At 37.9% G+C, this 67,437-nt stretch overlaps 4 long non-coding RNA genes across 4 annotated transcripts; 2 read left to right on the top strand and 2 right to left on the bottom strand.

The window, feature by feature from the left end:
* The first annotated feature begins 13,289 nt into the window (after positions 1–13,289).
* Positions 13,290–20,144, top strand: LOC149111713 (uncharacterized). The gene is made up of 5 exons (XR_016207096.1): positions 13,290–13,448; positions 13,793–13,891; positions 15,945–16,195; positions 16,331–16,383; positions 20,026–20,144. It is a non-coding gene; the product is annotated as an uncharacterized LOC149111713 (long non-coding RNA).
* Position 20,145: 1 nt separating this feature from the next.
* On the top strand, positions 20,146–22,908 carry LOC149111712 (uncharacterized). The gene is made up of 2 exons (XR_016207095.1): positions 20,146–21,180; positions 21,271–22,908. It is a non-coding gene; the product is annotated as an uncharacterized LOC149111712 (long non-coding RNA).
* A 4,702-nt stretch (positions 22,909–27,610) lies between these two features.
* On the bottom strand, positions 27,611–30,642 carry LOC149111711 (uncharacterized). Its single transcript, XR_016207097.1, has 2 exons — positions 30,392–30,642; positions 27,611–27,810 (listed from the first exon to the last, which is right to left on the bottom strand). It is a non-coding gene; the product is annotated as an uncharacterized LOC149111711 (long non-coding RNA).
* Positions 30,643–48,703: 18,061 nt separating this feature from the next.
* Positions 48,704–50,836, bottom strand: LOC149111710 (uncharacterized). Its single transcript, XR_016207006.1, has 2 exons — positions 50,633–50,836; positions 48,704–48,918 (listed from the first exon to the last, which is right to left on the bottom strand). It is a non-coding gene; the product is annotated as an uncharacterized LOC149111710 (long non-coding RNA).
* Between the last annotated feature and the right edge of the window lie 16,601 nt (positions 50,837–67,437).

Below are 67,437 nucleotides of genomic sequence, written 5' to 3'. Positions count from 1 at the left end.
CTGGAGAATCGCAAGCTGAAAGAATCACGCACGTGAGTCCATGACAGCAGTTGGTTCGGCAAAACGACTAACTCGTCTTCTCGGTGTGTGCTGTAAGTTAAAAATCCTTCTTATCGGCCCTTCTGTTTACGTCGCACGGTTTGCGCTTGGGCCATAAATCGAAGGGGAACTTAACTTACAATAACTAAACATACCTGTATCTTACAGTGCAGACCTCGAACTCAGTTAGTTAGAGTTGCTGTAGTAACGTTTCCGTGTAATTCAAACAAAAAAAGAAGATGGAGGTGGATTGCGGTTGACTTTGTGACAGATATAAGGTTGAAATCGAAATTGCCATTCCTGACCAGTGAAATTTTGAATCTTATAATCATTACTTTAACTGTTTATGTGATAGATACTCTCATTCGTACCTTACAATTTAACACTGATGAGTTGAAGATTTGAAGTACGTAACCTTGCGAGGGGGGGGGGGGGGGGGGGGAAGCGTCCCTAGGCATCCAATTCTTTGTAAAGAGTGGCAAGTTTGCGGTCCCTTATTTTTATTAGTTTCTAGCGGATTCTTGCGAAACTTCGCATATTTACTAAATTCGGCGTGACAAATCGAGGGGTGAGGCTCATGTTTTGTTTGAATGAAAAAAAATTGAAAAGCATGTCATCGTTAAAAACGTCTATTTTACATCTTGAAAAGACATGTTAATCTGATTCTACCTCACTGAAATTAAATTCGAGTTGGAGAGCTAAATGAACCAATGGGTTAGTTTTCTTCTAACATTGTATCAAAAAATAGAGAGCCTTAGCATTAAGCCACAACGGCGAGGGCAACGAGACCGTCACCAAACGATACGGTCGAAAAGTACTCACGAGTAACCACGAGTGACCAAGAGCGACCACGAGTGACCACGAGTGAGATTACATCAAAAAATGTCATTGATGTTATTCTGACGCCATTAAGAAGTCATTGTGAGGTCATATCATTAAATAATGACCTTACCACCGAACGGCGCCTATTTTTACATGTAAGCAGTGGGCCAACAGTTAGCCCGGGGTAGTGTAAAGAGGGCTTTTCTGGTGTAGTAATCAAAGATTAGAGCAGAAGCAGTTCTTCACAATTCGATTTTTTTTTTCCTTTTCAAATATTGGCTGCTTTTTTATTTGTGAAAGTGAAGAAAAATTCGCCCGATTTCGTTAAATCAAGCGACGCTCAAAACTGCGCACGGGCTTTGCATGCTTCGTTTGATGGAATAACAGATAAACCATTTTGGCCAGAAAATACGGCCTTTTGGCAACCTACAAAATTAGGTGGAAAATCTCGTCCAGACTGGACTAAGATTGCGTTACACCACGTGAACAAAACTAGTGAAACTAGAACACGTCCGATAATTTTTAGCGACGAGTCAGTGTAAAGGAGAAGTCTCCTCTATGTCTTCCCCTATGTCTCCTTTATGTCCTCCCCTATGTCCTCCCCCGGAAATGTTTAAAGTCGCCGTGTATGTGAGCTATAGATTTCAGATTGCATGTCATAGAATGAAAGGAAAACCCAAAATATGAAAATAGATTGAAAAAAAGTTGAAAAATACATTTTGCGAGTTGTAGCTGGGCAAATGCCCATGATTTGTTGTTGCCAAAAGGCCGTGATTAGTGGTCAGAATGGTTTATTGGTTCCAAGATTAGCATTCTTCAATTGTGAAAACAAGACGTAAATTCGCGCAATTTAAACAAATACAAATGCAACGTACAAATTTTTGGTGACGCGCTGTCTGGTAGCTCGGCTAGCCGAAACTCTATTTTCTCAAGAAATATATTATTATAAGTTTAGGCGTTCAGAAATTGGGAAGAAACGCGGCGAGAGAAGGCGCTTCTCCGATATTTTTTCGCTCGCCGTTTTTCGCGCTGAGCCCCAACTAACTGAACGCCTGGAAGAGGCTTAACTGTGGGGCCGAAAATTATTCACTGTATTTTTTATCATTTACCAAATTTTATTCTATGTGAATGACTCCGTTGTTTTAACAAAAAACAGAATGTTATTTCCTCTCAACTTCTACTGTTGTGCGACCGTTATTTCGGCTTTCACAGAGGTCATCAATCCTGATCAGCGGTTTACAGCGAACTGTGATGCATTTTTATATATAGCTAGAAAACTAACGGACCATAGTCTCTGCTAATACAGCTTTTTTGCAAGAAATTTGCGAAAAACGATTTCGCCAGCACAAAATCTACTTCCGATTATGCTGAATTTTCTGAATATTTGATTGCTTCGCACGCCGCACAGCAATTTACTTGGCGTTCGGGTGTTACTGCTATGTCGTTTTAGGCTGTCGTTCTATTTTTTTATCATTTTAATTACAAGAACGAGTTGTAGAAAGAAAATCGTTCCAAGTTCATTTGTTAAGCGTAATAATAGGTTGATATTATTGGTTTGTAGCCTTACGTGATCAGAAGGAACGCTGTAGTGATTAAATTTGTATTTGTGGATTTCCACGGATCGATTCCCGATTGGGACGTTTTTATTTGTACCAGTCAGCTTATCGACATTTTCTCTCCCCCGGCGGGGGGGGGGGGGGGGGGGGGCGGGTGTACTACCAGAAAAGTTGGGTAGGGGTGTACGGCCCACCTCCCAAAACCTTTACCCTATTTATGACCAAAATCTGCGATTTTTGCCATCCTATTTATGACCTGGCCAAAAATTCGATACCCTGTTAATGCCCTTTGTAGCTGGCACAGTTGCCTTAAACATAAGTTATGAAGGGCTTTTGTTCACGGTGTTATTGATAATGATGAAAAAATAGCTTCTTCTAAGAAACATACCCAATTCAACACTAGAGTGTTAAAACCATATCCTATTTAAGACCAAAATCGCCAAAATCGATAACCTATTTATGACCAAAACGGCTGAAAAACCTTACCCTTTGGGGCCGCACATACCTATATAGCCCATATAAGGGAGTACTCCTCCGGGCCTTTTCTCCTTCTAAAAAGTGGGAAAAAGTAAATGCAAAAAGAAGCTACCTAAAACTAAACAAATCTTAAGAGGCCCTGCGCCTAAGAAACGACCGATGATTTCCGGCTAAAAAATAAAATCGGCTGATTTTTATCTCCCAAGTAGAGGTTACGAATACTATTTAAAAATGAATTTCTTTTGTTTCAGTTTCGCTTTAAACCAAAAATATTGAGCCGCAAACTTTTCCCGCCTGATAGCAGCAAAATCAGGCCGAAAATAAGCCTCCGCAAAAAACTGTTCAGAAATTACTATGGCAACGCAAAATAATGAGAAAACTACACAGTGTTGAAGAAAAAGGCCTTTTAATGCAACTTCCGAAGCGATTAAAAAATAAAGTCTCAAATATTGCATACTAAATTAGATGGAGCGTTGGAGCTGATTTTAAAATAATTATTTCTCAAAAGTTCAACGCTTTCGAAAGCAATCACAGTGATGAATCAGACATTGGAGGAATATACATCACGTTTCTGGAAAAACATTTTTCGGCCAAAGTATATTGACTTTGTACAAAGCGTTCAAAGTTACCGTGTTTACCGTTATCCTACTACTTCGGCGAAACACTTCTCTTTTGCCAATACGGCCGTGGATAGCGTGTTAAACGCCACCTTAAACCTTGCTAGGCATTCAAAGACCATCCTGAGTAGAAGGACGTAGAATTAAAAGAGAAAGGAAGATGAAAAATACGCAGAAAAAGAAAATAACTCGAAATTACCATCTGCTAACGAAAGTTGAATCTGGAAAATGTCGTCGTGTGACAGCGGCCATTGACGTCATTTGTCTAAACAGCGGCGGAATCCAAACGAATGCACAAATAGGAAAACATTTTTTTCCCGGCCAGAAAACGTTTAGTGGAAGAGTGTTACGTTATTTTTCACAAACGATGGTCACTCAAAAAGAAAAACTTCCTCAACCGCCACACCGTTTTGGTCGCAGCGTAGTCTGAGTTATGGGGTCACGACTGGATCTCTAGCCGCTGATCGTCCGAAGGACATTGCAGACTCATTTTCCCACGCTCTTGCGACTTGACGTGACAAATGACGTCAATGGCCGCTGTCACACGACGACATTTTCCAGATTCAACTTTCGTTAGCAGATGGTAATTTCGAGTTATTTTCTTTTTCTGCGTATTTTTCATCTTCCTTTCTCTTTTAATTACACATCCTTCTACTCAGGATGGTCTTTGAATGCCTAGCAAGGTTTAAAGTGGCGTTTAACACGCTATCCACGGCCGTATTGGCAAAAGAGAAGTGTTTCGCCGAAGTAGTAGGATAACGGTAAACACGGTAACTTTGAACGCTTTGTACAAAGTCAATATACTTTGGCCGAAAAATGTTTTTCCAGAAACGTGATGTATATCCCTCCAATGACTGATTCATCACTGTGATTGCTTTCGAAAGCGTTGAACTTTTGAGAAATAATTATTTTAAAATCAGCTCCAACGCTCCATCTAATTTAGTATGCAATATTTGAAGCTTTATTTTTTAATCGCTTCGGCAGTTTTTTGATGTTTATGGAATGATATTGCATTAAAAGGCCTTTTTCTTCAACACTGTGTAGTTTTCTCATTATTTTGCGTTGCCATAGTAATTTCTGAACAGTTTTTTGCGGGGGCATATTTTCCGCCTGATTTTGCTGCTATCAGACGGAAAAAGTTTGCGGCTCGATATTTTTGGTTTAAAGCGAAACTGAAACAAAAGAAATTCATTTTTAAATAGTATTCGGTAACCTCTACTTGGGAGATAAAAATCGGCCGATTTTATTTTTTAGCCGGAAATCATCGGTCGTTTCTTAGGCGCAGGGCCTCTTAAAAGTTTAAATCATGAATAAGAGACATCAACAGTGCCAGTATCTCGGTAAGCTATTAATTTGAACGATTACTATGCTCGACGGATTGCTTTTCCAGGTTACGCACATACTGTACATATAGTTTAATACGAATTATACATACAGATTTAATGAAAAATGGTTGGATGATACAGTGTACTGATGAGAATAGGTACACTTTACATACAGAGTTACAGATATTCAATATTTACCGATAGCTTGCAATAATGTTTGATTTGATCTTTTTCTTAAGATGTTTAATTGGCAGAAGCTAAATATCATCACTAATATCATTACAGATCCTTGCACCTTGATATCTAATGTTAAAGTTTCCATAGTTTGTTCTGGTTTTTGGAAGAGCATAAGTCATTCCAGATAAAAGCCTTGTATTGTAGTTATGGGTATCTTTTACCGAAATGAAAGTGTATATGACATAGCAAATAATTTCTGCTTACTAGAAAGGTTTTTCAAAATAAAGAAGAATGGCGTTTTCTTTTTGAAATATCTTTTTTCGTTTTAGAGATATTGACGTTTTTCTATTATGCAAATTAGAGCAGTGATGACGTCATACTGTTTCCAACTAAAAAATGGTAAAATACTAAATAAACAATATCTCTAGAAGTATTAAAGCAGTGTTCTTGAAACTTGGCACCACAAATGTGCATCGCAAAAAAAACAAACAAACAAACAAACAAACAAAAATGACACGAAATGACCATTGACAAACACGGCCGGATTACGACCTCCGGCGTGCGTGTGTTTTTTTGAAAATTCACAAATACATAGCTAGTTCACCAGTTCGAAGCCTCAACAATCTTAATCGCTTCGTTGTAGGACGTAGGTTTCGTCTACTATTCGGTAAGAAAAATCTCTATTTCGAGGACAAAAATCGCGATGCGTTTAATTTGCCGTGCAAATTTCCTCACCTTTATACACCTATCAATGTTAAGCCGCTGGGAAGGGGGAGGCCGGGCATAGGCGGGGGTTTTGATGTAACAAGTCTGCCCGTGGTTGGGACTTTTGATCATTCGCCGAGCCCCGGGGGGTCGGAACTTTTGACTTCAACCGTTAGTAGACTGAGCCCTACCGACGCCATCTTGGATATCCGCAATATCCGCCATCTTGGATCACCGAGAATGACTGGAAACAAACTGTACAGAATTGGAACGAAACAGTGTTCCAGATCGCTGTCCGTGCATGAGATGCTCAGAAGTTTGGTGTTGAACTGAACATTGTTGCTGACATTCTCTAACCAAGGCCTTTATTACAGATCTTAGTTTTTCCTTAGTTAAAGGTTAACTCCATTGCTACACATCATTGATTTGTATTTTGAAAGTTGTGTATGGAAACAAATTTCCGAATCCTACATAACGTAAGACTGTTTTTAATTTAAGCTCAAATGAATTGAAATTATGAACCATTTTACGGGATAGTGTTCTGTATTCACCTTCATACATTCATTGAATTTGCAATGCATGTTGTTTCTATGCATGGTTATAATTTTAGTTTTAAAACGAAATTGAATTATTGAACTTTACGAGCCTACCATGTGCAGTGTATCATTATGAATTAGTGAATACATTTAAAATCTCGAGTCCTCTCATAGGGCTTTTTTTCATATTTCTCTACTACAGATAGAGGTTAACATTTTATTTCCCTCGTTTATGTTTAAAATGTAAGTAATTAAAATGTCACGATGGTGTAGGACATTAGCCGTGATAAGAATTTCCATGTTTTCAGTCTTGTTTAGTGGTATAAGTTTAGACAGTCGTCACAATTTTAATATAAATTAGGTGACATTTCTATATTAAACAGACGTTGCATTTTGAAGTTGTCGCTTTGTAGCCTTTTATTTACAACTTTTTGACGTTTAATTATTTTTTTGACAGACCTATACCTTTTTCTAGATAGAGGTGGAGAATTTGCAGTTTTTTGAACAACACTAATATCCCTGGGATGGGGAATTTGCACTTTTTTGACCAAAGTTAATTTCCCTGGGTCGGGCATTTGAACTGAAAAGATGATCGGAGTTCAAATTCCCCGCCTTTGCGCTCGGAATAGTCAGATGGCTTCCAGCTTATCCCAAATTCGTGTCTTATGCAGTACTTTGACAATGTCAAGCTTTCCTCTAGAGATAGAGAAGAATATACAGGCCATAAAACTCTCTAGGTTTTGACAGTGGCGGAGAACCAGAGATTGTAGAAATCCTCGAAGGCTCCCAGGCTTTAGCTTCGCACAGATCAGCCCACTTCTTTCGTCTTTTTCTCGTTTCTGGTGGAATTTCATCGAGATAGAGGTATTGAATGACGAGGAATACTCTATCCTATGCATCCTGTATTGCTACAGCCTCCAACAACACATTTCCCTTGCATTCTGCAACGATTTTGACACACACTATCGCATGTTCGCATATATTCTTGTCAGAAACAAAACATTGTTATCCCGAAATGGCGTCATAAGCCAACTCGTCCCATTCTCCGCCCTATTCCTCGGTCGCGAACATGGAAAAGAGCAATTTTACAAACTTTGAAAATTCATACAAAACTAACGAAAATAGCTACAACGATAATTCTTTCGCAGTGGTGATCAGGAGAAATGGGAAATTTATATTAGCTAAAAAAAGAAAATGGGGGGTTAGTGGCAATTAAAAAAGAAACACTCGAGGAACGTTTTGAGTTAATGTTGTTTAATGTTCTTTGTTCCATGTGCTTGAGACTTTGCTTCCATTTGCTGCAAAATGTAACGTGAACCGATAAGATAACCAACGTGATTAGAACCAGTACAGGCATTAACCGGAGGTAAGATCGGTCCATCATATCGCTTTTCCGAGCACGGTCACCTATCTTTTTTGTTGTATTTTTCGAACCAGTACTTGGTAGGGAGCATTAAAAATATTTAAAAACAAAATCGTTCGAAAACGTTTACTTCTGAGGAATCAGTCACCTTAGGAGACTGCAAAAATATTCTGATGTTTTTTAGCAAAATGGGCCGGTCGCGCTGGGCCCCGAGATTAGATCGACCACTGTAATGTTTACTTGTCAACCAATGTTATGATCTGCAAATTTCGGACAGATAGCGAATAGTGTTAACTATGTCACTTAATAAATCAAACAACAAGAGTAGAATGGTAGGATTTTTTTAAAAACAAACGTGTCCCAGATTGGAACGCAAACGCAATTTCTTCCTCGGCTAATTCAATTCAAGAAATTCCGGGTTTTCTAGGTGAGTTTGAGCATATTGTGTAGGTACAAATTTTCTATACAGCTAGAAGAGCTGAGATGACGTCACGTAGTTTGTAGTTTATAGAATTTATGGTATTTCCACTTGACTTTATTTGTCAATGATTCAATTGCCATAAGCCATAGAGGATTGGTTAAGTGTGTCTCTAAAACGGCCACTGTATTGTTGGTTTTCAGTGAAATTAATAACTGGGTCATCTTGTGGAAATAATTAAGTGTTAAAATCATTTCCCGGAGCACTGCAGTCACGTTCTCTATCAGGGATGTCGTGGGTGTTGCAATGCAAATGAAATATATATATAGATATATATTTATACTTACTTAAACAACATCAAAAAAAAAAACATTTTCCATTATTTCATCCACACGTTTCAAAAATTGCTTTCATTGGATTGTTGGAAACGAATACTTATTCGAGAGTGACTATCCGCGTCACGCAATTGTTTCATTCATTTTCGCAACCTCGTTCCCAGGGTCTTTTCCCTGGCTTAGGGGTGCGGCGTGGGAACGAGGTTGTCATTTTCGGTCAGCGGTCAGCGAGAAAGATGGCGGTGAATTTTGGGCCTTGTGCATTTGTGCTTCAGTTTTCTTACTGACCTGTATTTCATTTCTATTTAATACTGATGTTAACTGGCTGCCTGGCTCCGCTAGCCCTTATGGTTATTCCAGGCAGCTAGTGTTCTAATTTTTACTTTTAACATTTTCATTACAAATAAAGTTTAGATTAGATTAGATTGGATTCTAACGACGGATTTTGGGCGAAATCTTTGAGAAACACAGGTCAAGGCGGGCGACTTAAGACCATTTGCCCAGAGAAATTCTTTAATATCCTAACAGGTGGGTGTGTATATAATGCGTAGAAAGTGTTTTTATGGTATTTAAAGTTATAGCCCATAAAGGAATATGGCGATGTTTTGAAGCTATAATTCGCTTGCAACACATTTTAAAATTTTGAGTGTCTGTTTGATCTCGTTTCGGGCTCAAAACTAACTTCAACTTACTTTATTTTTCGCTCAGTCATACCACGAAGACCTGAATTGAATATAAAATCCACTGAAAGATTCTCAAGTAGCTGTTGTACAGAGCGCGAAGCAATCAAATATTCAAAACATTTAGCAACACCGAAAGTAGATTTTGAGCCTAATCGGGGCGAAATCGTTTTTGACATATTTCTACCAAAGAAAGCTATATTAGCAGAAATTAACTATGGTCCGTTTCTATTCTTACCAGGACCTATCTATGAACAAAATACAAGCGAAACCCGTAGAAAGTGTTCTATGGCATTTAAATTTACGTTATAGAAAAATTTGGTGATGTTTTAGTGCTATAGTTCGTTTGCAACACATTGTAATATTTTGCGTTTCTGTTCGATCTCGTTTCGGGTTCAGTCATATCATGAAGACCTGAGCTGGATATAAAAACCATTGAAAGACTCTCAAGTAGCTGTTGTGCGGCGTGCGAAACAATCAAATATTCAGAAAATTCAGCAAAACCGAAAGTAGATTTTGAGCCTAACCGCGGCGAAATCGTTTTTGACATATTTCTACCAAAGAAAGCTGTATTAGCAGAAATTAACTATGGTCCGCTTCTATTCTTACTAGGACCTATCTATGAACAAAATACAAGCGAAATCAACTTTTCGACTCGTGCCATTGACAGGCGATTTAGGTCGATTTTTATAGGCATTCACTCTCAAGGTCATTCCCCAGTACTGTATTGCGCATCCCTACTGCGCATAATTTCACTCGTGATTAGCGCGGTCGTATTAAAAAATGGCGGCTTTTTCTTTACGGCTGGACCTCGCCATAGAGGTAAATCGTCATTTTCTCGCAAACGAGTATGGTGACCTATCATGTTTTTCTGTTGGTTTGAACTGAGTAATAAATTTCTCTGCGTAAAGTAAATATGGACTAATTCTCAGTGCAGAACAAAAAACAATCGTCGGAAACGTAAATTTAGCAAGGATTCGTGACTACATGATGGCATTATCGGACAATCTAGTCCATTCGTGACTACAACCGACGAAAACCGTTTGCTCAGAGAGAGAAATGGCCAGCTGCGATATATGTTACTACCTAACCGCGTCTAGTGAAAGCGAAGAACATGTTATCCGGGAACATTTTGCTTTTGAAGACTGGAAGAACATACACCCGCGGCAATCCTATTTCTTTGCCAATATAATAACCCCCTGGGAACTGTTCTACGTTGTACAGAATATCCCACGATGTCAGCTGGGTCAAATTGGCTGGAGCTACAGTCGATTCCTGTATACCACCCAGTTCGATTTTGATGTTGGCGTTTACCCTGTACAAGGTCCTGGATGTACAACCAACCGAGTCAAGATAGTGTGTGATTGTGCACTGTGCCCAGGCTGCGACATCCACGTACCTACAGATATTGTAACGATATGTCCTTGGGATGAATATTACGCGCAGTATGGGTGGTCCTGAAGAATTCCCGCCAAAAGAAAACAAAAACTCTGAAGGAAAATCCCTTCAGCAGCAACACTTCTTAATACGATACAAGACAACTTTTTAGCTAATTTATGATCGTCGTAGTTTCTTAACTTTGTATTTTTGCTAACGTTAGTTTGTGCCTAAGCTTTTTATTACTGCACTTAAATTGTACTGACCACTGAAGAATGACGACAAGACTAAGAACTACAATGTTGCGAAGCTGTGCACCATGTTTACTATATTTAGCTACACGAGGAAAGTTCTGTATACAATAAACGATTCCCTATTATTTGAATTAGAATGACTTCTGAAACTGTAGGGAAACACTATCTTTAATTTAATTTCAACACCTTTCTGTGTCTGTTGGTTCACGTTCTTTCATTCGACCACACATAAAAATATACAGTTATGTTATCAACTTTAATAAAAGATGGAATAGCTTAGGTTCTGTTTAACAACTATGTCTAATCATGAGCAACAAGTGGTAGAGTCAAGTCAACTTTTTAGGGTAGCCCTTAGTGCAGAAAGATTGAACTTTTTGCTTCTCTGTCTCTCCCTCCCCTGAGAGACTGATGCAAAGGATCCGAAATCTGATTTTGCTTTCTTCTAAGACATTTCCGTTATTCACTCCCCAATCTGGGCTAACAATGTATGTCTAGATTTTTGATAAAGGTGTCAAAATGGTGCAAAACTCTTTCTCTTGACTGCCAACGGTCGCAGGCAGTCAGGCCCGTGCGGTGCTTCAAAACCCAGGGGGTTTCCGTAAAGGAGGGTTGTGGCAGAGATCCCAGGGTGCTGGTTCCAAGCCAGCCCCAAGAGCCTTAACCCAGGAGGGTGGAATGGGTAACAGAGTGAGGCACTTTTGGCTTTAAAACTGACCATTTTCTTTGCAGGGCAGCCTTCGCGGACCCTGCTGCGCAGGCTTAGGGACGAGTAGCGAGCCAGCCACACATAAGCAAGGTGGGTGAGTAGGCTGTGAAGTGATAGACTGCATGTGATAAATTTATTGAAATGCCTTTGTATTTCCTGCAAAAGTGGCAGGCCCGTTGTGTTGAAATTGACACGGTTTTCAGAAATCCAGGCATATATAATATAAAGGCAAAAGTGTAGCAAGATATAGAGATTAGAGACTTTAAAGTTTAACTAGGGTTAACACAGTTTATCGAAGTTTTACTTTTTATTCTCTTTTATAAAATTTGTTTTCACTGTCTATGTTTTGAGGAGTTAATTAAACGGCCCGGCCTAGATCAACCAATTTTAGGCAATTTCACCACACATTAACTGATCATGTCCGTTATTAACTGAAATATCAAAATAACGGATGAAGTCAGAGATTAGCAAAATTGAAGACTTGTAAAAAGTATTATCATATAAGTACTAAGATTTCTAATTGCAAAGTCACCGAATAAAAATCGCCTCTCTTTGAACTGGAATAACCTAACATACTGTACGGCCTAGCCTCTAACTTTAAACATCAAAGTCAAAACTGAAGGACATAAAATAACTAGAGATGTGAAAATTCTCACTAGGGCCCTGGGGCTCAATTTCAGTACGAAGTTCTTAAAAGTCAAGATGCATTCTAAACGTTGTTCCCTAGCAGTAGGCTTTTGTATTCGAGCAATACTTACGAGTCATCTTAAGGCGGGGTTCCACCTAAATTTAAGAGAAATTTTAGGAAGTTTTGAAGAGAGATTAACTGGAAAAAAAATAGTTTTGGAATACCACCAGACAGTTGACTGCCACCAAAAGGGTACCCCAGGTTGGTGGACAACTGTTTGGTGTACATCTACCAATTTTACACTTCAAATTCTAATTTTAAAACAACATCAAATCTTCCAAATTTCCTATTTCCATAAATTGTACTAATCCTTTGAGAAAAACTATTTATCCCCAAATATACTTCAAAATCCCCAAAAAATTTACAAAATAAACTGAAACATAGATATGTGGGATGAATGGCGAGATTTTTGACTGCTTGAAACGTGAACGAGATATTTGCGTTAAAACCAAAATACCCAACCAAAATAATACGGCCTTCATTTGAAACCCCGCCTTAATCTGTCCTGGAAGGCATTTATTGGTGGTTTTCAGTGTCACGCCATAAAAGATAGATCAAAATAAAAATCAAAACCGTCCAACAGTTAAAGTCCAGAATCTGAGAAAAGAAAGAAGGTAAATATGCCAAGACTCTCGCCAAGATTCAGGTCACAACAACTTTTCTTATCCAAGATCTGCGGAAAAACTTTTTACCTAAATTTATAGAGATTTGCATGGAGACGCCATGCTGGTGCCAATCCGTATGGGCATCCACATGGCAGCCGGAAACCAACAGAAACGTCTGTCACTGAGTTTTGCTACAAAAGCGTGCATTTATCCCTCAAGGAACTCAAAAACGTTAAAATAATACTTTTTCTAATACAAGAATTGTTTAGATAACCAAATTCCCCGCAATAAGTCACTTTTTTAACCGACATAACAGCTCTCTTCGCCGTCATGTAAATGCCGCGTCACGCAAAAGCTTAGAAATTCAAGCGTAGTCTATCGCAAAACCAAGAACCCATTCGGAGCAAAAATTTCTATAAATATTAGTTTTCAGCTGCTCTTATACATCATTAAAGTAAAATCTCAGGAAGATCAATAGTTTTGTAGTTTGAATTTTAGTGACGTCATGTGAAAACCGGCAATAGTCAGTGTGACCACGTGAGCTGGCGAGACACGTGCTGGTTGTATTTCCCATCAGTCCAAGCGGGACGTTTTAACCTCCCCAGGATTGCGCAAAACAACAACAAAAAATGTGCTCGGCTGCCAAGTTTCCAGGATTCATATGCTTGTGTTTCGCGAACTGGCAGCTGTTTGTAAACAGCGAGTTGGATAATATATTCTGTGGTGCTTGGTGTACTCGATCTTTTACACCCTGTACACTGCATGTTGGTAAGCATCCAGTAAGAAATCTAGAAGCAGCATTCTACATAAGGCCAAATTTTCCCACCTGTGTACTCATTCAGACCAAAATTTTCAATCTTTTGTTAGTGTTCGTACCCTAACCTGACTATAACGAGACACTGAAAATCGCAATTGTGTGATATCAAGTTGTTTACAACCTAAGCTCAGTGCCCTGGTCTAACCAGTGAGCTCGTCTTGATGTACGTTCCATGTCAGACAAGCACAGTTTTGAGTTGCCAATGTCCTAGTGACTCAAGCTTTATACTACATGTACTTGAGAATGGCAAAACTGAAGGCAAATTTATCAGCAAGTTGTTCCTATTACACTCCAGGATGTAATTCCATGGTACTGTGGAGGAACCTCGGAGTTGTTTTACATTAATTTGCAGCCAGTACAGATTACATGTGAAGAATAAATATAGATTGGACAGGTTAGTGTCATATTGTACTAATAAACACTTGTTCCTACGTTTTAGAACTTTTGATATTGGCTATATAATAGTGTTTTCCTTGTAAGGGAGTGACTGTAAAAATACAACACTTAATTCACCCTGCGAGCGGAGTTTCTTTCATCTCTTTTTTGCATAATTATGTATCGTAAAAAAAGGGTCTGCTTGCAGAGTGCACTTAATTGTTAGTATTATGCAGCTTTTTACCACCTAACAGCGGTAGTGAGAGTCTACCTATAAGTCTAGGAGGCATTTAGCCTGATTCTCAGACGGTTCCGATTTCGCTCGCCTCCATTCTGTCTTCTTTGAAAGCTTGTTCCTAACATCATTGCCCATTGTCAAATTCCACCAATGCCAATTTGTCTGCTTGTGGTGCATAAATGTTTACAGGTTTAAGTTATGTTCATTCAAAGGATCATTTATTAAATTAAAACGGGCATGTTTAAAACACAAAATGGCAAAATGACAGAATGGTACTATGGTTAGCCTGAGTGGTGCTCTGGTTAGCCTAACTGAGTGCTCAGGTTAGCCTAAATGTCACTGACTCGACTGTGGTTAGCTCTCAATAATTGTACCGTTAACCCTTATGGACACTTGTATTCCACATCGACCCTTAGTCAAGTTTACCTGATGTACTAAACTATCTGTAAGCTGCGAAGAATCAAACAAAATTTGTTTCTGTAGATTTATGGCTTCAAGACTACTACCTCACCTCAGAGTGAATGTCATGAAATGTTTATCTTTATCCGCTGCTCAAGTTTTGTACTTTGCCAAACAAAATGGTTCAGCATACACAGTTCCGTTAAAGGTGACTTCAAGAAGTCTTGAACAAACATGGACAAGATATGTTATTGCTTGGACTCACTATATAAAATTTGTCAGCAATTGCTTTTTGCCATAATTCTTTTTTTGGACAAAGCAGCTTTTCATGGCCAGACCTTTAATTTCAAAAACTTGTATAGAAAAATATTTCCCAGTTCAAGAACTCTGAAGCAATTTTGTCTGTTGCCCTACAACTATGAGGATGGCATGTACTTTGTCCCCTGTGATCATGGCAGGAATATTCCCATGACAAATCTGTCTGCCCCCCTGCTGCATGAAGAATAGAACTGAGGAAAACCAAAAGAAATCATCCTGCTTCTGCAAAAACCAAATGGCAAAGCCACTGTTCTCTATACAATCAGATCAGAAGAGGATAATAAGAATTGAAATGGTCATTGAGTAAAAATATATGGCTGTTGGTCAACCACAAAGTACATGTAGAAGTAATTTCAACACAGACATTATTCATCTCCTTGGGAGGGATCCTGGTTGTACTCTTGACAATATCAGTGAGATGTAGATCTAGGTAGATTATTATAATTATCATTGGACAGCTAGTAGACTCTCTTTTGCTCAAAAATCCACGGGGGAGAATGCAAAGAAAAACGCAACACAAGTGGGGGATTATGTACAAGCGTGACATGTGAAGCCGCAAGTCACAAGTTGTGTGGGCATTGAAAGACGAGCAAAAAGAGAGACTGCAATGGTTTCATACAGCATTTCTGAAGCCCAGCACTCTGGTGGTAGAGTAATTCTATCGGTCAGTCTACGAAGTTATAACGCTCATCTGTCAATAATCTTTATTATAAATGACATGCAGCACACACCAAACTCTGTTGTAAAGTTTGTCACCTACGGTTTGTGAAAAGTACACTTTTGCCTTCCTGTTTTGAATTTCCATCTCTCAACCATTTTTAATAATTTAATGTTTTAATTTACACTTGTTTTAGAATGGTTGTGGTATTAGGAGGACTTTAAAGTAGAGTAGAGCCATTTGATCGAGCAGTATAAATATCTTTTAGAAGTCATACTGTAGGTCTGGTTTCAGCTACATGTATTATCTGTTGCACATCTTTAGAGTATGACATCTCTGTAATTTGCCAAGTGCACTTAGCTCTTTCCTATTTCAACATATGTTTTATTTTTCTATTTCAATCTCTTCAATTAATGTAAATAGACTTCTTTTAATTATTATTATATTCTTGCCTTTCAGTGATATTTTGGATAAAGATTTTGAGTAGGCATTCAGTTCGATCATTTTGTGTGAGCATGGAGCTGTGGTGTAACTGAGATCAGCAATGGCGGATAAGGAGAGAACTGCACTTGTTGGAAGGCCCCATTTACTGGGTTTGGCAAGGTATATTCATCTCCACCAGTCCGTATTTAATCTTTGGAGAGAGAGAGGAAAGACAGTCTAGGAAAGTTCACAGATAGCAAATTTGCGGAACGTCTTCTACATCCAAGGTGAGCTTGCTCTACATAAGCTTCTGACCTCGTACAAAAGTAAGCATTCTTGATGTTTGGATGATGGTATCTAAGCTTATATTGATCAAAATGAGGTGGTAAATTATGCACATTTGTGTTCACATTTTACTTTAGAGCTGACAGAGAACCTTCTCTTGGTGGGGATGAGTTACCTTTGTACAATCTTGGTAAGCAACATTATACAACTTGTTGAAATAAGTAAGCTTATTATCACGTCAACATTCAATGTCTAGCCAGCAGAACAGGCGTTATTTTTTTGCGTATTAGGCAAAAAGAGGCGAAAGTGAGGCGAGCACGAAGTGCGAGTCATGTGTGAGGGGAAGAGCATGAGAAAAATAATGCCTGTACGCACACCATTTAGGCTTTTATTTCCCCACTCAAATGCTCCACCTTAATGCTCCATTTTTTCCACTAAAATGCTTGGTTCCCCCCAAAAAGGTCACTGAAATGTTTGGTTAATGCTCATACATAGGGTTTTTTAAATTTTAATAATTTTAACACCATCAACAGTTCGGCAGAGTGCTTAACAAAAACATATACTTAGTATAACAAGCTAACAACAATGTATGCAATAGTTTTGATACACCAAAAGATAATTCTCTAAATGATCTCTTGTTCTGTCAATTCTTTGTCCCTTGTAGTGAAACTTAAGTGAAGAGACTAAGTTTAATAAGGCTTAGTTTTCTTGTAAAAAAAATTATTTTGACTGTACTATTTCCTGTGGAAAAAATATTAATTTTCGGGGAAAATGCCACTAAAATGCTCGAATAATACTTAATGCGTCTGCCTCACTAAAATGCTAAAAAAAAAAGTAATGTTAACATAATGCCCAAAAGCCTAATACTATTGTTCAAGCTGTTCTGCCCCCAGACACACCCCAAATGACCAGCCAATCACAGCGTTGCATAAACAGTTGTAATCATGGCGCGTTGTGGGCCAAATCTACATATTTTCATCCCTAAAATGGAGAAATTACTTCTTTGGGACTCAGAATGGAAAGGAAAAGCACAAATAAATATTTAGGTGGCCACAGAATGGAATAGCAAGGTGTACAGAGTCCTCAAACCTTTCTAGTGAGGAAATTTTCCTTCCTGCGATCGCTGCGAAAACATGACGATCCGGGTGCGCTTTCAATTTTGATAACAAATCGCGGACTTTAAGGCAGCTTCCTAGCCTTTAGAAAAGTAAAAATGGTAACGCACAGTATTACTTCGGGGTTGAATTCAACTTCTGAAACAATTGGTAAGGCCACGACCGATAAAATAACTGCAAAAGTCGTCGATAAAAACTCAAGCTTTCGCTTTAGCGTGAAGAATTCATTTGAACATGCGGTAGCGAAGCACGTCTGCGAAATTTTGAACATATTTTTTTTTTTTTTTGCTTTTGGATAGGTTTCTTTGCTTCATTTATGTCTTGAATGGAAATTTATTGTTATTGACCTTCCTGTCACGGTTCCTTCGTTTGTTTGCCTTTATTTGGGAATTTTAGGTTTTAAAAGTGAGCAGTATTTTTGCACGCTTGGATTTCTGCATAATTAATTTTCTGCAACCTTCGCGGTTTGTTGGTTTGTTTGTTTAGTTTATTCGCTTCGTTTAAATATATTTGTTTGAGTCTTATTCAGCTATTACTGAACTCCTGAGAAAAGAACTCAGTGGGCACTAATTTAACACAGTTGAAATTTGATTTATCTCCAAAAAATTGGCTTGTTTTTCTCGTTTTTTTTATCTTCATTCGCTGCACTGTGTTATTTCATCGCGCGGCCAAGAAATTATCTCGTTTCTTGTTTTTAAATTGGTTTTTACTTGTTTCATTCGCTTTTATTTTCCGATGTCTTGTCAAGTGTTATTTGTTATGGTGAAAGAATGGAAATTCTGTTTTATTCGGTTTTGTTTTGTCTTCCGAAGTCAATAATTAACTCATTTTTGCAAATTCAATTTTCTCAGCTTTTGGCGCGCTGGAAAGAAAAAATAAAACTTCTTGTTTCTTTAATATTAGTTTTACACATCAAGTTGAGTTCTTTTTGTCGATATTTTTTAAATATTTTCGCCCTTCATTTATTAATAATGGTAATAGGACTGAGTGGAGTCCAATTCGGTCTGTAATCATACGAGTGATTAACAAAATCGGACGACCGCGAAGCGCGAGTCCGATTTGTTAATTATGAGTATGATTACAGACTGAATTGGACGACACGATGTCCTGTTACCAATTAATCATAACAATTACAATTTCCCACAAAAGTAAAAGTTTCATTTGAAAAAGAGTCTTTAATAGTCATTTTTAAATATCATAATTATAAAATATGGAGAACAGCTTGCAAAATGGCTGTCAAGTCTCTTTCAAAACAGTCACCTGAGACTAAACTTCCACAGCTTTACAAAATCAGTCTCTTGAATTGGTTACTAAAGTGATTGTAATCAATGTTGTGATTGGTGGATTCAGTGGAGAGGACTTAAAATGATTGGCTCATATAACTGTCCGATTACAGGTGTCCAATTACAGCCAACTGTCCGATTACACTGTCCGATTACAACTTTGCAGATTAATTAGAGCAAAATACAGCAGTTTAGGCACCAATCACATTTGGGGAAATTATAATTGTTATGATTAAACTATAAATAAACGATGTCTTAAAATCTGATCTTGTGTCTGTGGTTTAATACTGCGCATCAGATCTATTTTTGTGCTCCTTTTAGCTCTGAGATATTCCAAAAATGCCTGGCTATCAGGAGTGGGTCACAGGCAATTTCATGCAGGGTTAATGGGTTAAAGGGCAGCGAGGAAGGAGGCACATTCGGAAATGAACAAAGGGCTTCTTGAATAGCTAGCTTCATCCACAGAACAACATGATAATTCAAGATGCTGCAATTTGAAAAACATTCGAGGATCACGTGATGTAAAGCTTGAACAATGGTTTGGGCACAGGCATTATTTTTTTCGTGCTCTTCCCCTCATGCGTGACTCACACTTCGCGCTCGCCTCTCTCTCGCCTCTGTTCTACTAACATAGGCAAAAAAATTACGCCTGTTCTGCAAGCTACATTTGTCCCTCAGATCATAAGCTACGGTACCGCTCAAAAGTAAGTTACCACCCTCTCGCGAGACGAGACTCTCGTCTCGCAAGACAAGACTCTCGTCTCGCGAGAGCTTGAAAAAACTGTAAGTACCACTGCTTGAATTTCTCGCGAGACTTTAATAGCCTATTGTAATGCGAACTTGCAAGCACGCAGAAAATTAGCCAAGCGTAACTTCGCGCGCTCGAACGAAGCGTTTGCCGAACTCTGTTGTTTGGTTATCACGTTCATTTGAGATTTGACTCTTAAACTTTTCAAATCTACTTTCAAATCTAAGTGCTGAAAATTTGCTTTCCTTATTGTCTTATTATAGCTGTCTTAGCAGCACTTCGTTTCTTTTACAACGTGATTTATTACAGTGGAACATGTGGAAGCCATTTATGTGGTGTGTTTGTCTCTTGCAGGCTCTATTGCACCTCGACCTCTAAGTTTGACCCCTGCTCACGTGATGCCTCATCGGCAGCATTCTCTTTATTTTGGAAGTTTCTCGAACTCGTAAGTCCATCTCTGGTGCTCAAGCTTTAGTTGTATAAATGTTGTCGTGAAAATATGGACTAAAACAGACTCTAGTGGCTAGTCAAATTGTTAGAAGCAGTAATTTGATAAGGTTATTGGTTTACAAAAAATGTAACATTCTAAGCTCAGTTGCTACTTGGGTGTTTGAACATAATTTCCAAATAAACAGGTGCAATGTTTGCATGATAATACACAGTAACAAGTATTGTTTTGTCCATAGGAATGTTGATGTTACAGTTGTGACCTCTATTGGGGAATGCAAACCCATGCAGAGTGTTCAAATGCAGGGATCAAACATCTCTTTTGGCACAGTTGGTGGAAATCCCTTTTCAGTTTTGGGATAAGGAGAGATGGATGGTGGTGATGCTGCTGCCTCAGTTGGTTCTGTCCAAGTCTGCGAGCAGCACTGGCAGCTTTGGTTTGTTTAGTGGAGATCACCATTTCAGAAACAGGTACTGCTACTGCTACATTTTGGATGTAGTAAGCCCTTTGTTGCTTGTTGGCAAAAATACTAAAAAATCAGTGGTGCAAGTTACTCTGATTGATTTTGTGGTTGCCTAGTGCATTCATTTGGTATACCACTAGACTATCAGTCTACTCTAATGCGTGCTGATGAAATATGAATTATTCAGATTTGCTTGACAGGGAATTAACCAGTTGGTTTTCATATACTAGGGTTTGTACATACATGTACAAGGTGCACAATTTGATTTTCCCTTCATTTGCTTATAATCAAGAATTGGAACTCGACAATGATGATGACACCAAGTTGGTTTGTGAAGATATGGGGATTAGTGTTGAGGATGATGAGCGCACAATCACCATGGTGGAAGATGGGGTCAGCGTGTCACAAATCTCCCTACCAACTTTTCAACCACTTCCTGTTGAGGATGAAGCTATTATTGTAGGCAACGATATACAAGCTCCCCAAGATTCCTGTGGCATAACCAATGTAGAAACACCAAATGAAGAACCAAGGATATTGACAACAGGGAGAAGCCATTACTTGACTTAGAAAATTCATTGGCCAAAATAACTAATATTGGTAATGAATTAAAAGAATTGGGAGTTCTTCGTGAAAGAAGTCGTTTCATTGTTTCACCAGAAGAACTACTGGAGTTGGCTGGGTCTAATTAAACACCAGCAACAACAAACTTTTCTTCTTTCTTTCTGCTGTTTTGCACTAAGTGATTAATATAGTGGCAGTTTGCAATCAAGAGGGACCTTCAGAAACAGTGGCTATAGATACATGGAAAGTCTACATGTAGTGTACACAGGCTTCCATTGGCCTCTCCTCCTTCGTAATACTAACAAATATCCATATCTACCCAGGCACGGAACTGGTGATGACATATTTATGATGGGTGCTGACCTGGTACAGAATTGATAAAAATGCATTGGTTTATGTGTGACATTTTTGTGGTTGATAATTTGATAGTTTTAATAATTATTTGTTTCTCTTTAGATTTCTCTAGAGAGAGGTAGACATGTAGCAAACAAGCTGTCATCAGTTGCATGGCTAGCGAGTGCCAATAGCCCAAGATGTATATGTACATTTAATTCTGCATTGTCTGTTTGTTCTCTGTTCTGTATGTTACGGTACCAGTTCCTATCAGTTATTTGTGGGGCCTAGGGGTCCATGCCCTCCCCCTTCCTGTGATTAGGCTACCTGGTGGGATGTAGGGCCAATAAGAGAGCGAAAAGAGAGACTGACATGGGCAGATCCTGGAAATTTAGAGACAATACTTCCCTTGAGTGACCTCTAAGAAGTCATGGCAAGAGTGTTACTTCAGCAACCTTGGAAAAATTGAACCCCCGTGAAAATTAAAGTAATTACCCCAGGTGAAATGGGACAGGGCCAGGGTAGGAGGTGGGGAAGAAATACAGTATAGTTCCCTCACCCCACTCATAAATCCACCTATGCTTTGAAGATAGCATAGGGAGAATGAGAAAATGCTGGGGGACATGAACTGTGGGTGATTTGTAACACTTGTGTTTCTCTCTTATTCCTCCTTATTCCCTCTGGAAAATAGGGCCCTGACTATTAGCTTCCATCGATCTTGATCTTTGGCTGCCCTCTTTGCCTCTTCCCAGGTCATGCTGATGGTCTTCAATTCAGCTTGTAGAGTTCTTTTCCATGTCAGATGTGGTCTTCCTCTCCTCCGTCTCCCCTGTGGGTTCCAGTTCAAGGCCTGGTGGGTGATGCTTGTCTGCTCTGGGTGTATGGTATGTCCACTCCATCTCCAGTTTCTACTCTGGACGGTGTCAGTGATGGGCTCCTGCCCGGTTCTTTGCCAGAGTTCTTGGTTAGAGATGCACTCTGGCTATCTGATATGTAGAATCTGACGGAGACAGGTGTTGATGAAGACCTGCAGTTTGTGGTCTAATTTCTTGATGCACCTCCACATTTCAGCCCTGTACAAGAGAACTGATATGACATTGCTGTTGAACAACAAACACTGGTGTTTGAGTTGTCTTATAAACATTTATGAGTGTTTTAATAACTTTACGAAATGCAGAGAAAAATGTTTTTCTCTCCTGTAAAACACACTGCAAGAAAAAGAAAGGAAAATCACTTTTTTTTTCTTTTTTATAACAAAGGGTAAATTCACGATATCATTACAGTAAAAAATTGTGCACGCTCTGATTTAAACTGGTTTTAAAAGTACGCTTTATTATAGCAGGTTATTCTTGAGTTGCAAACTCAAAACCAAAGTGTATTAACCATTGTGGTCAATTACACATGGTTTACTTCTAATAGGATGACAACGTAGCTAAGTAAGTCAAGTTTTTAAACCTCACCGTGTAGGATAGTATTGCAAAGCCAGAGCAAATGCAGTAAACGAAAGCCATTTTAACTCACATTTACCAAGGCCACATCCAATCTTGACTCGCTTACGCTCCGCATCACCTATCGGTATTTTCTTTGAGTTTTGATTGACTCGCCAGATCACAGGCAGACCACCCTATGTGTCTGTGGTTGCTAATTGTATAGAAACAAAGAGAATCTATGAGGGTTATGAATTAAGCTCTGAAAATTGCATATCTAAATTGCATCTTGGTCTGAATATCCCAGTAAAGTTAAATGAAATGTTAATTGACACTCACTCGTGTGGTGTTTTTTCACCTTCCTGGGTCATCTGAAAGGTCTTTTAACGAAATTCCTTTTGGTCGGTTAAGAGAGGCAACCTCGTTCCCAGGGTCCTCTCTCTTCCTCCCTCAAGAAAATACTTTACCACAATTGTGGAAAGCGTGAAAGAGACCTGTCAAATACTTATTAAACAAATGCCAAATAATGTATACCAAATAACAAATGCCAAATATATGGGGCCTTTTTACGGACAAAATATCGAAGGTCCATACATCAATGTTTTGTTAAATTGGTGTTCCACCTCAAAGTCCCTTTTTGCCACATGAGCTATTTTATTTTCTGCAACAATCAGTAACCCTGCATGCAAAAAAAGCCCTACATTGATTTTGATTTGTTATTTGATTCCATTAGTGCCACTGCATTTGGTCTGGGATACATGGTCCCTACTTCCCAATTTTTTGAGGGGTTTATGTGTTCATCTTTGGTGCATGTAGGATATATTGTTTATCCATTTAGCTCTAATGTTATTGATGTGTCAAAACATATCTTGGCTTGGCTGACCAAATGCACACATGCATCAAAACTTCCAGGTGTGTTCGATTTTCTACATGTAGTGAAGGCAAAATGATGTACATAATATAACTTACTTACAGCTTACTTATTAATTTTTGGCATGGTCTAATAACAAAATTGATCATTAATGGGTCACCCAGTTCCTGTTGTCCGTTTTAAGGTAGAGTTCTGTGAGTGACCGTCCAGTAATAAATATGGGGCTGAAGGGCCTATTGAACTGGGGGGTCTGGGGGCATGCCCCACCCCCCCCCCCCCCACCCCCACCCCAGAAAACATCGCAAAACTGAGGCATTTTTGTAGCGTTTTCCACAATTTTTAGCAGATAAATGTAATTGTATTGATTGGACTTATGTGATAATGCCTTGTTTACTTGGCCAAAAACCTAAAATACATTGAAAATAGTCCATCAGTTAACACCTCCATGATTGTCTTTAATTACATTGATCTTGGCAGCCATCTTAGGGGAAGTGTTACAGTTTGCTGTGGTTGTCCACAATCATCATTTGTCACATCAGTTGTGAAATCACTCCTTTATTTTGAGGCTTTAAAAACATGGTATGTGCTTGCTAAAATTCAAATGAATCAAGCAGAATGGCGGTTTATAGCAGGTTTTTTTATCACTCTTAAGCCATGGTTATCCATAAGAGTTTTTCTGCCAGGGTGTTTGGCTACCAGAGTCCATGATGAAGTTGCTATGCACAAAACGTATCAGCCTTGAAAGGGAAAAATGTCTGTTTTCTAATTAAAACTGCAGTATAAAGTGGCTGCTAAGGTGCCATTCAGGCAGGTACAGCTTGTAAGCCTGGCAGTGCAATTCACTCTGCAGAAATATTTTTTTCTTCACTTCTTCTTTGCACAATTTTTTTCCAGTCACCCTCCCTTGCATGAATTTTTGTTTGTCCCCCGTCCCCGGCCATCACTTTTCTAATGGTAAAGTATTATTATTACCAGAGTGATTTTGTCATCATAAATGTTACAATTTTGCAGTAGGGAGTGTATCTCCTTATATTCCTGTATGCTGTTCTTAATGTTATACAGCTGTCATGCATTCAACTGTATGTCTTTAAAGTCACTTTTGGGAAGTGTCCTAAGGCCATGTAGAGTTCCAGTAATTTTGTAAAAGGTAGTACTTACTAGCATATGTTATGAAAAGGAACTGAAATATTGCTGGATGTACAGCATAAAGGCATTGAAATAACCATTCAAGACTATGTTATAAAATACATGCAAAAATTCATGCCACTGCTAAGTAAAATGCACATTTCTTATAAAGGTGGCTGTATCATGAATTGTTTCAGAAAAAAATGGTAGGAAGGAAAATAAGTGCATTGTTTAAGGTAACTATATACCTTTAGAGATGCCTCACATCCAAGCGAAGTAATACCTAAACCCCTATATCAAATTAAAGTTTGTAGAGCTGGTTATCAAACTATACCAAGAATTTTTGTTAAAGAAATAATTGTCCAATTATCCAGGCCCCCTAATGGGAATATCTAAATCACCTTTTGAAAGCTAAAGTCAAAGTGACTTTTGTTTTTTGCTAATTTAATTTGTTAAATTAAGTGCTATCCACCTTAAACAGTGTGTCAGCAGTTTGTCATATTCAATTTCGGAACATTTTCGAAAATTATAGGATTAAAAAAAAGTATTGAGTGATTACAAAAATCTTTCTTGGGGAAAAATGTTTCAAAATAAAACATCCCTGACATGTTTTTGTTGTTTATATATGTCAAATTAGTTCCATCATAGCTTTAAAGTCACTTAAAGACACTGCATTTGATTCTAAACCATATCTAGAGTAAGACTATATAATTATATCACTTTCAGTCATGACTGCATAACCTTCGTGACCTGAACTAAAGGCCAGATCAAGATCAGATCTTGACTGACTGTTTTTTAAGAAAAGGAAGCTTGGGATTGCATAACACCAGATAAACCTGTTTGCCAACTGAAGATAACTTGATATCCAATTTGTGTATACTTTTTTTTTTAACCAGCACATTTAGTATAGACTAAGGACAACAAAAGAAAAGCCACTAAATGGAACATCCCTAGATAGAATGCAAACAGTTTTTTAGTTTTTCTTTTTTAATTTTAACCCTAACCCTACTCTTTTATTCAGTTTTAGACTGTGACTGAAGATTTCTCTAATAGGCCTATTGCAATAGTGGATGACATCACTTCAGCAATGAAAGGAGATCTTTCAGTGTCATTTGTTTATTTGTGACTATACCAAGTAATAATAAAGATACCAAATTTAATACTCCAGACCTGTTATTTAAACTTTGACAACCTTGTATGTAAGACAACTCAGGAGACTTGCATGAACTCTTCAGATCACATGAAATACACCACATGAATTGTACTCAACAATTAATTATACAAGACACAATTACGTGTATGGTACTGATAAACATGATGCATGTGCTGACCTTTCATGAAAGCATACACATTGCTAATGAAAACGTTGAATTAGCATAACCCAAATGACTTTTAATTAATTAAATCAGGAAAAAGGAGACACAGAGATCTAGAGCTAATATACATACTTGAGACCAGATTGGGTAAGATTTGAGTCCTAGATTGAATGTTTTTTTTAACATGTAAGTCCCAATATTAATACTACATTTCAAACCAATTGAAACCAGAAGTTCACGAAATAGTCTAATTATTTCAGTATGTATTGCCTGTAAGGCTTATTACCCAAGGGAAATTAAACCAGCTCATCATTCTACATGAAAGAGTTGCTACAGGATTAAGTTTGACTCAAGACAATAACTTATAGCTCCTGAACTTTCCAGTTTGCAAAAACAGTCATGTGCGATAGCTCAAGGTCTACTGTAGTTTCTTGGGAAATGTTCTGAGGAAATTCAAATTACAGAACTACATTAGAAGTGTAAGAGGTGAAATTTTGGGGGGCTAGCAAGAATGACTTTTGGGCAAGTACATCATAACCAGAGGGTACGCCAAAAAATTGTTTTTCATTTCTCTGCACCCTGCTTATACCTACTTTGGGAGATGGTGCAATCCATTCCAACAAAAGAAAACTTCATTAACTGCATCTTCAAGTTAGATACAAGTTAACTCTCTAACTTTACACAAGGTACTATACTGTTAACTTTTGATATTTTTGGACGAGATATGGTAGAGATTTAGGAACTGTCAGTATATTTTAACTGCTGTATACTAATGCCCCACAAAAACCATGGGAATTCTTTTATGTAGGAGTCGCAATGTTAGCTAATAAAGGATATAATGGTTCATTAAAATGTCGTCTTTCTGATCAAGCAGGTAGCAGAGAATAAAAATGTCAGCAAAAAGCACAGAATACAGTTCTGTTACAGGATCAAAATTTCCGTTACATCGAAAATGCATGTTATTTGGTCAATGATCAAATCTGGAGGTGGATACAGAAAGAGAGAGACATTTTTTTTTTTTTTAGCAAGAACACAACTTCTGACCCATTTCAAATGAATATCCTAAATATAATGAGTGATGATTTGGAATGTCTGAAACATTAACTACCCTGAAAATTGAAAAAAGAAACATTTAAATGGAAAGAAGTAAATGCTGCCGCTTGAAGTAGAAACAGTCCTAAGCATTTTAAAGTGCCTATGAAGTAAAAACTGATTGCTGCTTATTTGAAAGGCTTTTCAAATACAACGAAAAAAGATATTCCAAAAAGGAAAATGCCATTCTTCTTTACTTTGAGAAGCCTTTCAATTAAGCAGCAATTATTGTTTACTTCATAGGCACTTTAAGCTTGTTTGGCAAGAGGAGAGGAATGATACAGGAGGGAGCAAAATCTTTCACTTTATAATTTCTGGTTGTGACTCATGCAAGTCAAACCAACATAAAACAGAAATGCCACAAACAGCTTACTTGTTAGGGGTTCAAGCAAAGTTTCCAACTAATTTATTCTTAAATCACAGGAAACAATATTTTGCAAAGAAATACTCAATTAAGGCTCTCCAATAACTACATACCATGCACTTCAATTGCACAATCTGGTAGCAGTGATTGGCCTTTAATTTCAGGGATTGAACATTATTGTACATAATTTGGCCAAATACAAATAGTCCAAAAATGAAGTAGAGTCTAGAAAGTAAATTTAATAACGCCTGCAATGATTACAGACTGATTGAGGGTTGTTATTGTTTTATTCCATCAGCACAATAACTTAGTATAAGCTTTTGCTGACAAGGATAGTACAAATCTGGAATGATATTTCCACAACTCCGGTCACCTTCCACCCTTGCACTATCTAGTGGAACCACAACCTGCACGCCTCTTGTAAGATTTGTGTCAAATAGAACCAATAAATTGTAACTATTTAGCATTCTACAAACAGAATGGAAGTAGAAATAGATAAATTAATCAATCAATTATTCAAAATTATCACCAGTTAAGGAATATGTAGCACTTGAAGCTCTCTCAAACGACCACCTTGGAAATTCGTAAATGTGGTTGTAAGTGGAGCTGGTTGCTTACAGGAATGAGCTTTTGTACGTGACCACATGGTACAACAATAGAGGGTGGTCGCTTATGAGAACTTCAGAAACTCATTAATAATTCATAAAGAAAAATAAAAGAAATTAATGTTTAATGAGTGTCTTTATATCTGATAACGACATTTAAGCGATTCTGTGGTTATTTTATGAAAAGGTCATGGGAGTGACTGTACAATCAAGTATTATTTGATGGCCTGTGTAATTTAGCCATGTACAAAAATGTTCAGATTTCATTTCCACTTTGCTGGCAATCAAGTAATTGAAAATAGTCAGTGTAAAAACGCAGAATGCAGACTGGGGTAAAATGTGGCTTGAGGGTAAAATGCAGACTGCAGACCACTGACATCATAAGTACATACATTATCATTATTTCCATTATTAGATGCTGACCATAAACATGATTATTCAGGCTAACGTAGTGAAAGTCTGGACTCCAGTTAGCCAAAATAGCGTTCTGGTTAGAATGAATATCACTCCCTCCCTAATTAGCCTAAACAATGCCCGGCCCCGGTTAGCCTGTTTACGGTTAGCTCTCAATCATGGTGGAAATTGTAACACAATTTAAAGTGAGAAAGTCTATAGTCTGCTGTCTGCATTTTTATCGAGTCATCTATGAATGGAATAGACTGCCAAGTCAAGTTAGAGATGCTGATGAAATATCTCTTTTTTTAAAAAAAGGTTAAGAGTTTTCTTGGAGTAATTTGAAAATTTTTGTGTTTTTGGTTTATCTAGGTTTTTTTTTTATGTTGTGCTTAACAAATAAAGAAGCCTCGACTGTACTCTGTTCTGTTGTAAAGCACTTAGGAAGCGGTAGAGCACGAAAGAAGTGTAGGGGAAAACACGAGACGTAGTCGAGTGTTTTTCCCTACTTCTTGAGTGCTCTACCACTTCCTAAGTGCTTTACAACAGAACAGAGCACAGTCGAGGCTTCTTTATTTGTTTTATGATAAAGAATCAGATGATTTCCCCACGCATTCGGCTGAATTTTCAAACCAAACTTTATTTTCCAAACGAGCAAAAGTGGCGTCAGCCGTGCACTGTTCTCTGATAAAGCACGCTAAAATAAGCCAATCACAATCCTTGTTAGAATTGTTCAAATAATTTGATTGGCCAACGAAGCGACAGCTGTCAATCATAAACTGGACTTCAGCTAAGCTTTCAGTTTCAAGTAGCTTGAGCGACCTTCGAGAGAAAAACGATGCCTTCAAAGTTCGCTTTTAAGTTAATTTTTAAATACGGATCTAAAGGCAGGTAAAGTTTTATAGTCCAGAGGAATCCAGCCGTATTGTGGCCCATGAAAACGAGCACTTTTCCAGTGAAAATTACGAAACGCGGAGCCCAAAGCTTGTAGATGAAAATGCGAAATGCCGAGTTGAATTTGAAAGGAGCTACAGTTATTTACGGCTTGTAGTCGCATGCAGCAAGATTGCCCGAACTAGCATAAAAGTTAGAAAGACTTAACGGCTCCCACTGGTTCTACTCCGAGCACAGAAGAGAATATCAGAGCAAGTTTTGCACTGACCACTCGTCGGTTTACTTCGCTGAGATGACCGGAGAACGAGCATTACTACACTGCATGTAAGTGTTGTTTGAGCAAATGAGCATTTTTAATCGTAAATTTACAAAAATAAAGCTTCTTATCATAAACAGAGACAGTTCAATTGTTGTTTTCTGTCGTTGTTTTACTTCTTAGTATAATTTCTGCCTTCGTAACAAATATAATGTCTTTATCGAAGTACTGTTTAGGTTGAGAATTTGTTTATTTCGCTGCAGCTGTACATGTTTTGTCGGCGGGAATCTAGCAAAACTTGTTATTTTAGTACAGATTTAATACTACTGTTGCTAACAATGGTCTCTGTGAGCCATATTTACTGCAGAAAAATAGCTCGCTTCCACTGCGTTTGTCTGAGTCACAGGGGATGTTTAATTTGGGTCAAATTTGTCAAAATTCCGAAGCAAAATTTTGGAAGCCAACTTACTGTCATCAACCCGTGCTCTGTTCTCTGATAAGGCATGCTGTTTCAGCCAATCAGAGCGCACGTTATATGGAAACTTTATTATAAATATGTATATTAGCTTAACATTTTATTCATGGAGGTTTCCCTAATATGGTGCCTCAGTGCTTTTGGTCACGGCTCCATCTTCTGTTTCTATAATTTTAATAATTTTTTTTTGTATGGAGTAAATGTAATAAATCCAAATCTAAATCCAACACTGGTCTACAGCCTGGATTTTTCTGCATTTTACCCTTTCTCGAGCTGTCCACAGTCTGTAGTCTGCGGTCCGCAGTTTGCATTTTACACTGACCGAATCAAAAACCTAGTGTACAATAAGCTTACCTACACTGTAAAACTGTAGGCCTACCACCATCAACAATGAAAATTGAGAAACAGAGATATCAGATGGCTCACCTCTTAAATCTCTTCATGCTGCCTTCTTGTGTGAACATTCACTGGCGCTCAACTTCGAATTCTCCAGCTGTAGGTTCGTTGAGACGTTGCTTATGTACAAAAAGATCTGGCATGTTTCTAACTGACCACGAATTGTTCTGATACTTAATAAAGAGGAAAAATCACTAGAGACCTGAGAACCCTGTTGAAAGTGGTTAACTCCGACGTGTTTTACAGGGAACTTTCCACAAAATGGTGCATCGATGTTTTGTTCCCAGTGCTCCTCGCCCTGTCTCGAGTGGGGAGAATCCGCTGAGGGAGATGTGAGTGCAGGCGCAAGGTACGTGATTTCCCGCGGATTGGTATGACGAACGAAGAGATCAAGAGACGTCTAGAGAGTGCTAGCCTCCCAGGCAAACGCTTTTAGGGCTCGTCGAAGGAACGCATGATGAGCCCTAAGAACGTGAGCGTGGGAGGCTATGGAATTGCTTGCCAGCTAAAAGCGATAGATTTACGTCGACCATCGCCTGAAAAAATCAATCCACGAAAAAAGGCGTGAGGGCGTGACGGGGGGAAGGGGCTTCGGCGGCCCCGAAATCTGTCCAGTCCATGAATCAAGGCTCAATTTTCTTTTTCATTATCACACCATCATAAAGCTCTGCTGATCAGCAATCTTTATCAAGATGAGAGAAATAATCCCTCGAGTTTGGACTGGAGTTCGAGTTCGAGTTCGAGTTGGAGTTAGATTTGAAGATCGAGTTAGACTTCGAGTTGGACTTCGAGTTGGTTTTCGAGTTGAAGATCGAGATAGAATTCGAGTGGATATAAATTTGACATGAGATAAAGCGAAGATAGGCAAAGATAGCCAAAGATAGACGAAGACCAAACAAAAGGAACCAAACTAACCAAATTAGCTTTTCCGGCTTTGTAGACCAACAGCAGTCAATTGTTTTTGTTGTCGTCGTCGTTGTTGTTGTTGTTGTTGTTTGTTTGTTTTTTTTTCAGTTAATTAAAGTTAACAAAAAAGTTATAAGAAATATATTGGCACAATATATTTATTCTTCTCTATTTACCAAAAAATTGTTAGATACAGGTACAGTGTGACAAACAACCTGCCGTCCACTTAAACTAAAAGCTTAAAAATTAACATTGTTAATGTTTTTAAAGTCATTGAATCACTTAATCTTGCAGTCTTGAGTACTGTCATTAAATGTAAACAAAATAAAAATTGAGTCAATATCAACTAGTGTTAAGTAAACTGAAATAGAAAACATTTACAAATGTAGATCAAATTAAACTATTCAAAATTCAATTTAACTTAAACAATTGATCCGGAAGTAATTATTACAACAGAACGAGCCAACAAAAACAAAACATGTCTAAATCCAAAACATGTCTTAAACATGTTTAGAAAATTATCTGTGCACGACCACAGTGTGTCGTAACATCATGACCAAAATTTTATTATTCAACCACGGAAGAGGTCATCAAACAATGTGCACATTGCACTTCCGTTGTACTTCTAATGAATTGATACAATACATGAACAAACTTGAATTAACTTGAATCAACTTGTTAACCAAACCTGCAACAGCACACCGCACACATTATAAGCCATCTTTAAGGGCCCATGGACGGATTTCTCGAACGTCGCTAAGGGAGTAAAGAATGACGCAAGAGCTCGCGCTGTGTTACGTGTATAAGCTACTTACACACATCAGATGCCCAAAGATTTCCTTTCAAGCACTTCTTTAAACTTGCCAAACAAAATGAAACAGTGGGAGGAGGTAAAGTTGTAAAAGCTAAAAAAAAAACGTAGTCTCACTCGATCTTCAACTCGAAGTCCAACTCGAAGTCTAACTCGAACTCAAACTCGAACTCAAACTCGAATGCAAACTCGATGGTTCGGGATTCCCCATCAAGATGGCATCCACGGGGCCACACGCACGAGGAATGTGTCCAACACATAAAACCCCTGTCTGTTTTCTCAGACATCGATTTATTTAGCACATACAATTCAGCCCAATAGCCCTTTTAATTTAATGTTTAGCTTTCTCATTTGCATTACAATGTAATCCAACGCAGTCGAAACTACAAAGTCGTCCAAAATTTGCCTTACATGTTAGACATGTTAGATTATAATTATTGACAACATCCAAATAAGTAACTTTGGAGGTCCGCTTTTAGGCTCGGCTAAATCTATATATTACAAATTTAAAATAACATAAATCAATTTCGTATGGGATACATCGATTTTGAATTATATATTAAGAAATATGTGCCTCCTCAAAACACTCTGTCACTCCTCCCGCCTAACAGATATTTCTTTACCACCCAGATTCTGGGTGGGCACGTGACCAGCTGCAACCAGGGTCTTTCTTCCAACGACCAAGGGAGGCAGAAGAGAGAGAGCCTGGGGACGAGGTTGCGAGCTGAGCGGCAAAATCAAATTTCAATGTGGCATAATCGTTCTCTCAGTAAGTAAAATGGCAATTTTTCGCAATCGGCCGGATATTTTTCACGTTTTATTTGGCCACGACAAACTAAATTTTGTCTTCTTTCTCTTCATATCAATTTGTTTGAAGGCAATTATTTACTCAAAAACACGCTGTTTTAAAGGTGTGGGTTTTTTTTACTAAATGTGGTCTTTTCTTCGTCGCTGAATTCCACAGGAGTAATCGTTTACGTGAAAATAATGAATTCTAGGTAAGTTGCACTCAATTCAAATATCCTATTCTCCTAGGTAGGCATTACACTAAAAGAAAAGTGCAATGACAGTTTTCTAGACGTGGGGGAACCTAATTAACAGAAGCGCATTTTTTCAAATTTACCGTTGCCAAACAATCGAGAGTACTTGTACTTGAGAGCTGTAAATCGTATCACTTCAAGAATAGACCCACCACACACATAACGCGCTTTGCGGAACTTTCTTGCCGATCGACACTAACACAAATTGTTTTTTTGCGTATGACTCAAACTGACACCATAAAATATGTTACCATTGGTTAAGAACCTTAAACATGTGTTCCCTAAGCACTCCCTTAACTGATGAACGCTTCGTTACAGGCAGGCCGTGAATCCCTTAAAGAGTAAGCAATAGGATAGTTTTAACGGCGATTCAGTAATTTGGACATCTTCAGTTATAATCAAATTTATTTTTCCGTTTCAGCAGTATTAAATGTCAGCAAAACTAAGTTCCAATACCACCCACCCCCCATTCCATGAGGTCAAGCATGCACCTTTAATTTCTTCAAGCCTTCTCATTTGCCCTGTTTGCAGATCAAGTTCGTTACCTTTTAATCCCTGTCATATTGGCAACTCATTTTGAAAGGTTACTCATACATTTTGCATTATTTTTCAGTGAGCTTTCCCTATATAATCTTACATCAAGACATTTCAATCCCTAAGGGAATGTGAGAACACTAGCAATTCTGACAATTCTCTCTTATAGAGTTTAATTTTAATTTATCACTCTTTCAATATGCCATCTTTTAAAAAGACAAACTAATCGTGAACAGTAGTGAAATTTCATGCCCCTACACCTAGCCATTATCAGAAGTGGGGGGGGGGGGGGGGGGGAACAGGCAATCGCAACAGTGACACTGCCAGGCTGGCGAATTTTACAAGCTGGTGAACTCATGTCTGACAATGAAGCATGGTGCGTGGAACTAAAGAATCAGACTGTCAGCCAGTGACACTGGTAGTGTTGTGAGAGTGATGCTAGCTAGTGTCTGTGAACGCAGACCTGATCAGCAAAGAGGTTCCGTGCTAGAAGTTGACATAGAGCAACAAGTTTGTGCTCAAAAACTGAAGAAGCTGGCTCAGACCTGTCTCAAGGCCAGCTTTCATCACTTCTTGTCAAGAGTTCTTGACTTGTGTATGTGGGAATTAATACTCCCTGTAATGACCTATAAGGCCTCTGGAGGCGCACATCAAAATGAATACCTTTTTCAGTCTTCAGGTATACATGTAATTATAAAATGATAGGGATTTCACAAGTTGAGGTATATGAAAGGGTAGGGAAATCGGTCGTTTAAGGATTTACATTCTTCTGATTCTAAAATGTTATGGAAAAGCTGGCATTTACTCTCCTCAGCCAGAATGAGGAGATTCTGCAATATTGTTTATTAACTTCTTTCCAAGGGAATAGAAAAGGAATGCAGTATTCTTAAATAGGTTTGTAATCTTTTCCAATGAAAGGTCTACAAAAGAGGTGCCTTTTCTCTCAAAATGGTACAAAAGGGTAAGGGGTAATGGACCTTGAGATGGAGCCTAGCCTCCTCATTGAAAACTTTGTAGAATACCGCCCCCCCCCCCTCCCCCGGCCCTTATGTGACAAAGATGTTCAAACTATTGTTTTGTGGAAAAGACAATCATTAAAAAGCAAAACAGTGTGCCAAATATGGTGAAGATATAAGCATTGAAGATTTCCTGAAAAAATTGGGATTAACTGAAGAAAGTTATCTCTTAACTATCAGGAATACATTAAAGCGTGATACGTTATTTCTTAAAAGATCACCATCAGAAATAAGGATTAACAGTTACAACGCTCACTTACTCCAAGCGTGGAAAACAAACATGGAGATACAATATGCGTTAGATCCTTATGCATGTGCTACATACACACTGTCGTACATTACAAAAGGCCAGCAAGGTATGAGCAGACTTCTAGAAAAAGCGTCCGAAAAAGCAAAGGCAGGTAATAAAAACATTACAAATAGAGTTCGACATATCAGAAACAGAGTTCTCAGTGCAGTTGAAATCAGTGCTCAAGAAGCGGTTTATCTTTTATTACAAATTCCTCTAAGACGATTGTAATATATTCGTAATCGGAAGTTGTGTTAAGCTGTTGTATTACTCAAGATGCTTAGAGAGTAAAGTTGTTGTGTTGAGCAAGCCTCGTGAACTTGTGTTGTTACGTCACCAAGCCATACTTTTGCTAGTATGTTTCATTTTGGCGACGAGAATGGGATACTCTACATGCACGAAGACGCATGAAATCCAGTGAAGTTTTGATTCTCTCTGTGTGAGGAAAAAGGTTTGTTTTCGACCGAGGCAACTTGATCAAAGTTTGAGCACGTACTATCAAAATGGCGGGAATTGGACTGTTTGGTCGTGTTGGCGAGTTTAGCCGGCCTGAGCGAGGGACTTTTCGTTCCTATGTGGAAAGAATGGAAATGTTCTTCATGGCAATTAATATCATGGAAGAAACAGGCGAGGGTAAAGAGGAAGCCAACCTCGAAGTTGCAAATAGAAAACGTGCTATCTTTCTGACTGAGATTGGACCCGAAGCATATTCTACCCTGAGCAATCTGCTGGCACCAGTGAAACCAAAAGACACTCCTTTTGCTGACATTGTCAAAGCATTAGAGAAACATTACAATCCAGCGCCATTGGAGGTAGCAGAGAGTTTTCATTTTGGAACTCGCTATCAAAAACAAGACGAATCCATCAGTGACTTTATTGTGGCCTTGAAGAAGTTATCGATTCATTGTAACTATGGGGAGTTTCTCAACCGGGCTCTGAGAAACCGTTTTGTGTGTGGATTGAACAATCCCAAAATACAGAATAAACTTTTGAACACCGAGGATCTTTCTTTTGAGAAAGCGTGCCAGATTGCAAAGTCCATAGAGATGGCAGAGAAGTACACCCAAGAATTCCGTCCTGCCAGTGCAAGTGATGACAGTCAAGGCATAGTAAATAAACTGTAAACTGTAAACACTAAGGAACCCTCATGTTATCGGTGTGGTGGTAAGCATGCTGCACCTAAGTGTAAATTTAAGTCAGCAAAATGCTACAAACGTAGCAAAGAAGGTCACCCTGCATCAGTTTGTCGCGGTAAAGATGTTGAGTCTAGCATGAAAACAAAACAACCAGGAGCGAAAGGTAATGTTCATAGTGTGTTAGAATCAAACACAGAAGGTTGTGATGATAATGACAAGTTAGGTATCTATTCCGTGTATGCAGTTGGTACAGATAATCCTACCAACAAAAGTTATACTGTAGAAACGACCATAAATGGCTCACCATGTGCAGTGGAAGTAGACACTGCAGCTGATTACTCAATAATGAGTAAGAGCACACATTCTCAGAAATTCAGTAATTTTCCACTTCGTCCATCAAAAGTTGAATTGAAAACCTATACAAGTGAAATCCTTACAGTGTGTGGTGAAATGCTGTGTGATGTAGTGTACAAGGGCCATGAACATACATTGCCAATTATTGTAGCTGATTATGAGAAGAAGCCTACTTTGCTGGGAGAAATTGGTTAAACCATATAAGGCTTGAGTGGGGTGAAATATTTAGTTTAACAAGATCCGAGTTGGAAAGTGCCAAAAGTCAACTTGATGGTTTACTAGTTAAACACAGTGAGTTGTTCAAAGATAGCTATGAGGGCATGAAAGAGTTGGAAGCACACATCATCATGAAAGATGGTGCAAAGCCCATATTTATTAAGCCACGTAGGGTTCCATATGCACTAAACGATGAAGTTGAAAAGGAGTTGGATAAATTAGAGAAAAATGGGGTAATCGTTAAAACTGACAGATCAGACTGGGCAAGCCCAATAGTAGTTGTGCCAAAAGCTGACAAATCGGTTAGAATTTGTGGGGACTACAAAGTAACCATCAACTCAGCTGTTGAAGATGAGCAGTATCCCCTTCCCACCCAACAGGACTGGTATGCTGCCCTCTCGGGATCAAAATTTTTCAGCAAACTTGATTTGTTGCATGCATATGCTCAGCTAAGTGTGGACAAAGCAAGTCGTGAGTACCTGACAATTAGCACACACAAGGGACTCTATTCCTACACCAAATTACCATACGGGGTTAAATCAGCACCTAAAATATTCCAAGCTAAAATGGACATGATTTTGCAAGGAGTAGAAAAATGTGTATGTAAGCAGGATGCCATTCTTATAGGTGGTGTCAGTTGGCAGGAGAATATCAAAATCCTGGCTGAGGTATTGGAGAGGTTGCATAAATATAACCTGCATTTGAAAATGGCAAAGTGTGAATTTCTGAAGAGGGAAGTTGTCTATTTGGGTTTGAAGATAGATGCCGGAGGTTTGCATCCAGTTGAGGAAAAAGTGGATGCTGTAAAAAGGGCACCAGTACCACAAAACGTCAGTGAGTTGAGATTTTTTTGGGCATGGTCCAATACTATCACCCATTTCTACCAGATTTAACAACCACACTAGCACCATTACATGAGCTCCTCAAAAAGGGTGTCCAGTGGACATGGACAAAAGAGTGTCAGCAAGCATACGAAGCTTGTAAACAAGGTCTCACCAGTGATGCACTGTTGGTGCATTACGATGGGGACCGTGAACTGAGACTTACTTGTGATGCGTCCAGCTATGAAATTGGAGCATTTATTAGCCATGTGATGGATGATGGCCAGGAGGGGCCAATAGCCTATGCCTCTCGGACACTCAGTTCAAGTGAAAGGAACTATGCACAAATTGAGCGTGAAGCATTATCAATTGTTTTTGGTGTAAAAAAATTTCACCAGTTTTTGTATGGGCGTAGATTTACCCTGATCACTGATCACAAACCATTGTTGGCAATTTTCAATCCCAAATCCGCTATCCCCACACTAGCAGCAGATCTGATGCAGAGGTGGGCTCTAGTACTTTCAGTGTATGACTATGAGATTGAATACAAAAGATCTGAAGACCATGCCAACTGTGATGCTCTCTCAAGGCTACCACATGAGGACTCCACAGTGGGAAGTGAGGGTGTGGTCTACAGTGTGAGTGTAATTGATGATGATTTTCCGATCACTGCAGAAGATATAGGAAAGGCAACCCTTGTAGATCCTGTACTTGGTAAGGTACATCAATTTGTAACGTCAGGTTGGCTAGAACGGTGTCCTGACGAGACCCTCAAACCCTCTCATAATAGAAGAAATGAGCTGTCCTGTGAACAGGATTGTGTCCTTTGGGGCTCTAGGGTTATTATTCCACCAATCTTTAGGGCCAAAATGCTGGGGCAGTTGCATTAGGAACACCCTGGTATATGTGGTATGAAAGCAATTGCTCGTACATGCATTTGGTGGCCAAAAATGGATCGGGAAATTGAGGAAGCAGTGAGAGTATGTACAGTATGCCAAAATGTTAGAAATGCCCCACCCAGTGCACCCCTGATCCCATGGAAGTGGCCAACTAGACCATTTCAACGGATCCATATTGCTTTCTGTCAGAGGGGTAATGATTACTTCCTTGTAGTAATCGATAGCCACTCAAAGTGGATTAAAGTGAAACATATGAGCTCTACAACTACTGAACGGACTATTGATGAGCTCCGTTTAATTTTTGCTACTCATGGTTTACCAGGAGAGGTGGTGTCTGACAACGGACCACAGTTTACGTCCACTGAATTTGCCGAATTCATGCGCAAAAACGGCATCAAGCACACGTTGGTTCCACCCTATCACCCTCAATCTAATGGGGCAGCGGAGAGGTCTGTGAGAGTTGTTAAGGATGCTTTAGTTAAACAAGTGCTTGAGGGTAAAAAGGGCATCTCTATGAAACACAGACTTGCTGACTTTCTATTTCGGTATCGCACAACCCCTCACGGTACAACTGGTGTGACCCCCGCTGAGTTGACGGTGAAGCGTCGCGTAAGAACAAGGTTAAGTCTGATTAAGCCTAATCTGGCACAAGTTGTAGTGAATAAGCAAGAGAAACAGAAAATGTTTAAGGATTTGAAATGTAAGAGGGAAAGATCCTTTGTACGAAATGACAGGGTGCGGGTACGAAACTCGAGGGCTAATTCTAAGACTGATAAGTGGATTCCAGGCACTATAATTAAAGTTTGTGGGCCCAGAACCTATGTAGTTAGGACAGGACACAAAACCAGATATGTACACACTGATCACATGATAAGAGCACATGGTAATATACTAGATGATGTCAGTGAGCCAGATGTTGTGCTGCCTGAATCAAGTGGTCAGAAAATAAATGATGATAATGTGAATCCTCTCGATAGTACTTCTGAACCACATGTAGATCTGCCTGAAAACGAGGATGCTGTTGTATCTCCTTTAGTTGTAAGTAGTCCACCTACAGTTTTGCGAAGATCTCAAAGGATTAGAAAACCAGTTGTTAAACTTAACCTGTAATTGTAGGTTATCACTACGCCTTGGGTATAAGTGCATCCTGAAAATCTGGGGGAAAGCAGTGTAATATATTCGTAACCGGAAGTTGTGTTAAGCTGTTGTATTACCCAAGATGCTTAGAGAATAAAGTTGTTGTGTTGAGCAAGCCTTGTGAACTTGTGTTGTTATGTCACTAAGCCATACTTTTGCTAGTATGTTTCAACGATCATCTCGTGATGTTCAGTTTATAAGCACCTCACCTCCAGATGAAAGAACATTCTTAATAAAGAAACTGGAAAAGCTGAAAGAGTTACCTGATAATTGACATGACATAGAATCTGATAACATAGTAAAGCGGTATCAACGGAGACCAAAACATTTAGAAAAATTTTGCCTTCCTGACTTTGTCGCATGGTTTCAGTGTGTTAAGGACACACAGGATGTCACAAATTCTAAAGAGTCATCACTCACAACTTCTGGTGATTTTCTTCCGGAGACTAATTTTGAGGAAAGCAATGATGATGACCCAAATGATACTAATATTACTGACCCAGAAGGTGAACTAAATGAATACAAACTGAAAGGAGGCACGAAACTAGTAAAACGAAAGAAGGCTAAAGTTATCCGATATGTTAGGTACCATAAAGATAAGGACCTAGAAAAGCATTATAGAGAGCAACTTGTGCTTTATACACCATGGCGGACGGAAAGCAAAGATTTGATAAAAAAAAAATGTCAAACTTACCAAGAGAGATTTGAGCAGGTTAAGGATGAAGGTATCAGTAATAGGCATCAGTATGAATACCATTCAGAAATACTAGATAAAGCAATGGAGGAAATGAATAATGCTAAATGTGACAACTGTGAAAATGTCGCTCCAAATGTAGAGCATGTCAATCAGCAGGACAGTAGACTGTGCTGTTAAAGACAAGCCTAGTGAACTATTTGGTTGCTTTGACCCCGGCAAAAACAAGCAGCATAACCAGTATGATTTGCTTGATGATATTGGCATTTTCCCCACAAGTTATAATTATTTAACAAATGATCAGGAAGAACTTGTCGTAAAGCTCATGTCCGATGACGATTATCGTAGACTTGTCCGCACTTTGAATGAAACACAAAGACAGTTTTTTTTTTATCATGTCTTACTTTCAGTTAAAACAAAAGATGACCGTCTAAGATTGTTCTTAAGCGGAGGTGCTGGAGTTGGCAAAAGTACTGTTACAAATGCATTGTATGAAGCTCTGATCAGATTTCTAAATAGTATCGCTGGGGAAAATCCAGACGATGTGAAAATGGTCAAGACTGCCCCTACTGGTAAAGTAGCATTGAATATTAAAGGAAATACACCACATGCTGCTTTTAAGATACCTGCCAATAGAGGTTTTGAGTATTGTGCTCTGGAAAGTGACAGACTGAATACCACTAGAACAAAATGAACAAACTTAGGGTGATTTTCAGTGATGAGATTTCTATGGTTGGAAGTGGCATGTTCAACCTGTTTTTGAACTTAAGATTACAATAAATTATGGGAACTAATCAGTGAACCATTTGGTGGACTAAGCTTGGTAACTGTTGGAGATTTTTTCCAGCTTAAGCCAGTTTTTGATAAATGGATCTTTGAAAATTTCCAATCTGGCTATAATAAATTTGCAACTAACATTTGGACAGAGTACTTCACCCTCTTTGAATTGACAGAAATTAATGAGACAAAAAGATGACAAAGAATTTGCTCAGCTACTCAATCGTTTGAGAGAGGGAAAGCACTCTGAACATGATATAACCATTTTGAAACAAAGACTTCTGAATGTAAGGCCTGGACAAGGTAATTACCCTATGAACATGGCACATTTATTTACTACAAGTGCATCCGTACTGTAGATGCTCATAACAGTGCTCTGTATACTCTCTCTAAAGCTGATAAAGTTCAGATTAAGGCTATGGACATTATAGTCGGGGACATTTCTGATGATCTCAAGAGACAAATAAAAACCAAACTCCCAGATGATCGAACAAAGACAACAATGGGTTTATATTTGCTAGTGTCAGTAGCAACTGCAGCAAAATATGACTTGACAACTAATATTGATGTGACTGACGAACTCACCAATGGTACAGGGTGTGCCATAGACATACAGAGACTACAGACTACACATAGATTACAGAGTTGAAAATTCCACCAGACCAAGTATTATTTGGGCCTCGTTTCCACTCCCTAACATAGGCAGAAACCAGCATAGAGAAAATGCACATTTGTACAAGGCCGGCATCTATAAATAGAAATCAGACACCAGTATTGGAAGTAACAAGACAATTTCGAGTCAATAAAAAAAAGTCACGTCCAAATTCTCCGGCGCCAATTTCCACTTAGACCCGCTGCTGCCAAGACTATTCACCGTTGTCACCGTTGTCAAGGCAACACATTAAATAACTTTAATAATTTGGAAATCACTGTTATGGTGTTAAGCCAACCTATTCTAAATATTCATGTCATTGGTATCTATCGCTCGAAAACTAAAGTTACAATTTCACAGTTAATTGACGCTTTACTCATCTTTACAACTCAGGTTTAATAGAACCTACAATTCCGACTGTAATGCTTGGGGATTTCAATATTGATCTAATGCAGGCAAATTCATAACAAAAGGCTCGAAAAAAATATCCTATAACAGACGAAGGATACACTCAGTTGATTAACCAGTTTACTACTGACTACCGTACACAGATAGATCGAGTTTATACCAACGTACCACAATGTGTGCAATCAGCAGGTACCCTGGAGTCTTACTACAGTGATCATAAGCCTATTTATATTTGCATGAAAGCTGTTTGAATATTTCGAATTCCCTACATGTATCATACGAGATCATTATTAATATATGTGTCTAAATGTATCGAGCAACTTTTTAAATCACACAGCAAAACAGAGAGGGTATGTCACGAAGCGTCCCTTCCGATGCCATTTTCGCGACACTTGAATTTTAAAGGAATTTTACTCTACTAAATCAAAGAAAAAAGGAAATTTGTAAGTAAATAGCCTGAATCATCATATCTCTCTCGGCAGTCCAAATATATGGCCTTTCATATATTCACTTGTATTCTTCCCCATCTACGGGTATATTACGAACTCACAATGTTGGTCTAATAGCTCAGTTGGTAGAGCACTGGACCAGTATTGCAAAGGTCATGGGTTCGAATCCCGTTCAGGGCTGAGTTTTTTGCAGGCTTTAATTTCACAACTGTTTAAGGTCATTCCTCACATTTGCATTGCGCATCATTACTGCGCATAATTTATGGCGTCATTAGCGCGCGCTCGTGCACGCGCATATTGAAAACTTGACGGATTTGCCGTGATATTGAGCTCTGTTAGTTGAAAAATGGTTCTAGCTCCTCAACGAGCATGGGCACCCCAATTTTTTTTCCAGTCGTTGTAATCAACTAATCATAAGCTTTGCGTGAGAAAAGACTGATCTAATTTCTATTGCTGAAAATTGAATAAATAAGAAAAATAGCAAATACACTGTGGTCTCTTCTATTTTGCAGCCGGTAACCACGTCAAGAAATTTGGTTCAAATTTTTAATCAAGGATTTAGCTTTCTGCCTGAATCAAACTTAAACGTTTATTTGTGGTCCGACACAATGTATTGACTGTAGTTTAATGCGTGTTCTTATGAGTCCGGGCTTACAAAGATGTTACAATTACTGGGAATGCGTTCTTATAATAGGCATTAAATAATGCAAAAATGGGGCATTTTCAATGCCTCACTGCTCCTTAATGAGCATGGGCACCCCCCTTTTTTATTTCAAAATTGAAGTTATCATATGACAAATATTCAGTGGACAAAGTTTGAACAAAAATCTATTGTTACTTTTATTTCAGAGGAATTACCTTAAGTTGTGTGCATAACTGCGATGATCAATCATATCTTCATATCTTTCTCCGCAGTTCAAAGATATGGTCTTTAAAGTGCCTATGAAGTGAAAAATAACTGCTGCTTATTTGAAAGCCTTTTCAAAGTCACGAATAATGGCGTTTTCCTTTTTTAAAATATCTTTTTTCGTTTTAGACATATTCACGTTTTTGTATTAAGCAAATGAGGAAAGTGATGACGCCATAGGTGGCTCCACTAAAGCAGCACAACATAACTTTAGAAATATTAAAGCAGTGTTCATCACACTTGACACCAGCATACACTGGTATAAGTATTTCTTGGTTACAGTTCACTAAACTGCCTTAAAGTGAAGCAAATTAATATTAAAAGAGCCGAATAATGTTTTTTGCTGGCGTGACATAAGACTTTCTTGGTTACACTACACTCCTGGTTGCGCCACCTTAAAGTGCAGCTGAACAATGTTATCGCTGGCATGATATAAGACTCTTTCAGTTGGGGTGCGTGTCCATTTCAGACCATTTTAAGAGTGCTCTAATTTGCAGAAAATAACTATGTACTTGTCGAATCAATGACATTAAAACTTATAGGGCCTAGATTTTCCTCCACATCATTTTTTTGCCTCACAGGTAATGGAATATCACATACACATTGTAGCACATCATTTGTGTAAACCAAAGCATCACTGCATTCCACATTTTGTATTTTGTAACAACCAGTTCCAATATGGGCATGTAAAACTCGAGTAAATAAAACCAAATGTCAACACGAAGGACGCTGGAATATAAATATATTTATATTCGAGTTTTCTATACGGAATGCCTCTACGCATGGTCAGAGTTAACGTCCACAACAGTTAACAGTTACGAAGATGTTATCAATCAAATCATTTGGAATAATAAAAACATAGGTATACAGAATGAGTCAATTTTTGATGAGCTTTTATTTTCGCAAGGTGTGGTCAAAACTGGGGATTTGATATATGAAACAGGCAGTTTTTCCAAAACGCTAAGATATTGCAAGTAAATTTATCCCCAATCCAGCGTTTTAAATTAATGAGTATTGTCGATACAATTCCACCAGACTGGAGAATTCTCATCAAGCAGAATCAAGAAAATTCTGTCCCAAAAACACTAAATGGTATTATTTTTGTCAGAGTGGATGGAAAAGACATTGATATTCGAAACATTACATCAAAACTACTTAAAAAAGAATTCAAATTCAAAAAGCAAACCCCTCCAACTGCCCAAAAGAAACTGCAAAATAAATGTTCCGAGTTAGCGGTGCCGGTGGAATGGACAAGGATCTATTCCCTGCCATTTGTTGTCGCAATAGAGACAAAGCTACGGGAATTTCAATATAAGCTTTTGAATGATATCATATTAACAAAAGAAAAGCTTTTCAGATTTAAAATGATTGTTTTGCCTTTATGCAATTTTTGTAGAAAGAAAGTTGAATCCCTCGAACATCTACTTTTTTGCAGAAGCCTTTTGGCAGGTTCTTGGTTCGTGGCTCAGAAAAACAAAACATTTTTGTAGAGATTCTAACACTAATGATTATCTTATTTGGTGAGGTTAGTGAAAACAAAGATAATATCATTCTAAATCACCTGATACTTATGGCAAAATTTTATACTTATAAATGCAAATTGAACAATGTGGAACAATCATTAAAGGTTTTCGTAGCAAAAGTTAAATAGTTCAGGACGTATAACAATGAGTGACAATAAAATGACTAAATACATCAAAGAATGGGAAAAACTCTTAACTTGTAATTTCATCTAAACTTTCGACGTTGTTTCTTGAACCCCTCTCCCGACAAAATAATGGTAAATAAGACTCTATTGTATGTAACGTATTATACGTAGTTTTCTAGGAGTAATGTATTGTAAGTAATTTACGTGTATGTAGTGTACGTTTAGTTATGTAATTTATTATAACTAGTCTATTTGAAGCAACATACTGTAATTCGGTATTTGTAAGTATAGTTACGGTATTGTAAGAAGTATGTTTAAGTATGGTTAAGTTGTGTGTCATATTGTACAGTATTATAAGTGCAATAAAAAAATAAAACATAAAAAAACACCAAAGAGGCAGAAAATCCACTCGAACAAGCCAACTAGCACCCAATCCTCTCATCTATAGGCTTAAAACTAATGCCCAGTCTTCTTAGATCACGTGACTCTCGTGGATCGACAAACTCAACTTCGTTCCCAGGATCTCTTATCTTCTCCCCAGGGTACGGAAAGATGAGAGTTCCTTTAAACGAGGGTGCGACAAACTTTATTGTGAGTTTCGCCTACACAATAACAATAATGGTAATAACAATCTTTACTTGTGCTCTCTCTTGCTTTAAAACTGGGGACAAGTCAGCCAAAAACAGGTTTATGTATATAGGGCGAATGTGCTTTTATTAATATCATATTAAATGATATTAAATGAGATTCCACTTCATGCGAGACTTGATAAGCCAACCGTACAACATGTGTAACTTTTTCCCTTTTATTACTTAAAAGCTTAACAGATCTTAATATTGATGTGAAGTTTATATGAAATAATTCATATATGAACTGCGGTTGTAGATGAAAGTGAAGAATGATCATCGCAGTTAATTTTCCAATTTAAGCAATTGGAAAGAAGAAGCCTGAAAAAAAATCAGGGCTTCAACGAGATTCGAACCCGTGACCTCCGCGATACCGGTGCGATGCTCTACCAACTGAGCTATGAAGCCACACATTGGGAGCGAGGCCACTTAATTGAGTTCATATCTTCCCGTGAGGAGTGAAATGATGTGAAGTTTATATGAAATAATTCATATATGAACTGCGGTTGTAGATGAAAGTGGAGAATGATCATCGCAGTAAATTTTCCAATTTAAGCAATTGGAAAGACGAAGCCTGAAAAAAAAAAAAAAAAATCAGCAGCAGTTCATATATGAATTATTTCATATAAACTTCACATCATTTCACTCCTCACGGGAAGATATGAACTCAATTAAGTGGCCTCGCTCCCAATGTGGGGCTTCATAGCTCAGTTGGTAGAGCATCGCACCGGTATCGCGGAGGTCACGGGTTCGAATCCCGTTGAAGCCCTGATTTTTTTCAGGCTTCGTCTTTCCAATTGCTTAAATTGGAAAATTTACTGCGATGATCATTCTCCACTTTCAGATCTTAATATTATTAAAATTAGATTAAATGTCAACCCATACAGGACATAAAGAGTTGATACGTTCGTGGTAACTAAACCAACATTTAATGGTGATCCTGGGCCATTTGAATATCCGTTTTCAGCAAGATAATTTCGTCACGAATCAAGTGACCGTGATCACCAAATTTCACATATTTAAGCATCCTAAATGCGTGCTTCCCTGGAATTTCTTTCGAAGATAGTAACACGCGGCTTCGCCAATTATGAATAAGTGGATAGTAATTATTCGATCGAAGAACCAAGTTTAGCCGTGAATTGCAAATTTGACCGCTTCGTTGCGAAACAAATAAAAACTGTTTTCCCTCACCTGTACCTCTTGATCCTCGATATCTACGCTGTGCAGACTACTTGAACCACTTGCCATTGTAAAAACACAAATATTTCTTACTCACCAAAGGTCAAAACCCAGCGCATAAAGAGATTTCCGAAAAGCACGTGCGACACCGAGTTACTCACAGCGAATTCGTCCCGCGCATGCTAGTATTACGTATACTATTTCTAAATTTGTTTCAATCAAGACCGCACATGCGCTTTATCGCGGCAATGGTCCTTTAACATTCTTGAGAAGTTTTTCTTTTTGCGTTTTGGACGTTGATGAACTCAGACAATGACTTGCCCTCCACGCCTCTGTTAACTTAGCATAATTTATGACATGCTTTAAATAGTAGGAGTTTCAAATGTTCTATCATAGGTCACAAACTACTCCTTAATTTTGGCGCCAAATTTTAGCGTTAACTCTGAAATTTCAGCGTCACTATGAAATATTTTGTGTATTTATTTGAATACCGTCAAAGATTACGATGAGAAGGGTAATTAACTGGTTCACTCGAGTGATGAAATATAGTTTGTCTTGCGAAAGGTTCAAAAAATTCTTCGAATTTTGACAAAATGCCCGAGAAATTATTTCGTATGTCACCTGTCACTATTCAAGTTGTTTCGCTGAATAACTCTTCATCCAAATATTGATTGCTGTTTGCTTCACCTTCGAACTTCTAATCGCGAATCTGTACTCGAAGATCCTTTTTTTATTGTTGTTGTTGCTGTTGTTGTTGTTGTCTTTTTTTTTTTTTTTTTTTTTTTTTTCAACTACTGAAGTGTTTGTCTCAACATCATAGTTAAGTCAGTAGGCATAGTTTGGTCGGTGTTTTCCTAACTGTTCTCATATATGGCTCATTTGTTACCTCGTGAGAACTAATCTAAATTCTGCTAATTTGGCTAGCTTTCAGCCTTTAGAATCCATGGACCGACCCGTTTTGAAAATACGTGGTATCTTTGTATTCAAGATGAGCCCATAAGACATGATTCTTTTTTAAACTTTCTTCCCAAAACTCAGCATTCCATAACGTTAGGAAGCTGTCGCAATTTACATCCCAGTTTCGGCGCTCTCCGTTAGAAACACCTGGCACTATGAACCATGATTTGGCACCCAAGATAAAATCGCTTGCATTATTAGACTCGGGCTTTCCCACGGAAGCCCTAGTTATTAGATTACAGCCCGCGCACATACCATGGCTCTTGGTTCGGTCCATGTAAATGCATTATGATGTAACAACATTTATCGAAGATTAGGGTACAGAAACCATAAAGAAAATGTAGAATTGAGTCAACCATTCCATTTGCGATAAAGATGAACAACGTCTCAAATCATGAGAGGAATATCTCTCTTGTCTCTTAGGACCGGGGAGAAGTTTGTCCCATACAGACCGAACAGCGTTATGTTCAGGTACTTGGGGCGGATAAAGGATTTTAGAAAAGGGGATTCAACATATGGACCGTCCAAGGCTGTCCCTTGTCGGGGTACCGGTGGCAACCTTCCCCGGAAAATATTTAATACTGAGGTCCTCGGAAATGGGATTTCCGGCATTCTCAGGCCAAGTCAGGGTATATAATGTCGTGTTGCTTTTTAATTTAGGGGTCTGATCGAGGCCCCCGAGCCGCTCATTCCCAGTAGATCCGCCCCAAGGTACAATTGTTTTAACAAATAGTTCACAATTTTGTCATTAAATTATTTGTAATTAACTAGAAGTTGTCACCAAGAGTGCAAATATTGTAGCACATTCTACTAATTTTTGTCTTTGAACCATGTTTTTCATACGATTTTATACTCTATGAGAGACAGTGACACGTAACACAGTATGTTAGCTTATGCTTGGACTTTTATTTTATTGTTTAGGCCGCACTTAGTCGCCCGAATTTAAAGTTTAGTTAATAACAGCACATTAATCACTAAGTATGAGGCTTGTCTAACGGATACAGAGATCATGAAATGTTATGAATTTCACATCGCTTTATTTCAGACGTCCAAAGTTGGGCGGGCTAGCCAGCTACCAACACCAGCTTCCACTGCGATTATCTACAAAATAAGTAAAATACTACAATGAGTATCTCTAGAACACCATTGTCCAAAAAAGACGCGTATTGAAATCACAGTTATTTAGCCTCTTTACTAAGCCTGGTTTTCCCTACGACATAAGCACAAGCAAGTGCATAAGCATAACGATATCGAGGACTCCCAAAACACAAGCACTTTCGCTCGTTAAATTTGGATAGTTCCCTTATTTTCGGTTTCATAACTCCTTCATACAGTAAAACAAGATGGCAGAGGATGTTTATGCTTTTGCTTATTGATACAGCAGCGCTTTCTCACAAGCACAAGAAGAACAAGCGTTTTTGTTCTGCTTGCGCTTATACTTGTGCTTGTTCTTGTATTGTGCGCGTCCTCACAACTGAGTGCTCGTGCTTATACTTTTCTTGTGAGCATTCTCACTACCATTACACTTATGTTTCTGTTTATGCTTATGTCGTATTTAAAAGTTTGTGAGTTTCTACATGCAGGAAAGAGGAATTTTTTATATATATCTCCAGTAACCACTGTTCTATTTTATTTCTAATGTTAGCCCTTGGTCAAGGCAAAAATTGCTCCTCTGGCGACTGAATTTAGTAATACCTTATCATGTTGATGAATATAGCTAAGGGCTTTGTCATGAATTCGCTATGTTTTTTAATAGTTAATCAACCTTTTATTTTTCACTTTAAGCTACCTTTAAATCATTTAGCCCACAATTTTCCTTTCCTGCTTTTGATGTAAGACTCATTAGCGGTAAACGAGGTTTTCCAATAAGGAGTTGGTCAGAAGAATTTTCCCCGTCTCAGTCTCAACACAAATTTTGGAAATCCAACTAACATCGAGACGAGGATAGGAGGGATCTTGGGGGAGGGTGCCTAGAAAATTTAAGGCGGCTCTGAACCCCATGTAAAAACTTTTTTTTAAGCTTTGCCAAAACTTGCGTCTTATCATGCTTATCAAAAGTTGATAATATAAAAAAAAATTTACTGTGCCGGTTTTGAATTATAAGCCTAAAGCTGTAATCAAGGGTGTTTTTAGGAGGTCATACTGTTGCTATGGTAACTTATTGTGTCACGAAAATGATAACAACGTGTTCATCAATGATTGGACAGTTTTTTGGTACCATGATTGTAGCATCAAGTGATAAAGAGTGGTTAGAACGACCCATCAAAATCTAAGTAGTGGAAAGTGTTTTGAGCCACCTCAAGTAGCTTATCTGTAGCTACAGTTTGTGTGGGACGCTCGGGACGAACTGACCTTGGAGGGTTAAAGATCTTTAGAATCCTAACCCAAACACTTTCACTTTCAGAAGTGAACTATTAAGCTCTCTAAACAACCAATATAAACTAAAGTTTAAAGAACAAGAAACCTAATCAGGATCTTTGTGGGAGGTACAGACCAAGGCCAGCAGACAAACCCAAACATGAACATCGATGGGACAGCAGTGTTCGGAGCTTGACTCACTCTGGGGGCAGTCGCGCTCTAGAACCACAAGACTAACATCGTGGCTACAAAATGATAAAAAGTGATGATCTCAAACCAAAAACATTAAATTCTATACAAGTCATTGAGCTTCATAAATCAAACGTACAGCAGAATCTTCCAAGGGAAAAGAAAACTGATTTGAAAAATCGGGGGTAAAATTATAATGTTCGACTGTGAAGGAGGCAAACGAATTTTAGTTCGTGAGGTTAACGTAACTTGTGATATAAATTCTTACTTGCGGCAGCATAACTCTGTATCTAGTGGACAGAAGAACTGATGATCCATGTTAATCGGGAAGGTTGATGGACATTTTTTGGCAGCCACGCAAGTGTAGTCTGTCCTAATCACTGGGCAATCCCTGTGACGTACCTCACCTAGAAAATAATTTCTGTAACATTTTTATCGATTGAAATAAGGGCATAAAATATTTCAGACCTTCCATAGGATTTCACTGGTCATCATTAAAGTATTGACCGCTTGCTCTTCTATTCCTAACACGGAACGTATCTAGTTTATTTTCTCCCAATCTTAACTCACATTAGTAGAGTTTGACTAGTATACCAAAACAAATTTGTCATCGATAGTCTGTTTCACATTTCTAACACTGTGTTACATTACACTGCTAAAGCTTGTAGGCTACACTACACAGAGGGGCAAAAACGACACAAAGAACAGAAAATTAAACAAAAACAAAAAACAAAACAAGAAACATGAGTTCTGCTCGTATATCAACACAAATTTGTTCTCGATGGTCTACTACGCATTTCTTACCTTGTGGGTGTCCGGACAACTGAGCATGCGCAGTGATGCCCAAGATAACCAGCAACATGAACAGATGAATCTTCAGAGCCATGACTGAACTGCAACAGAAGATCGATGGACCGTACCCTTAGTTCCGAGTTAACCTTTCCCTCTGTTTCAGAGAGAATCATTGTGAAAAACTCCATGAAAACGAATAGATCTGTAGGTACAATATATCGTCATATGGATGGTTTTGCACGTCTCGCTCAGTCCAATACTTTAGAAATATTGGACTGGAAATGGAGCAATCGGATTGGTTAATTTTTAATATTCATTATTGGCACTCTGAAGTAACTTAGTGGGTAATAAAGTGGGATTTTGGCTAAGCGCCTCTTTTTGGTCCTTTTGGACCGGGACGAAGTAACTGAGCAAAAAAGAGAACGGGGCCATTTTCCAGCCGTCTTCACCGAACAAGCGTGAGTGATGAAGGTTTTTTTACATGTGCGGGACACTGCAAGCAATCACTCCAGAATTTTCAAATTTTCAAACGTTTGGGTCCACACTGATATGGTTGTATATGATCGCTATTGTTTGATTGCACAATTTTCTCGTTCCAATTAAGGTGGGATATTTAAATATTAAAATGGTTCTTTGACCGGGATTGGATGGAGAGAGAAGGCCAAAATTACCCCCGGAGTTTGATTGGAGGGTATACATGGCGTGTAACGTATACCAAAAAAGAGTATTAAAAGTGTTCGCTTTAGGCCCAGGTCAGACGTCGAACTTCACATGAGACGAACTAAATTGCAATCTGAGTTGATCCGAACGGGTAAAACTCGACCGTTGGGTCCAATGTGGAACTTAAATTGAATTTGAATCCACCAAGAAGTGTTTGGTCGATCCAAATTAACTCGGAGGAACTCAGTTGAGTCAAATGTCGAGCTTATCCTGAACCTAACTCTCTAAGTTTAGCACGTCTGCGACTTCATCTACATTTATTGAGTCAGCAGAAACTATATACAGTTATCACGATAACTTCAACATAAGAATTATAAAATAGAGCTAATTTAAAACGTCAATAATAATTCATAAAGGCAATACAAAAATATGAATGTTTAATGAATGTCTTTAAATTTAATAAAGACAGGGCCAAAATTTACAGCCGATTTTCTCATGAAAAATAATAATAAACCCAAGGATTATTCTACAAATCAGTAGATGTACTACAAACGTTTTTAGAAGCTGTTCAAAAACACTCGTAGCATGTGTTTTTATCGGGTTTACAACATTCGGGTATGCCTCGTGTTTTAAATCCGATAAAACAGTGCTGCTCGTTTTTTTAAACATTTTCTTAAATATCGAATGTAATAGAAAACTACTCAAGTTCGACGTTTGACCTGGGCCTTACTGCAGTCGAATGTAAATAAAGATGCCGTCTTAATTAAAAGAAAGTCCCGAAATCCGTCATCCTTGCCCTGGCATTACACCTAGTGTGTAAGCGATTTCAAAGATGTTGCTTTGAAAATATAAATTTCAGGACATATTGTGACAGATTTTGAAATCAAAGTTGCTGTAAGTAAGATTTTCCTCCTTGTATTACTCTGTGGGAGCGGGAATCACTGATTTAGTCACTTTCGTAACCTTGCAAATTTAAACACATCGAAGCCACGACATTGTCTCAATCCTAGACTGATTGAAAAATGTATATTCTGATATAGGTCCTCTCTTGGTCAGTAATTTTTTTTTATTTTTCTGTTTCCTGCCATTTAATAAACTACTCAGTAACCCATGCATCTTGCTCGGGCCTGATTGGGAAATATTGGCCATCGAAAGTTTTTGTACGTACCGCCACGACCTCGGGCCAATACTCCTCATTACGGCCCTCTCGTTCGGCAAGTAAGCGGTTAATAATTTTTTAAATTATGATTTTTTTTTTCACCGAAACCATGCTCACGAGGTGCTGAATTCAAGTATCTTGGGTAGTGTCCCATTCTGACTTATGCAAATTATATCAGGTATGAGAAAGGTATCACCTTGTCAACAGTCAAAACCTCACAAGTAAGGCCTTCTGATTCTCATTCTGTAATTGACCTAAGCGAGCATTCTGTAAGCAGTCTCGTCAGTATGATGTCATGCAGCTTAGCAACAGCCAAAAAAAAAAAAAAAAAAAATATATATATATATATATATATATATATATATATATATATATATATATATATATAAATTGTCAATAAACGGAACTGATCACACTGCAATAAACTTTTTTCTACGTACCGACCGCAAACGCAACTTTGTAAATTCTTCAATTCAAATAAGTTTCTTGTGTTTTGTTCCTGATGTATGACCAAGTCTCGGTGGAGAAGTTTGAGTTCTAAAAAGCAAGCTGCAAGCGTAGTACAGTTTTTTCGCAATATTAATGATGTCTAAAGCCCTCTTTGTGTGGCGACAAATATTCAGAGCTCCGGTGGTAAAGAACACTTTTTCACCTGATCGTTGGTAACGGCAACTTAGGGAAAGAACAGATCCTCGGATTAGATCTGAATGTTTTTCAAAGGTATTGTCCAAGAAAGTGCATGATAGTTATGGCCACGTATAAAATGACTACTTCTATTTCTAGTTCTACTACTATGTGTAAGCCTTAAAAGAGCACGTTCGATATATTAATATTTTAACATTGCTCCGAGGCTTTCAGGACAAAATTCTATATTTAGTGGTGTTTTCTCTGCGTCCAAGTATCATTTGAGAATTGAGGGAATTGAGGAGAAACTTTAAATAAAAATCAATTTTTTTTCCTAAAAGCCTCAGGTCTATGTTAAAATATTGATAGATCAAACGAGACATATCAATAAAGAGAGTTATATTATGAAAATCCAAACTTTTTGTTTTACAGGCTTCATGTATATAACAAAGCCGTTCATTTTTGTTTTAGAGCCCGCGTAGAATAGGCCAAAACAATCTTGTCATATTTGCTTACTAGGGGAAATAGGGAAAAGATCGAATATTACCACAATCTCTCTAAGATGGTAAGAAGTTAGTGTCAGAATAGAGTCTATATAGACTAAAAGCTAAAAGGAACAAACATTTCAAGTAAACATCCCGAGATCATTCGGAAACTGGTATTTGTTTTGCCTTCTGACTTTCTTCTCGCAAAAATAGGTTTTGTGATCGTTCTATTTTGAAACAAACATTTAACAGTGACCTATTTCGATTAAATGCCAGGGAAGCAACAAAAAGAATGTAAAGCCTTAATACTAACAACCGAGAATGTTACAAAAGTGGAAAAGAAATGACCCAAAAGCGCGTTATCCAGTAATCGGATGTTTTGTTCTTAATTTATTCTGCCTTATATCGTGTTGTTTGCTTTATATTCCATTAGTCTGAATAGATAACCCCTTTGATATGACTCAGCTTCGCCTGAAGCAAAATTCATGTAATTAAAGCGATGGTACTGTTTTATAACGAATATACATTAAATCGATAACAAACACGTTCAGGAGACCCGAATCATAATCATTTATTTCTATAATTTCGCTAATCTATTTTTCGTTAAAACTTCTTTAAAACTGTTCTGAAATATTATTTATGCCAAACTTCCATGCATAAAATATATTTCTCTTTACAGTTTCGCGAAAAATCGTTTTGTCAGACTTAAGATAACTCTATTTTTTTTCTTTAGATAATTAGATAAATATATTGCTTTACATCGAAAAAAATGCTCTCATTATGACAAGCAAGTCTATTTATTTTTCCGCGAAACGAGTTGAATTGTAATAATTCGGCATTTGTTAGAGATTTTGAAAAAGTCGTCAACAAATTCAATTGATGGATTAGAGACGATTTTTGTCGCAAACACCAGAAACTAAACATAATATCGAATTGACGCCTACATTCTAATTATATATAACACAATTTTTTCCTACAATCTTTTCTCTTTTCCGTATATTTATATGACTAGTTTTTATACATCTAGCTGTACTTTAAACACTTTTAGATTCCTTCTGATCGTGCGAAAACACGAATCAGGATTTACCCGGGTTTTTTTTTTCGGCCCACATCTTAGTGAGAAGATTAGATAACACGTAAATATCGATTTATCGTGGCTTGCTGCGAGACATCCCACGTAAGAAAGGAAAATATTATTTTCACTAGCTTACGACAGCTTTACGTCTTTTGCCAAATGTCATTAATTCGAAAACTCTTTTCAAAAAATTGTACAAGGAAAGTACACAATGTCTTTTGAACCAAAAAACTTGGTGTAAACCGAAAGTTGCTTCCAAATTTGGCTTAAGGAGTCTGGAAACAGACAAAGAGTTGGTTGCCATAGAGATTTCGAATCGCTTGAGGTAAACCTTGGGAAAAGTCACAAATTTTGGTCATTATTGTTTAACATAATGCTAAAACTATAATGTCTGGTGTGGAAACAAAACATTTTGCATTACGCTGCCTACTATTATTGTCAAATATGACAGTGAACAATAGCTGTCGAAAACTCATCAGACTCCAGGTGAACTACACTATACCTTTGGGCATTTTAAACAAAAATGTAGAAGATTAACGAAAAAACTGGCGCAATTGCTCAAGGTACCGCCAACCATAACATTTTTCGCTCCCCGCGTGAGGGGGACACTAATACGTCGTTACAACATCCGCCTCCCCCTCAAAGGGCATCACAGCACAGTTCATAGCTATCAGGTACGTTAACCTTCATAACAGACACCTGCGAAATATCTCTGGACGGAATCTACTCGGTTGCAAGTGCAGTCGTTACCGTAAAAAATGTATGTAGTTGTAAGAATCAAATAGTCGCATTCTACGTGTGTACCTCAATCTTCGAATAGGACAGGCTTACCAGTTGAAAATAAGGGTGTCTATGTCTGTGGTACAGTGTTATAGTTACGCGCCCTGGTGGGGACTTTAATGTAGCAGCTCTAATCACTTGAAACACGAGCATTACGAAATTGCAAATTTAAAAAAAAAAGCCGCCAAAGAACAAGTACGAAGAGAAAAATTATTGTCATGCAAGCATTTTAAAATGATTTTGATCGAGTTTATGGCCCTTGAGCGGGTTATAGTAAAAGCACCTGCCAAAAAAATATTTTCTGTGTGACACAAAATTATTTTTGCTTTTTCAGATACATGCTGACAAACAAAAATATTCTTTATTTTAAGATCTACAAGATCTAAATTTAACCAACGATAAAAGAAGTATTGGCCTCAACAGCCAATAGATCGGAAAATAGTTCATGAATTATGCAGACAACACACAAAGCACAGATTAAATCGCATTCTGTTGAATCTCATTATACGCTGGATTCTTGACATTCCCTTGATGGGTTTTTAAGTTTTAATTAAAAGCTTATTTTTGCCTGGAAATTGAGATTCCTGCTCAAGGTATTTCAAACATCACAACACCAACTATTTTTGCCTGAAAAGTGAGTCCAGTTCAATATGTTTCTAGTATTAGAGAAAACATAGTAATTAAAAAAATATATAGCTGCAATCGAACAAGCCAAAAATACAGATGTTGGGCAAGGGCAATCCTGAGATACCGCAGACGCTACATTATTTACAGGGAAATTTCCGTCTGCAACGCAGGTTATGCTGAAAGAATGATAGGCGGACGGAGAGAACAGAGATTTTGAGGATTGATGACTGTAGCCGAAATTTGACGAACATTATCTTTAAGTTGTTTCAGGCCATGATAGAAAATATATACTTTAGTGCGTCCGTCGTACCAAAACAATCAGTACGAGCTTGCACCTGCAAGGTGTCCAACGCGATGTTAGGACTTGAGGTTTATTTTCTCCCAGTAAAGAATACCAGAAAAAAACAATATTGAGTGGTTTCTTGGTAATCCCATGGAATCGATGCTGTCATTTTAAATGCGATCTGACGATTTATCTTTGTAAATTTCCATTTTAGAGAGATTGAATGTAAATCTTCTACGCTCGTGCAAAATATGTTTTTTGTTTTTTTACTTAGCATAATCAATTTAGATTTGTCAGTATTGTAATCACCTGTACGTTCTAAAAATAATTAAATCCTCTCATGTATAAATATGAATCGACTGAAGATACATTTTTCATAAATTTTTCATGATTTCTTCTTGTTTATACTGTCGCAACGAGGGATTTAAACTGTTCCAAGTGTTTCTTTTAAAATTAAAACACCGCTTTGAACACGAGAACGGTGCAAGGTTTTAAGAACAGTCTTAGTCAAAGAGCGCCCCCTTAAAGCAAATTATTAGCATTTTGAAAAAGAAAACTCGCTTGATCGAGGCGAGACGGATTTATTTGTTTAAGAGGTTACTTTTAAGGTTTTATCATAGCGAACGAAAAATCGGGTGACGTTCGCATTGCATGCCGGTCGACAGAGAGTCTCAAAGCCATGCGCAGCTTATAAAACATGTCGCCACCCAAGCACCGACAAAAATGAATTCCTCACATGCACAGTGTTCCTCTTGTGAAGCCACCTTAAATCAAGTAGAAACACCTAACCGGAAACGGGAGCATGTCATCGAAAGGCATTATCCTAATGCACATCATAAAGAAATTGATCCGGAGCGATCGCTGTTTTTTGAAAATGCTATATCACCGCAGAGTCTCTTTAATACAGTTATCATTCAGCTTCGATCAGGTTAGCAAGCAAGCAGGAAAAAACGCCATCGGTACATCTACCACTACTCATTCAATTTTCCAGTTGGAGTCTTCCTAACCGACAAGGAAGCTTCTGTGAAACTAACACGATAAAAATCGTCTGCAAATACACTGTATGTCGAAAATGCAATCGACATTGACCAAGCACGGTAGTTACAGTTTATCCATGCATGAAACCGTTCATCTAATTACGAAGTACTGATAATAAAATCTCAGGAGTTCTAGTTCTGTAGGCTGAGAGGTTATCAAGCTAGCCAACGAGATCGATTGACAGCCATAAAGACAAAGACGAGTCCAATGGAACCTTTGCTTGCTGAAAATTCCTGCTCAGTGTTCACTTACGAAGTGCTGACTTCTCCACAATGGTCTGCGACTTCTAGTGGCTGCTTTGTAAATTATTGATTGCTAATCTTGTCCTTATGGATGACGGAACTAAATTATTTGCTACAGTCTGTTCACTTTTACAAATCAAATCAAATTTAAAATCAATTTTTCTTTTATTGAACCCAGCTCAGCTAACCATAGACCACATACTACCTTATTGAGAAATCAACACATTCAAGATAAACGGGAAATATTAATAGTAAGTATTAATAGTAAGAAAGTCTGAGTCATCCAAATAGCAAAGCTAATCAAATGGATTAAGCAAACAGAGCAATACTAATTTCTTTAAGATATAAAGTTCCTTCCTGGTCTAGACTATAATTAATATGTATCATTGTCCAGCACAGACTTTGTAAGGGTTTTACGAAAGATTGAAAGAGAATTTGGACTAGTAATATTTGTTGGCAGGAAATTACAAAAGCGAGAACCAATAGTTTTAGGGAGCGTAATCCACACTGGCTGGTATCCACTGAGTTTACATAAAGTTTTCTAGCACACTATTAAGCAATTAGATTATGAGCTCGAGATTTCTATCGCGCGACAGAAATCGAGAGCGAATAATCTAATTGTTTTAGTATAAATCTACTAGTCGGTCAAAACTTAATCAAAATTTTCTTCACAAACACTTAGAAAACGCCAAGCGGCCTTCATGTTGTTAGCAACGGCTCACTGCTACGCTACTCACTATCTATCACAGAATAGATAGTGAGTAGCGTAGCCAATCAGAGAACGGCATTCGTGATAGAACGCTAGTAGATTTATACTAATATCTTGTAGAATAAGGATGAACTGAAGAGTTAAATAGAAATAGTCGTTCATACATGGAAGTTGCAGTCCGCATGAAAATTGTTATAAACAGAGGAAGATACCTGTGATTTGACAATTTCCTTAAGATTAAGTAGGTTAAGAGATTGGAATAGAGGTTCAGAATGAGGTCTAGGTTCAGAAACAGAAATAAATTTTAATTGCTTTCGTTTGTATAACAAACTAGACGCTCTAAAAGCGTTTACTCGGGCTTCGTACCGCAGTATCAAATCGTACTTTACGAAAACGTGTATTGGACACAATAGAAACGAATAAAAGATCAGGATATTTTAGCACAAGAGTTTCGCTTAGATATCTACTATTTAAGTTGCTTCGTTGAGTATCTTCCTAATCCAATGGCAAGTTGTGAGCTTAAACCATTTTGGTTCGAGAATCAAAAACAGCTGTCTATGCATTTATGGAAAACTTGTTTGCAAAGAATTTTCCAGGTCTCTTTGCAACTTATGGCGATTACATTGTACATGCTAGCAGAAATTGCACGAAGTTCGTTTACTGGTTTTGGCGATCCGAGCAAATTGAGCAGCTGAACATCTTTGCTGAACATCTTAAACCCTTTTCAAGAGCCTTATCTCCTTTGGAGAGCGAATAGATAAACTCCTTCGCGAAAACAACAGTCCTAGGACAAGGCGCAAATTGCATTTCACTTAATTTGCATAAGCTTTCAAGTTGTGTTTTTTGCGGATAACTTCCGAGAATTGCGACCCTTAAAACAGTTTATGAAGAAATATTCAAGCTACATTTTTTTATTGAATCAAGGCAGGAGTATTTTTAAAAAGGAACTCATTTATAAGGGAAGATGCGGCATTCCGTTTTGCTATTTATTTTGGTTTCATACTCCTCTAGTTCATGTCATGCAACATGATTTTCTTTAGCAGTCAGACACAGTTTTCTAAAAGAATTGGCGATCGATAAGACTGCTAAATATATTTGAACTACTGGTGAAATACATTTGGCTAAACTATCATCAATGCAGGTTTTCCTTAGGACTTGGCAAGAACATTAATGGTTCGTCAATAATCCCGCACAATTCCCAGCACAATCGAAGTTTTAATTTTCCCGCACAATTTACCTCCAAAATCACACGTTTTTTTTTTTGTTTTTTTTTCTGCACCCTACTAGAAAACCAACAACTAAATTGGAGGTAAGATATTTAATTCAAGTTACCGAAAGTCTTATCTTTACAAAATCTGACACTCTCTCGTTGTACTTGTTATCACATGTTTTCGTTTTCTAGGGCAATAGGCAAGTTGGCTTATAGTCGATCATGCCCTATTGACTACTTGCTCGTCAGAATGCTAATTGTTGATGGACTGAAAAGTAATACGAAACTACGATAGTTTGCGCTTCGTCGGCTACTGTCATTGCAAATATTCAAACCAGTAATAGAGGTTAAAAAAAAGCCCTACTTCTTCAACTCTAGACCCAGTTTACAAAAATGTTGAAGATTAACAGAAAAAAGAATTCGTGCAATTGTTACCATCAAACATGCCATTCGTTTGCTTTCCTTCCTTAGGACACTAATACCTCACCGCAACAGCTTTTGTTATTAGTTATAATGTTAATTAATATTATAGCACAGTTCTGACATATGGTGATACATTTAAAGAAAAAGACCTTGGTATCAGATTCAGCGCAACATCAATCCCTTGGCTTTATTATAATACATACTTGGCGTTTACTCCACGAAATGTTCACGAGTCTTTGAGTGAATCTTACTCTTGAGTAAAGGGAGTTTAGCTAAAGAATATCAAGGTGCCTGTGGTACAGTGTAATGGTTAAGCTCACTAGGGAAGCTCTAATATGCAGAAGATTTAAACACTTGAAAGAGCGAAAAATAAATAGAGGAAAGTCTTACATGTATTGCTATTCCTTCGGTTGGACTTAGATTTATGCAGGATTCTCGAAATTCCCTGAAGGGCGCTTTATTATGTTTTACAAACTAAAGAAGGGAATCAAGCTATTTCAAAAATTAAATCTATTAAAGTTTGCCTGGAAAGTGGGTCCAGTTCATATATTACAACTTCTACAACTTTAAATTATTCTCTCAAAATAACTATTTTAAAAAGTTTTACAAATTTTTGTGTGGAGGTTCATATTGAAGCGTAAGTCCATCAACTACTACAGTGGCATTCATGGACTCGGAAGAGGAATAAAAAGGTATGTCTACGCATTACTAACGAGGAAAGAAGAAACATTTTCTGGAGTGAAGTCAAGATATAGCGCGAGAGCAGTTTATTTTTAATTTGTTAAAATTTTCGTTTTAGAGAGGTTGAATGGCAGTAGCCTTCTAAGTTACATATTAAGTCTAACCAAGTTCACATTTGTCTTTATAGTTGTTAACATAATTCGAATCTGTCTCATGCAGCGACCTAAGTCGTTTCGAAAGATATTTTTTCAACCGAAGCAAGTGTTTGCAGAAGGAAACAAGGATTATTTTTTTGGTTTATTAATTATTCATTGTTAATTTTCACCGTCGGAATTGTTGAAGAATCTTACAACATGAAAGTGAAGAATGATCATCGCAGTTAATTTTCCAATTTAAGCAATTGGAGAGAAGAAGCCTGAAAAAATCAGGGCTTCAACGGGATTCGAACCCGTGACCTCCGCGATACCGGTGCGATGCTCTACCAACTGAGCTATGAAGCCACACATTGGGAGCGAGGTCAATTAATTGAGTTCATATCTTCCCGTGAGGAGTGAAATGATGTGAAGTTTATATGAAATAATTCATATATGAACTGCGGTTGTAGATGAAAGTGAAGAATGATCATCGCAGTTAATTTTCCAATTTAAGCAATTGGAAAGAAGAAGCCTGAAAAAAAATCAGGGCTTCAACGAGATTCGAACCCGTGACCTCCGCGATACCGGTGCGATGCTCTACCAACTGAGCTATGAAGCCACACATTGGGAGCGAGGTCAATTAATTGAGTTCATATCTTCCCGTGAGGAGTGAAATGATGTGAAGTTTATATGAAATAATTCATATATGAACTGCGGTTGTAGATGAAAGTGAAGAATGATCATCGCAGTTAATTTTCCAATTTAAGCAATTGGAAAGAAGAAGCCTGAAAAAAAATCAGGGCTTCAACGGGATTCGAACCCGTGACCTCCGCGATACCGGTGCGATGCTCTACCAACTGAGCTATGAAGCCACACATTGGGAGCGAGGTCAATTAGTTGAGTTCATATCTTCCCGTGAGGAGTGAAATGATGTGAAGTTTATATGAAATAATTCATATATGAACTGCGGTTGTTCTACTACAACCGCAGTTCATATATGAATTATTTCATGTAAACTTCACATCATTTCACTCCTCACGGGAAGATATGAACTCAATTAATTGACCTCGCTCCCAATGTGTGGCTTCATAGCTCAGTTGGTAGAGCGTCGCACCGGTATCGCGGAGGTCACGGGTTCGCCTTGAGCGCATTGCGAAATACAAGAGTGTTTTGGAGATTCGCCCGTAAATTTCATCGCGAGAAAAAACTTTCCAAACGCTGATTGGCTCAGTGATCTGAGAACCCAGTTGAAGGCGTTTGTAGGCGGAGTTTGTTTGCGAAGCAAGAGATATTTCGTAGCACTGTCTTCTCAATTAAATTTTTTCTCTTGAAGCAGACACTTTAAAGAGTTGCAACTCAAAGGGAATTTCTTCGATTGCCCTCAAATTTGGACAGTAGCTAGATTAACATATAATAAACAAAAACGTGTCTGCGAATTGTTTATTTCGAAATATGTTTTCTCCGAGAGCGATTTTTGTACGATCACTTCACATTTTTTAAATCCTATTTCGAAAATTTTCTGTAACTTTTTATTACAATTGAATATGGCAAAACGCAGACACGCTTTTTTAGCGCTTTTTGTCCTTAAACCGGGGAAAAAATAAATTGGCGAAAAAAAAAATTCGCTTTGACTTGTAGCTTCCAAAAGGTGATTAGGGCGCTCGCATTTAGTGGTCCCAAAAAAATTGGCAATTCATTTCATTTCAAAATTCTTGGCATAGTTTGATAGCCAGCTCTATAAGCTTTAATTTGATATAGGGGTTTAGGTATCTACCGCTTAAACCGGACGCGCTACATCGCTTGGGCGCGGGACACCCCTGAAGGTATACGGTAGCCTTAACCTACTTAACAACAAAACGGCACAATACTTACTCTACCTACAATACAACACAATATAATACAATACAATGTTTTAATCGACTATTTACACTATTTACCATGCGTTACGTGCATTGCAAGGATAAGGTTACGCTTACTCTCTAAAACCCGGAATACAACTACTTGCACTGCTACAAATTCTTGCTTATGCATATACTTATACTAATACCTAAAATAGCAACCTTTTATACCGCTTACTTCTTGAAATTTAATTTTTGTATTATCGTTAATTATTTTAATACTTTTAATAGTGGAGGGCGTCCTTCAATGGGTTCCACTTCCTTTTAAAAGAGTTAAGGGCGCTGTCATCTAGAGCTATTTTCTTTTCAATTTTCATGGGGGTTAACAGAAGTTGTATATATACTTGCAGTTTAGGTATGGAGTTCTTTAATTTACAGGTATAAATGTAATGTCTAGCAATAAGGAGCGGGTGGTGTAGAGTTTTCATTCAAGTAATTTTTTCCAAAATTTGCTCTGGATAATTTTGCTTTTTGGTCAAATAGCGTGCAAATTCCACGAAACATAAGTTAGAATTTTGCGTTGCAAAATGAGACCAATCAATTTTTCATGATTCTTTCTCGTTTCTGCTGTCGTAACGATGGCTTTGAATTGTTTTAAGTGTTTCTTTTAAACTTAAAACACCGGTTTGAACACGAGAGCGGTACAAACTTTTTTAAGAACAGTCTTAGTCAAGGAATTAAAGAAAAGTATCAATATTTTGAGGTAGAAAAATTACTTGGATAACAAATTCAGTAAGATGAAACTCGATTGTATAACCATGACAGTTATTTAGCAGGAAATTTGTGAAGTGAAAGGAGATTAATTGCAAATACACAAGCTTCATTATAATATCTACTTTTTGAGAAGAATCGTGCAGTTCTATTATTTATCTGACTAATTTAGATTAATTTGTTTTGGAGGTTACTTTAGAGTATAATGTTATAAAATTGCTTTTGTTGGATTATTTCGATTCATCGTGCAAACATAGCGACATGAACTAATAGAGCCATGTAATATCTAAAATTCATTGCCTTTTCTCGATTGGAAGGTGAATATTGGCATCGAGATGCGTTTATGGAACAATTTTGAAACAAGCTTAAAACTAAGAACGTCTTCCCCGTGGTCCGTGTGTTTCGGTCTACAGTGAGCGAACGCACGATCGACGCTCAAGAGAAAATCGTAAACCGTCAATGACGGTTTTTGAACATCCGTAGGGAGGGTAGCTAATGCTGGCTCGCTAGGCTTCTGGGTATGATAGCGCAGCTACACGAAGCTACAATTTCAATGACAATGAGGCCATTGCGATTAAAATGTTTTTCTTGCATATCTACATGGGCAGAAAAACATAGCAATAAGAAACATTATCCTAAAAGGAAACATGGGAGACAGTCGATGTTTTTTAAAAAATCTATATCGCCTGAAGGTCTCTTCGATAAAGTTAGCGACGTTCTTCGATCAGAAATCAAAGCAAGTGAAAACAAGGCTCTCGTTACTTCTACTGTATAACCTGCGCAGCTGCGAAGACACCGATATGATCAATGACTTCTTAACTGGACTCAAAAATCGTCAATTCCTGTCACTGTATCTGGTTGATGAAATGGCAAAATTAAGATTTAAAATATTCCCCTTTGTTTGTTGTCTAGTGTTATCAAAATATAACCCAGAAAAGAGAAAATTTAATTCTTGAAATATACTAACAAAATCGAGCCACTGAAACTGTACCAAATCAAACTTGAGAGCGCCAAAACGCTAATACAACCGAGCTGAGAACGGCAATTTCGTGTCACGAACATTGGATATTCACGATGGTCGAGAAAAATGCTAAGACGGCTTTTCTGAAATCACTTAAGCTGTTACGTTACGTTAAGTTATGTTATGTTATATTACGTTACGTTACGTTATGTTATGTTGTGTTATAAGCTAGCAATATAGTACCGCTCTCAATTTAGCCATTTCTTGCACACCGAATGTGGTAAAATAAGCCCAAAAATAAGAAAAACCGAAAATACGACGTTTTGACTGATGAACGGTCATTTTCAAGTTCGGTAGCAGAACAAAATTACATGCATAAGTATACAGTTAAAACCGCTAAAATAGAAGGAATAGGCGATGAAAGTTAAAATAGCGTAATGGGCATGGTGTGTGATCGGCCGAAACGTCGTTCGTTTATAGCGTAGTTTTTATCACGAAATCAATTTCAAAGAACTTAGTGATGCGAATATCATGTTTGTAACCAAATTTTCATGTAAACGTGAAGACAGATAAGCAATCTGTCCTTTTTTCAATAATGTATTACATGTAGCTGTTTGAGTGTTCATTCGGTTTGTTCATTCGGGGCAACCCTAAAACATGGAATCCGGAAACCGGAATACAGAACCGGAACCCAGGAATCTAGAATCTGGCAACCGGATTATTGATATTGAGTATGACGACAGAAATTATTCTCTTCAGCAATGATGTCCATTAAATAAATATTTCGTGTTTCAGGGTCGTCCTTTACTTGTGGGTAATTTTTACGTCATGTGTTGAAAACACAACTTGAAAACTGGTGAGAGAGCTCTAAACCGTCATTGTCGCCGTTGATTTTCGAATGTTTTTTGTTGTTGTTTTTTATTATCATTTTGCAACCTGGTGGGGTCACGATAATGAGCATATAAATCTTTGATAAAGAAGGGTCCACTGGAAGGAAATGACAGTATCAAACGGTATTCGAGATAATTTGGATAAAATTAGTTCTTTTCTCCCGTTTATTTATCTATTTATCTCGCCTTTGACCCAATGTATAAATCGATACCGCGTCATAAGCTTGCCCTCCAGAACTTCAAGTTTCTCTATGATACTCGCTCAAAATGCAAAATATGCTCTGAATGCCCTAAACAAACAATAACTATAAAATTTCTCCCACGCTCATTGGATAATTTTTATCGTCAATGTAGTATGTTCACTCAGGACTGTTTAGTCGACCGCTAATGGTGTGACAACGTTGGTGGTCTGAGACAAAAGACTGCTAGTTTCCATTTATGATAATCATTTTGGTAGCAGCAGGAGTCATGCTAAACTGGAATGCGTGTGTCTAATTTGTACCTATTGAACACAGAATAATGTCTGTTTTAAACGCCTTTAGGTGGCTGGCATTAGTTTCCAGCACTTGTACTTTGACGAATCAATACTACCGCTCTTTGTCAAGCCATTTCAAATTTTCCAAAAATTTAAAATGATACCGAACGCTACTTACAGAATTTTTTAAGCCCAACTCCAACTAAAAGTGTCATCTTAAAATGCTTATTACAATTCGGTAATTAAAAAAGTGGGTCTCACTGAGCCGTTTTTCAATTATAAACTTAGAACTTAAATTAAGGGTGTTTTAAAAGGCCTCATCGCTGCCATGGTAACCTATTATTCCAGGAAGATGAACACAGTTTGTTTAACAATGATAGGGTATTTGTGCGATACCAGTATTTTAACATCCGCCCTTGATAAATTGTGTTAGTATTGATCAGTTAAAGTATAACTGCTGCAAAGTGCTGACACTGTTAGCAGCCACCTTAAGCCATAAGCCTTTTTCCAGTGAATTAGGAGGTCTTTCCATTGGTAAGTTGGCTATTAATGTCCATTTCGGGATGTAGTTTTATGACAGAGTGTTGTGGTTAATTTTTCCTGCACCAATTAAAAAACAAAATAGCGTGCTTTTTTTGTTATAAGACTTTCCTTATCGGTTACTTTAAATATTTTCCCTATCAATAAAAAAAAAGGTACTACCTCAAGCTGGGCATAAAAGTCATTTTCAGTATTTACTTGAGGGTGTTACATGCAATGAACTAAACGATGTGGAAAATTCATAATTTTTTCCTGCCATTTTGGGACTTAAGAATTCTTTGATTTCGCCACAGCCCAATGCTTTGAGCACATTATTTGTTTTTGTTTCCTTTTTTCTTTCTACTTAATCTGTTCTGAGAGACGAATTGGGCCTGAGCTAGTATCATGATGAAAGTAATGAAATATCGGATCGGACAAAGGAACGCAGTCGACGAATCCAATGGATAACTTGTTGAGAAGAAACTAAAGGTTGCTTTCTATAGATCGCTGTGATTGTCACAGAAAAAGGTCAGAGATCCTTTCAATAACTGGTATTAAAAATGATTGCTTGATCTCTGCAATTCTTGAGAACGATAACTGCGATCACCAGAGAGTGGTTTCTATATCATCGCAGCGATAGCAGCACATTACTTTTCTTTTTGCACCGATTGCGGCATTTGCGTCGATTGAAAGCAAC

Source organism: Orbicella faveolata, unplaced genomic scaffold, assembly GCF_042242905.1.
Source record: "Orbicella faveolata isolate gen_17 unplaced genomic scaffold, um_ofav_v1 contig_2, whole genome shotgun sequence".
Taxonomy (NCBI): Eukaryota; Metazoa; Cnidaria; class Anthozoa; order Scleractinia; family Merulinidae; genus Orbicella; species Orbicella faveolata.
The sequence above is the reverse complement of the archived record's forward strand: the minus strand, read 5'-3'. Positions and strand labels throughout refer to the sequence as shown.